Source organism: Halichoerus grypus, chromosome 1, assembly GCF_964656455.1.
Source record: "Halichoerus grypus chromosome 1, mHalGry1.hap1.1, whole genome shotgun sequence".
NCBI lineage: Eukaryota > Metazoa > Chordata > Mammalia > Carnivora > Phocidae > Halichoerus > Halichoerus grypus.
The window spans coordinates 206,113,875-206,183,739 of record NC_135712.1 but is presented as its reverse complement, the minus strand read 5'-3'; the positions used below and the strand labels follow the sequence as shown (position 1 = coordinate 206,183,739).

At 39.7% G+C, this 69,865-nt stretch overlaps 3 protein-coding genes across 4 annotated transcripts; 2 read left to right on the top strand and 1 right to left on the bottom strand.

Moving 5' to 3' along the window:
- Positions 1-9,974: 9,974 nt before the first annotated feature.
- LOC118535420 (adhesion G protein-coupled receptor E2-like) lies at positions 9,975-45,365 on the bottom strand. The gene is made up of 12 exons (XM_078054399.1): positions 45,231-45,365; positions 44,167-44,217; positions 37,321-37,467; positions 37,035-37,081; positions 36,835-36,912; positions 36,234-36,411; positions 28,235-28,342; positions 27,820-28,043; positions 27,438-27,617; positions 18,585-18,789; positions 18,085-18,319; positions 9,975-11,923 (listed from the first exon to the last, which is right to left on the bottom strand). Exons 1-10 carry the CDS (start codon positions 45,259-45,261, stop codon positions 18,601-18,603), a joined length of 1,233 nt encoding a protein of 410 aa, XP_077910525.1. The 5' UTR covers positions 45,262-45,365; the 3' UTR covers positions 9,975-11,923; positions 18,085-18,319; positions 18,585-18,600.
- Positions 45,366-53,430: 8,065 nt separating this feature from the next.
- LOC118535423 (olfactory receptor 7A17-like) lies at positions 53,431-55,341 on the top strand. Its single transcript, XM_078059446.1, has 2 exons — positions 53,431-54,281; positions 55,236-55,341. Exons 1-2 carry the CDS (start codon positions 53,431-53,433, stop codon positions 55,339-55,341), a joined length of 957 nt encoding a protein of 318 aa, XP_077915572.1.
- A 10,226-nt stretch (positions 55,342-65,567) lies between these two features.
- LOC118535421 (olfactory receptor-like protein OLF4) lies at positions 65,568-67,412 on the top strand. 2 transcript variants are annotated; one of them, XM_078061986.1, is made up of 2 exons: positions 65,568-66,475; positions 67,391-67,412. In XM_078061986.1, the coding sequence occupies exons 1-2, from the start codon at positions 65,568-65,570 to the stop codon at positions 67,410-67,412; spliced, it is 930 nt and encodes a 309-aa protein (XP_077918112.1). The 2 variants fall into 2 exon arrangements, with proteins under 2 accessions (XP_077918112.1, XP_035947651.2); XM_036091758.2 differs by lacking the exon at positions 67,391-67,412 and having other exon boundaries at positions 65,568-66,488.
- Positions 67,413-69,865: the final 2,453 nt, after the last annotated feature.

The window sequence follows — 69,865 nt, the reverse complement described above, 5'->3', positions numbered from 1 at the left end:
ACAGCAAGAGAGGGAACACAAGCAGGGGGAGTGGGAGAGGGAGAAGCAGGCTTCCCACGGAGCAGGGAGCCCGATGCGGGGCTCGATCCCAGGACCCTGGGATCATGACCTGAGCCGAAGGCAGACGCTTAACGACTGAGACACCCAGGCGCCCCTAACTTATTTTTTTTGATGTAGTGTTCCATGATTCATTGTTTGCATATAACACCCAGTGCTCCATTCACTACGTGCCCTCTTTAATACCCATCACCAGACTAACCCATCCCCCCATCCCTCTCCCCTCTAGAACCCTCAGTTTGTTTCTCAGAGTCCACAGTCTCTAGAACATTTTTTTATGATGGTTGCCGTAAAATATTTGTCATAATTCTAACATTTGTGTCATCTCAAGTTGAGGTTTTCCTGGTTCTTGGTATGACAATGATTTTTTAAATTGTAACCTTGGTCTTTATGGTATTGTGTTTTGAAACTGGATTTTATTAGGATCTTCTGTTTTGGCAGACTCTTCTGACATCATGCTGGGAGTGGGGGGAGGAGTGGCCATGTTGTTGCTGGCAAGTGAGGGTGGGAATGCAGATTTTCCTCTTGGGCCCACTGACACTCCTGTGTGGGAGGATACCTGACGTGGGATTGAAGGGATGCCTTGTTACTGCTCCTCACAGGGCCTCTACTGACACCATGAAAGTCCCAGCTCCTTCTCAGCCACAACCCCAGCGGGTGGGAGGGAATGCTTCATCACAGCCGGGCAAGGGTAGAGGTCTGGGCTTCCAGACTTGACCTTTGCTGATGAAAATAAGTGTGGGGACAGTTTTTCTCTGTTGTTTGGTTGGAATAGGGCAGTTACTGCTGAAATATTTTCTGTTTTGCCAGGCGCTCCCTTTCCTGGTCCTTTGGATAGGGAGAACTGGCTTTTCTTGGGGACATTTTTTGTTGTCTGCACCTGTTGGCATTTCTGGGCTGCCAGCCTCTTTAATTCCAAGCCTGGGATAGATGAGGCCAAACAAAAGCTCATGGGACTCGCCATTGCATAGTGTTTTGGGTCCCAAGGTCCTGTTGTATCTTCCTTCCCTCTATCTTTTAGAGTGGTGTTTTTGTTTTGTATAAAATGCTTATATATAATTCAGCTGTGGTTGTTTTTAAAATAAAGTTTTTCCTACTATGTACTTTGTTTTCAACTTATTCTTTAATCAAAAATGTTTGGAGAGGTTTTGCATGTCACTGTCTATAGATCCACATCTTTCTTTTTGGCTGTTGTTGTATATATGTAGATTACAAAATATATTTTGTGTTTCTCCTTTTAAATGCACATTTATATGGCCTCCTGTTTCCCATTGCTACAATAATGCTGTAGTGAATGTCTCAAAAATACCATAAGGAGAACATTTTTAAATTTGCTTAGACTAGGTGGTTTATATACTGGGTTACAGAACATATATATTTTATGTTGTAATAAATTCTGCAACTCTTCTATGTAATGAGATTGTATCAAATTACCCAGGTGCCATAGGAGAGGATCAATTTTCCACATGCAATCAACACTACTGCTATCATATCATTTTTTTTATTTTTCATTTTTAACATGAGAAATTTTGTTGATCTGTGGCTTAAGTGACCCTTAGGCTCTGGTAAATCATTTATCTCGTTTAGAAGGAAATTGATAGAAGAAAGACACAGGAACTTAAAATTGTCAGGAAGACATGTTCATTATATATTCATGGACAGCAAAAATATCAAATACTTCAAGAATATAAGCCAGTCTCTCTGAAGGATGCACAGGTTTTTTTTTTCTTGATAGGATGACACAGCCAGTCTAGATGATCTGTAAAGGACATTCCAACTTTATAATTCTAAGTTTCTATTTAACTATTAGGAGGCTTAGGGTTTACAGATGTCTTGGAATCTTAAAATTATACATTATCAAATGTTTTCATTCCCCCCCCAATTTGATGGGTAAATGATTTATCTTAATATATGAATTAGTATCTCATTAACAGTATTGTTGCAATTTTCATATGTCCTGGTATTTTCATGGTGGTCTCTGTGGATTATATACTCCTATCTTTTGCACACTTTATTTTTTTTATTTTTATTTTTTTAAAAGATTTTATTTATTTGACAGAGAGAGACACAGCGAGAGAGGGAACACAAGCAGGGGGAGTGGGAGGAAGGAGAAGCAGGCTTCCCTCTGAGCAGGGAGCCCGATGTGGGGTTCGATCCCAGGACCCTGGGATCATGACCTGAGCCGAAGGCAGCCGCTTAACGACTGAGCCACCCAGGTGCCCCTTGCACACTTTATTTTATTCACCATATTTTTCTTACTGACTTTAAGGCATTAAGAATACATATGTGTGTATGTATGTATCTATATCTAGATATCTTTTGTTAAACAATGCAAAATTTTTTATTGTATCACATGCATTCAGACTCTGAATATGGTGTTTTTGTCAACATAAACATTTTTTCCCCCCAGGAAACTTTGTCACCTGCTTTATTTTTGGAGAAGGGTAAAGGAAGAAGGGAAAATATTCACTTGAATTTGAGGGGCAGCTAAATTGGAAGGGACACTACCAACAATTTTAGGCATCTAAGGTTATTCCGGTCAATAAGGGAATACTGAAACTTCCTAGTTTGAAAAGTCAAGAGATAAATATTATCTTAGAGCAAGAGCATCCATTTTCAAAGGGATAAAAGAATAAAGAACAACAAATCCAACAGCACCAAATGAGGTTTAACAGAGGAAATAAGGCCAAGTTTCTCCATTCAAGTGCAAAATTTTAATTAAAATATGCTCACAAATCATAGTTGTATTCCTCTTTTTTACAAATTTTATTTTATTATGTTGTGTTAATCACCATACATTACATCATTAATTTTTGATGTAGTGCTCCATGATTCATTGTTTGCTTATAACACCCAGTGCTCCATTCAATACATGCCGTCTTTAATACCTATCACCAGGCTAACCCATCCCCCCCACCCACCTCCCCTCTAGAACCCTCAGTTTGTTTCTCAGAGTCCGTAGTCTTTTTTTTTTTAAATAATTTTTTATTTATTCATTTGAGACAGAGAGATAGAGATAGAGAGAGAGCAGGAGCAGTGGGGAGAGGCAGAGGAAGAGGTAGAAGCAGACTCCCTGCTGAGCAGGGAGCCCAACGTGAGGCTTGATCCCAGGACCTGGAGATCATGACCTAAGCTGAAGGCAGATGCTTAACCATCTGAGCCACCCAGGCGCCCCTCAGAGTCCATAGTCTTTCATGGTTCCTCTCCCCCTCCGATTGCCCCCCGCTTCATTTTTCCCTTCCTACTATCTTTTTTTTTAACATATAATGTATTATTTGTTATGTGATTCAACAGTCCTACACAATTCACAGCGCTCACCATAGCCCACACCCTCCCCAGTGTCCATCACCCAGCCACCCCATCCCTCCCACCCCCCACCACTCTAGCAACCCTGTTTGTTTCCTGAGATTAAGAATTCCTCACATCAGTGAGATCATATGATACTTGTCTTTCTCTGATTGACTTATTTCGCTTAGCATAATACCCTCTAGTTTCATCCACGTCGTTGCAAATGGCAAGATTTCATTTTTTTGATGGCTGCATAATATTCCATTGTATATATATACCACATCTTCTCTATCCACTCATCTGTTGATGGACATCTTGGCTCTTTCCACAGTTTGGCTATGGTGGACATTGCTGCTATAAACATTGAGGTGCATCTACCCCTTCGGATAACTGCATTTGTATCTTTGGGGTAAATACCCAGCAGTGCAATTGCTGGGTCATACGGTAGCTCTATTTTCAACTTTTTGAGGAACCTCCATACTGTTTCCAGAGTGGCTGCACCAGCTTGCATTCCCACCAACAGTGTAGGAGGGTTCCCCTTTCTCCGCATCCCCGCCAACATCTGTCATTTTCTGACTTGTTAATTTTAGCCATTCTGACTGGTGTGAGGTGATATCTCATTGAAGTTTTGATTTGGATTTCCCTGATGCCGAGTGATGTTGAGCACTTTTTCATGTGTCTGTTGGCCATTTGGATGCCTTCTTTGGAAAAATGTCTGTTCATGTCTTCTGCCCATTTCTGGATTGGATTATTTGTTCTTTGGGTGTTGAGTTTAAGAAGTTCTTTATAGATTTTGGATACTAGCCCTTTATCTGATATGCCATTTGCAAATATCTTCTCCCATTCTGTCGGTGGTCTTTTGGTTTTGTTGACTGTTTCCTTTGCTTTGCAAAAGCTTTTTATCTTGATGAGGTCCCAATAGTTCATTTTTGCCCTTGCTTCCCTTGCCTTTGGTGATGTTTCTAGGAAGAAGTTGCTGTGGCTGAGGTCGAAGAGGTTGCTGCCTGTGTTCTCCTCTAGGATGTTGATGGACTCCTGTCTCACATTTAGGTCTTTTAACCATTGTGAGTCTATTTTTGTGTGTGGTGTAAGGAAATGGTCCAGTTTCATTCTTCTGTATGTGGCTGTCCAATTTTCCCAATACCATTTGTTGAAGAGACTGTCTTTTCTCCATTGGACATTCTTTCCTGCTTTGTCGAAGATTAGTTGATCATAGCATTGAGGGTCCATTTCTGGGCTCTCTATTCTGTTCCATTGATCTATGTGTCTGTTTTTGTGCCAGTACCATACTGTCTTGATGATGACAGCTTTGTAATAGAGCTTGAAGTCCGGAATTGTGATGCCACCAGCTTTGCTTTTCTTTTTCAACATTCCTCTAGTTATTTGAGGTCTTTTCTGGTTCCATACAAATTTTAGGATTATTTGTTCCATTTCTTTGAAAAAAGTTGATGGTATTTTGATAGGCATTGCATTAAATGTGTAGATTGCTGTAGGTAGCATTGACATCTTCACAATATTTGTTCTTGCATTCCTCTTTAAAAAATGTATTTTTAAAGTAACCTCTATACCCAATGTGGTGCTTGAAGTGACCACCCCAAGATCAAGTGTCACATGCTTGACCGACTGAGTGAGCCAGGTGCCCGTAGTCACTAGTCATAGTCCCTCTTGATTCAACCCTTGTCTCATCCTTAACAGGAACCCCAGGAGCCCGAAGAGCACATGCATTATGAACCAGATACAATCCAGCTGCCCCTTCCAAACTGGAATCTGACCACTAATAGACTGGCCTAGTTCATGACTGCCCCCAGGGATGGGACTCTCTAAACAAATTGGCAGGCAGGACAGACACTGAGGATGCACCAGTCAAATAGTCACCTGCTGTACTGCATCCTGGACGACTTGCACACCCTGTTCATTGTACCGTTTTGGGCCACCATGGGCAGGGGTATCTTGGAAAACCCATGTCACTTGATGATTCTGCATATCCACACTCACACTGATAAAAAACAGGGTAAATATCAATCCTATTACAGTTGTAATAAAGAGGAAATTGAGTGTGGTGTCACCACCATAAACTTACAATTTCATTTTGGTCCAGGTTTTCAATTATTGACTATATGAATTTTTCTTTAATCTTGCCTAGGACATTGCCCTTGATTTTCTAATGTTCTAATAATTTTGGTAGATTTTAATATACCTGGAATTTGTCCAGTAAATAATTTGTCCTAAATGAATAGCCTGTTGTCCTGACACCATTTGTTGAGAAAAATCTGTGACTTCCCTGACTTCACATGTAATGTTTCACACACTGATTTGAAATGTCATTTTTATGGATCGTTACATTGCTATACATGACGTATCCTTTATTTGATTTCATTGACTCATTTTCTATTCATGGAAAACACACATTAAGAAATGTCATGGTTTTGTTTTTATAGATGTTATGAGGCAAATCCCTGTATTTTATGTCAAATAAATTTAAATCTAGGCTTGAATAAAGAGACACATTACTTAGAAGGACTATTGCAGCAGGGAGAAGGTTCTGATCTCAGAAACCCATGAGCATCTCAAAATCATATGGAAAAATATTTTTATTTCATAAGGTAAAGGAGGAAGCAGACAGAAATAAGCAGCATCTTTGGAGGGGAAGCTGGACAAATAAGGGGAAATTATCAGTGTGTTGTGACAAAAAGACGGTCATGCTGTGGTCAGCCAGTTCCCCGGAGAGGCTGATGGGGAAGGCATGTTCCACTTTTTTGGTACTTGCTCAAACTTGAGGGTAAGCAGAGTTCAGGGGCCTGTAGGAAAGAGAGAGGTCTGATTAAAGTTTGGTCAAGAAAAAGAAGAAAGTAGGAAATGGGCCATTGTGAGCACTTGTTCACTTACTCTTCAAGTGAACTGTCTCCTCGGTCACATTTTTTCTTCTATATACACTTGATGGCTAGTTTACTAAATTTCACAAAAATGTCTTGGGACTTAGATTGTCATTGCATTGACTGTGTAGATGAATTTGGAAATAATAGCTTCTTTATAATATTAAGACTTCCTCACCCCCACCAACCTCTTTCTTTCTCTAGGTTATAAGTTCTTCTTATGTTACACTTGACAATTTTCTCCTTGAGAAACTTCATGCATTTCTTGTAGGATTGTTCTCAGGTACTGTAGAAGTTTTAGTTTTAAATTTTATTTTATTTTATTTTTTAAAAATTAAATTTAATTAATTTATTTTTTATTATTATGTTCAAACAGCTCTTTGCATTTTAAAATTTGTTTTTCCTTTGATAGGAAAATCAATGCATCTTGAACGTTGACCTTGCTATTGGGATGTGATTGGACTGTCAGTATTTTCCAGTGAATTCTCTGAAGCTTTCTCGGCAAACAATCATGCCTTCTCTAAATAATGATTGCTTTATGTCTTTCTTTCAAGTACAGGTACCTCTTCTTTTTTGTTTCCATCCCATGGGGTTGAGCTTGGAGGTAGCATAAAGAATTGTGAGCCTATTCAGTTATGGATTTTCAAAGTCTTTTGAAATGAGTATTTAACATGGGTACCATGAGATTGCTCCACAAGTCCTGCTTCCTAAGCAAAGGTAAAGGCCCAATGGCTACTCACTCAGAATCTGCAGCTTAACAAGAGATACCAGATGTTCCACATACACAAGGAATTTCAAGAAGCATTGTGGGCAGAGAACTAATTAAGAATTAGAGTTGGAATATGTCATGCCTTATACTTTGTGCTCTCTCTCTCTCTATATATATATATATATATAAAATTATTATGTTAGTCACCATACAGTACATCATTAGTTTTTGATGTAGAGTTCCATGATTCATTGTTTGCATATAACACCCAGTGCTCCATGCAATACGTGCCCTCCTTAATACCCATCACCAGGCTAACCCACTCCCCCACCCCCCTCCCTTCTAAAACTCTTGGTTTGATTCCCAGAGTCCATAGCCTCTCATGGTTCGTCTCCCCCTCTGATTTTCCCTTCCTTCTCCTAACGTCTTCCATGCTATACCTTATGTTCCACATATAAGTGAAACCATATGAAAATTGTCTTTCTCTGCTTATTTCACTTAGCATAATCTTCTCCAGTTCCATCCATGTTGATGCAAATTTTAGGTATTCATCCTTTCTGATGGCTGAGTAATATTCCATTGTATACTTTGCTTTTTAGCAATGGTATTCTTGCCTTTACCAGGAGAGGGTACCTTATTTAAAACACTTAAAAGTTTATTTTTGATAACAAGTAAAAACATGAATACATTTTGTTGTAAAAATATAACACCACAAACACAAGAGATATCTGATTGATCCTCACCTTGACCTAACCTCCCTTGAATAAGTATTCTCTATTATCAACAAATTATAATTTGTTCTGCCAAACATAGAATCTATAACTTAATTATGAAAAGTTAGATAAGAGTATGTCTGTGTAAACATTACAATGTTAATAAATCTAAGCTTTTAGAATTATATGGTATTGTGCTATGGACACCCAACAACTTGTACATGGAGATTTTTCCACGTCAACATAGGAAGAAGTGTTTCAGTCTTTGTGTCTGTGGACTGGCATTCCTTAAAACCAAAGTAACTTTTCATCTTGCCATTTCTTATTGATGGTTCACTTGAGTGGTTTGTGTTTTTCTGCCTTCCAATGCTACAATGAACACACTGAGGTCATCATGCCCCTTGGGCTCCCTACTTCAGAGGCTTTTAAGGGCAGAGAAGACAGCATGCACTCCCCTGGATGAAGAGGACTTTGCAGCTGATTCCTGGAAGTTGGAATCCTCAGAACCTGGGAATTGGAAGTTTGTGACTAGAGGAGCCTGGGTACCAGAAACCCCTGCCTCCTGTACCTGGAGATCTGAGGCCGTGGATCTGCAGTAAGTGGAATTGAAATTTCAGGATTGGGTGGTCAGAAATCCAGAAACATGATCAGTAATCTAAGGCTTGGGTGGTGGGGATTCTGTGAAGCTGAGTAGGAATTCTGCATGTGGGAGATGTGAGGAATTGGAAGAATGAGCCTAGAAAGGAATTGGAGAGAGTCAGAGAATGGGGGAGACTGTTGTGGACCAGAGGGATGGGCTAGAGTCATTGACGGGTCCTGATCAGAGAATGTGAGTGCCTGATGGTGGGAAGAGGGGTGGGGTCCTGGAGAAGCTAGGTGGGAGGAATCTGGAGCGGTGCTGGAAAGAGTCGGGGAGGATAGTGAGAGAGTTTTGAAATGAGGAAGCTAAGACGAGTCGGGGAAGATAGTGAGAGGGTTTTGAAATGAGGAAGCGAAGAGATCTGATATAAAATAGTTTGTTTACAGTGTAATAAAGAGCAAATAGCTGAGCCAGTATTTGAGCTCAGGCCAGTACAGACTGAATTTCCCAGCTGTAAAACACCCTGAGAATGTGCTAGAAGGTCAATCTGGGATTTCTGCTTGGGACTCTGTTTTGTAGGTTTTGTGTGGGGAGGGCTTTGTTTCCAGGGGGGTTTGCATGTTGGGAAAAGTACTGTATAGTGTCTGCTTCAGGAAGCAGCTAGGCACTTCCACATAGTGAAGTGAGGAGATCATATTGTGGGTGACTGGATGTTGTTCACTCCTCCTCCTTACCCAGATCCAAAGGATAGTCTACGTCTTGTGGAGGATTAATGGTTTTTAAGGAAAGAGATTGCTGGGAGAATAACTGGTATGGAAAATATAAACACACCAACAAAAGTTGTGCATTGCTCCCATAATCTGGAGAAGGTCCTTCTAGATGTGAACACTTTCTTTTTATTATGTTAATCACCATACATTACATCATTAGTTTTTGATGTAGTGTTCCTTGATTCATTGTTTGTGTATAACACCCAGTGCTCCATGCAGAACGTGCCCTCTTTAATACCCATCACCAGGCTAACCCATCCCCCCACCCCCTCCCCTCTAGAACCCTCAGTTTGTTTCTCAGAGTCCATAGTCTCTCATGGTTCGTCTCCCCCTCCGATTCCCCCCCCTTCATTCTTCCCCTCCTGCTATCTTCTTCTTTTTTTTTGCATTTATTTTTTTAATTATTTTTAAAAAATTTTATTATGTTATGTTAGTCACCATACAGTACATCATTGGTTTTTGATGTGGTGATCCACGATTCATTGTTTTCATATAACACCCAGTGCTCCATGCAGTACGTGCCCTCCTTAATACCCATCACTGGGCTAACCAATCCCCCCTCCCCCCTCCCCTCTAAAACCCTGTTTGTTTCTCAGGTCCATAGTCTCTCATGGTTCATCTCTCCCTCCAATTCCCACCCCCCCCGATTTTTCCCTTCCTTCTCCTAATGTCCTCCATGCTATTCCTTATGTTCCACAAATAAGTGAAACCATATGATAATTGACTTTCTCTGCTTGACTTATTTCACTCAGCATAATCTCCTCCAGTCCCATCCATGTTGATGCAAAAGTTGGGTATTCATCCTTTCTGAGGGCTGAGTAATAGTCCATTGTATATATGGACCACATCTTCTTTATCCATTCATCTGTTGAAGGGCATCTCGGCTCTTTCCACAGTTTGGCTATTGCGGACATTGCTGCTCTGAACATTGGGGTGCATATGGCCCTTCTTTTCACTACATCTGTGTCTTTGGGGTCAATACCCAGGAGTGCAATTGCTGGGTCATAGGGTAGCTCTATTTTAAAATTTTTGAGGAACCTCCACACTGTTTTCCAAAGTGGCTGTACTAACTTGCACAGAAATCAGTTGCTTTCTTATACACTAACAATGCAACTGTAGAAAGAGAAATTAGAGAAACGATTCCATTTACAATAGCACCAAAACCCAGAAGATACCTCAGAATAAACCTAACCAAAGAGGTAAAGGATCTATACTCTAGGAACTACAAAACACTCATGAAAGAAATTGAAGAAGACACAAAAAGATGGAAAAATATTCCATGCTCATGGATCGGAAGAATAAACATTGTTAAAATGTCTATGCTACCCAGAGCAATCTATACCTTCAGTGCCATCCCGATCAAAATTCCAATGACATTTTTCAAAGTGCTGGAACAAACAATCCTAAAATTTGTATTCTTTTTTTTTTTAACATATAATATATTATTTGTTTCAGAGGTACAGGTCTGTGATTCAACAGTCTTACACAATTCACAGTGTTCACCATAGCACATACCCTCCCGGAGGGTAGATGTGAACAGTTTAAAGTGAAAAGTAGATAGTTATCCATATCATGTGAATTTATTTCTTTGTGCTTTGTAGCAACTTAGAATTTTCTTTTTATTTTTCAGATCACAAATATGTGAATATTCTCTTTTAAAATAATGTTAACAATGTATATATACAGCAAAATAGGAAAAATCTCCTCTACATCCCATGGCTGCCTCCTCTAAGACACAGGCAAGATGTACACTTTGAAATGTACTTATTAACTTTTCTAAACATTAACCTACATACATCATAAAATCTTGTACCAAACTATGAGAATAGAAGTTCATAGTTGAAATATAAAGGAGATGAAGAAAGCTCAGGTAGAAAGATAGCAAGTTTTCCAAGGACTGTTGAGACATAGAAGCCAGACACACAAGAGGAGTATTTCAAAATGGAGGAGGCAAACACAGCATCCAGTACTGCCAAGAGTACCAAGTGCTGTCAAGAAAGCTAAGAGGACCAAAAGATATTTATAAGTGGAGAACATTGGAGGCCTAAGAGAGAGCTCTTTTGGTAGAATGATGGAGGCAAAATCCAGGTTCGAATATCTGGAGGAAGAAGAGGGAGGAATCAAATATATAACAATACTTCAGTGTCAGAGAGAGATTTAACATGTTGCAAAGCAGGTGGAAAGGATGCTATTGAGGACATGAGACCAAATATATTAGAGAGAAAATGTATGATCAGTAATGTGAAGTTACTGAGAAGTCAGGAGGTGTGCAGGTGGAGGAATTAGTGTAAAAGGTAGGAAGCATATTTTGTCTATCTGTGATGACAAGATGGAATGAGGAGACAATGAACAGATGCCAAATGGTTGGTGTTTTTGAGAGTGCAAAAACATCTCTGTTGATGGAGGAGAGCTTGGTTTTCACAATCCAGAAGGTCATCAGAAAGAAAGCCAAATTAATCTGCAGAAAACCCACAGGTATATTAACTACACTCCACATCTGGCAAACCTTTGTCCTAGCTCATCCAGCTCCTAACCTGGCAGGGAAGAAGCTTTTGTATTTTCTAACAGTCCTAGAAAAGCAAACCAAACACCCAGTAACTCAGGCCCATGTTTGTCCTGTAACTCCGGTGACCACTTCAGTTCAGTTTGCATGGGAATTCCAAATTTTAGCACTGAAAGTGCCACATCTCAGGAAACACTTTAGTCCTGGTTTTACAATGGGAATTCCCACCTCCTGGGAGCCCCTCATCAGTCCTGGGCCAACTGGAATGACTGCTCACCCTGCCTGTCACCCTCCTGATACACCCAATCTTTGAATAACCCTCAGCTGGGCAGGCAGGCTGTTCTGATGTCATCCATTACTCATGGAGAAAATGGTGCAGACGGCGCCAAAGAAGGTCCATATGAATCCTTTGTCTGTGTGGAGTCAGCATCTTAGAGAGAGATGGGAAGAGATTCAAGAAAATATTGGCTTTCATGGACAAAGGACTGATAAATAAACATACCCCTCCCTTCCCAATGTTTCTTCCTTCCTCCTTCATTATTATTATTATTATTTTACTATTGCTGTCATTGTGTAAGAACATTGAACATAAGATCTATCCTCATAACAAATTTTCAGCATACAACACTGTCATCTACTGTTGCAATGGTTTATAGTTGATATCTTGATCCTATTTATCTTATATTACTGAAACTTTGTATATGCTCTTGATAGTGGTCACGGATACATGGGTGTATGCTTATTCCCAAACCCATTAGGTTTTATACATTCAGTATGTTCAGCTTATTCCATGTGAAGCGTTCTGTAATAAAGTTGTTTTTAAGAAACATAAATTCCTTTCAAAGAGCTCTTTTAAGTTTTGGCTTCCAGAAATGCTGGCAGAAATAAATATAAATTTTTTAAAGGAAAAAAAAGAATCAATCAGTAAAATAAATTATATATATATATATTTCTTTTTTTTCTGGACAAATATCAAGTATATCCTCTGTGTCAGGATCTGTGCTTGGCCCTGAAGACCCAGTTGGGATTACGGTAGAGTGGTCTCAGTCCTCAGGGAGACACAGATGAAGTTGGAGGATCAACAATTAGACAATAGACAAAATCAAGATGATGAATTTTATTATCAAGTATGAGGAGCTATGAGGATATGTAGCTGGATCCATAATCTAGTCCAGGGTATAGGAGATCCCAATAGTTGGAAAGGGTTTCCCTGAAAGAACTGAATTGTTTTTTTTTTTAATTTAATTTTATTATGTTATGTTAGTCACCATACAATACATCATTAGTTTTTGACGTGGTGATCCATGATTCATTGTTTTTGTATAACACCCAGTGCTCCATGCAGTATGTGCCCTCCTTAATACCCATCACCAGGCTAACCCATCCTCTCCCCTCAAAACCCTCATTTTGTTTCTCAGAGTCCATAGTCTCTCATGGTTCATCTCTCCCTCCGATTTCCACCCCCCTTTATTTTTCCCTTCCTTCTTCTAATGTCCTCCATGCTATTCCTTATGTTCCGCAAATAAGTGAAACCATATGATAATTGATTTTCTCTGCTTGACTTATTTCACTTAGCATAATATCCTCCAGTCCCATCCATGTTGATGTAAAAGTTGGGTACTCATCCTTTCTGATGGCTGAGTAATATTCCATTGTATATATGGACCACATCTTCTTTTTTTTTAAATTTTATTTTATTATGTCATGTTAGTCACCATACAATACATCATTAGTTTTTGATGTAGTGATCCACGATTCATTGTTTCGTATAACACCCAGGGCTCCATGCAGTATGTGCCATCCTTAATACCCATCACCAGGCTAACCCAACCCCCCCACCCCCCTCCCCTCTAAAACCCTCAGTTTGTTTCTCAGAGTCCATAGTCTCTCATGGTTCATCTCTCCCTCCAAATTCCCCCCTTCATTTTTCCCTTCCTTCTCCTAACGTCCTCCATGCTATTCCTTATGTTCCACAAATAAGTGAAACCATATGATAATTGACTTTCTCTGCTTGACTTATTTCACTTAGCATAATCTCCTCCAGTCCCATCCATGTTGATGTAAAAGTTGGGTATTCGTCCTTTCTGATGGCTGAGTAATATTCCATTGTATATATGGACCACATCTTCTTTATCCATTCATCTGTTGAAGGGCACTTTGGCTCTTTCCACAGTTTGGCTATTGTGGACATTGTTGCTATGAACACTGGGGTGGATATGGCCCTTCTTTTCACTACATCCATTTTCTTTCTTAAATTCCACATATATGTGAAGTCATATGATATTTGTCTTTCTCTTACTGACTTATTTCATGAGCATAATACCTCGTAGTTCCATCCACGTCATTACCAATGGCAAGAATTCATTCTTTTTGGTGGCTGAGTAATATTCCATTGTAAATATAAGTGCCACCTCCTTTTTTATCTGTTCATCTGTTGATGGACATCTGGGCTCTTTCCATAATGTAAGTGTGGAAGCATAAGGAAAGTGCCGTATACTTAAACAACTGTGTAGAATGCATCTCTCAACTAACATCTTCTTTCATGAAGATAGAAGTATTTTCAAATATGTGTGTGGAAGCATAAAGAAAATGCCCTATACTTTGAAACAACACTGTGTAACAGATGACCATAGGGGAAGGGAAGGAAAAATAAAATAAGTTGAAAATTGAGAGGGAGGCAAATCATAAGAACTGAATTGTTTTAAAGCTGAGATGTGAAGGATGAGTATGTGTAGACAAGGTGAAAATTTTGGACCATCCAAGAAGTGAGTACAAAAAAACCCCAAATGAAACAAAACAGCGAGCCTGCCCCAGCAGTAAGGCTCACGTGCATTACATAACTTATTCCTCATGAGGACACAGGTACTCACACACTCACAGGTCAGGCACCTCAAGGCCACACTGAGAGCAATGACAGAGATGGACTTTATCCCCAGGGAGGGGAGCTGTGAGTGAGGTGGGAGGTGTGAGGACTGGGGAGAGGGTCAGATGGACCCAGGGGGAAGCATCAAAGGGAAGCTTCGAAGGTAGGCATTGGCAAAGCAGGCGGCTGCCGCCTGCTCTTATAAGTAGGTTTTATAGGAACACACACTCGTTCCGTCCTGAATTGTCTGTGGTTCTGTTTGTGCTCTGAGGACAGGCCTGAGTAGTTGCCGCAGAGACCATAGGACCCACAAAGCTGGAATTTATTGATTATCTGGCCCTTTATGGAAAAAGGTCATTGACCTTTATGCTCAACTCCCTAGGGAGGCCAGCTGGCCAGGGCTCCCTGATGCAGCTGAGCACTCATGTCATCAGGATAAGCGCATAATGTGAGCACCAGACTTGAAGTGACCCCAGCTCTGCCACCAACCAGCTGTGTGATCTTGGCCATGTTAGTTAATCTCCTTGTGCCTCAGTTACTCATCTGTAATATGGCTTATTACTAGTTTCTACTGCACAGGTTGTTGGGGGGATGATTTGAGCTGACATGTGAAAAATATTTAGAACAGTGATTGTATATCAGAAGTGATTTTTAAATCTTAGCTGTGGTTACAGTTATTTCGTCATCCAAATGACCCTTCGTTTCTTTTAAAATTAAGATAGAGAAGGAGTTTACACAAATCAATGCCTCCCTTTATGTCACTTTTGTTTTCTAGATTTTAAAAGAACCCCCTCAATTAATACAATGAATATTTTAATAGACATTTACTAATATATGAGATGCAATTAATATTATACTAATACATAGTCATTTATATAATATGCACTGACTATTTAAAATAATTGAAGAATAGAGAACCCAGAAATGGACCCTCAACTCCATGGTCACCTAATATTCAACAAAGTGGGAAAGAATATCCAATGGAAAAGAGACAGTCTCTTCAACAAATGGTGTTGGGAAAATTGGACAGCCACATGTGGAAGAATGAACCTGGACCAGTTTCTTACACCATACACAAAAATAAACTCAAAATGGATGATAGACCTAAACATGAAACAAGAATCCATCAAAATATAGAGGAGAACACAAGCAGCAACTTTTTTGATCTCAGCCATAGCAATTTCTTGTTAAACACGTCTCCAAAGTCAAGGGAAACAAAAGCAAAAATGAACTATTGGGACTTCATCAAGATAAAAAGCTATTGCACAGCAAAGGAAACAATCAACAAGAATGAAAGGCAACCTATGGAATGGGAGACAATATTTTCAAATGTCTTATCATATAAAGGGCTAGTATCCAAAATCTATAAAGAATTTATCAAACCCAACACCCCAAAAACAAATATTCCAGTCAAGAAATGGGTAGAAGAAATGAACAGGCATTTCTCCAAAGAAGACATTCAAATGGCCAACAGACACATAACGAAAATGCTCCATATCACTTGGCATCAGGGAAATACAAATCAAAACCACAATGAGATACTACCTCACACTGGTCAGAATGGCTAAAATTAACAATTCAGGAAACAACAGATGTTGGTGAGGATGCGGAGAAAGGGGAACCATTTTACACTGTGGTGGGAATGGAAACTGGTGCAGCCACCCTGGAAAACAATATGGAAGTTACTCAAAAAGTTAAAAAGAGAGCTATCCTATGACTCAGCAGTTGTACTTCTAAGTTTTTATCCAAAGTATACAAACATAATGATTCAAAGGGGCACGTGTACCCCAATGTTTATAGCAGCAATGTCCACAATAGCCAAACAATGGAAAGAGCCCAAATATCCATCAAAGGATGAATGGATAAAGAAGAGGTGGTATATATATACAGTAGAATATTACTCAGCCATCAAAAAGAATGAAATCTTGTCATATGCAACAACATGGATGTAACTAGAGGGTATTATGCTAAGTGAAATAAGTCAGTCAGAGAAAGACAAATACCATATGATTTCACTCATATGTGGAATTTAAGAAACAAAACAGATGAACATAGGGGAAGGGAAAGAGAAATAAAGTGAAATCAGAGAGGAAGACAAACCATAAGAGACTCTTAACTATAGGAAACAAACTGAAGGTTGCAGGAGGAAAGGAGGATGGGGGTAATTGTGTGATGTGCATTAAGGAGGGCACTTGGTGTAATGACCACTGGGTGTTGTATGCAACTGAAGAATCACTAAATTCTGCCCCTGAAACTAATAAAAAGAATATAAGCTTCTCTACCCCACAAAAAATGAAATAATTAAATCTAAAAGATAAAACATAGTCACCTCATCTACGTTCACTATATATTAATTTATAATTATTATTTTATATATCATTATTAATATAAAACATAATTATACTATATAATTATTAACATACTTCATAATTAATATTAAATTATCAAATCTTATCAGAGAAAGACAAATAGCATATTATTTCACTCATGTGTGGAATTTAAGAAACAAAGCAAATGTCCACAATAGCCAAACTATGGAAAGAGCCAAGATGTCCATCAACAGATGAATGGATAAAGAAGATGTGGTATATATATTCAATGGAATATTATGCAGCCATCAAAAGGAATGAAATCTTGCCATTTGCAATGACATGGATGGAACTGGAGGGTATTATGCTGAGCGAAATAAGTCAATCAGAGAAAGATATGTATCATATGATCTCACCGATATGTGGAATTCTTAATCTCAGGAAACAAACTGAGGGTTGCTGGAGTGGTGGGGGGTGGGAGGGATGGGGTGGCTGGGTGATAGACATTGGGGAGGGTATGTGCTATGGTGAACGCTGTGAATTGTGTAAGACTGTTGAATCACAGACCTGTACCTCTGAAACAAATAATACATTATATGTTAAAAAAAAAAAAAAAGAAGATAGTAGGAAGGGAGAAATGAAGGGGCGGAAATTGGTGGGGGAGACGAACCATGGGAGACTATGGATTCTGAGAAACAAACTGAGGTTTCTGAGGGGAAGGTGGTGGGGGGATGGGTTAGCTTGGTGATGGGTATTAAAGAGGGCACGTACTGAATGGAGCACTGGGTGTTATATGCAAACAATGAATCATGGAACACTACATCAAAAACTAATGATGTAATGTATGGTGATTAACATAACATAATAAAAAAAAAGAAACAAAACAAATGAACAAAGGGGGATAAAGAAAAAAGAGGGGCAAACCAGAAAGCGGACTCTTAAATATAGAGAACAAACTGAGGGTTGATGAGGGAGGTAGGTAGGGGGACAGTTTAAATGGGTGATGGGGATTAAGGAGTGCACTTGTTGTGATGAGCACCGGGTATTATATGTAAGTGATGAATCACTAAATTCTACATCTGAAACGAATAGTAATGTTGTATGTTAACTAACTGGAATTTAAATAAAAAATTGAAAAAGAAAAAAAATGGGATGAGACTAATGATGTAGTATAAGTTGGCTAATTGAATTTAAATAAAAGTAAAAAATGAGATGAAAATTAATAAATTAAAAATAATTAAATCTTAAGAACTTAAAACAGTCACTTCAATGAAAGCAATCTTCCACCAGGTAGATGCCCTTGGAGTGGTCACTGACTTTTCTCTGCCTATCATGTTCTAGTGGAATTAAATTGCTCTTAGTTCTATGATGGCCATGGTTGTACTGGAGAAGATAAGGACAGTGAGAATTTGCATTTACTGGGTGGGTGTTCCATAAAGGAGAGGACTGGAGCAGCAGAAATGGCCACAATTATAGCCGGGACTCCATAGCCCACAGGAAACATGAGCTTCTTCATGACCCTGCTCACACTGGAGTAGTTGACCACCATCAGGTTGCGTGCAGAGAGGAAGAGGTGCAGACCCTCCAGCAGCATCCAGGTGAAGGATGCCAGGTAGAGATAGTGTAGGGCACCCGCAGTGATGGTGCACAGCACCTGGGGGAGGAGAAAGGTGTCACCAGGAGGGATTGTCAGGGAGGAGGGTGGCCCCGGGACCTTTCCCATACTTTGCCATTGAAGAGAACTCTCATGTATATGGTCGCGTTGTCAGGAGAAGGTTTGTCTTCTAGTTCATTAGTCAATGTGAAATAGGCTACTTACCCCTCTAACCTCCTCAGGACCCAAGGCTATTTTATCAATGCTCCACAAAATGATCATCACGTAGGACAGGGCAGGGGGTCCTCTGTGGCAGTGTCAGTACCTTGATCTCAGTCCGGTCAATGGCCATGAGGAAGAGCAGGTGGGCCAGGAAGAGGCAGATTGAAAGCTGCAGGTGGATCGAGGTGCTGGTGTTCTGGATGGTTTTGCACAGCAGGAAGGTGAGGGCTGCCAGGAGGAGGCATAGCAGAGAGAGGTCCAGCCCCAGGTAGGTGATCACAGCCAGCACGGGATCCTCCTTCTGGTACCTGTCAACGAGGAGATCACAGTCACATTTTTTTAAAAAAGATTTTATTTATTTATTTAAGAGAGAGAATGAGAGAGAGAGAGCAAGCATAAGAGGGGGGAGGGTCAGAGGGAGAAGCAGCCTCCCTGCTGAGCAGGGAGCCCGATGCAGGACTTGATCCTGGGACTCCAGGATCATGACCTGAGCTGAAGGCAGTCACTTAACCAACTGAGCCACTCAGGTGCCCCACAGTCACGTTTTTAAAAGCACAGACTAGAATAGCAAAACTTAAAAACCCTGATAGTACCAAATGCCAGCAAAATGGAGCAGCTGGAACTCTCATACACTGCTATTTGAGAATATAAAAGGTAACAACTGTTTTGAAATGGAGTTTGGGAGTTTTTTTTATAAAGTTAAACATACACTAATGCTAAAATACACCTATCATAGGATTCAGCAATTCCATTTCTGGGTATTTACCCAAGAGAAATGAAAACAAATGTCCACAAAAACAATCTTTAAGATGGGTTAGCCTGGTGATGGATATTAAAGAGGGCACGTACTGAATGGAGCACTGGGTGTTATGCACAAACAATGAATCATGGAACACTACATCAAAAACTAATGATGGAATGTATGGTGATTAACATAACATAAAAAAAAAAAGAATCTTCTATATCAGCTTTATTCATAATAGCCCAAACTGCAAGTGATGCAAATGCCCATTAACTGGAGGACAGATAAACAATTTGTGGAATAATCATATATTAGGATGCTATATAGCAGTAAAAAGGAATGAACTACGTTACACACAGTAACATGGTAGAATCTCATAGAATGTTGAGTAAAAGAAGCCAGACACAAAGGAGAATAATTCTACTCTATTGAATGACTCTGGGGTAGTCAAAAGTAAACTATAGTGATAAAATTAGATCTGTGGTTTCCTGTGGGTAGGGATGGGAACACTGAGAGTGTACTGAGTGGCTTTCTGAGGTGATGGAAGGGTTCTATAGCTCAGTGAGAGTTGTAGTACAGGGTGTTTAGAATTGGGAATACTTATGATGTGTACACTTATAATCTGATTTTTATTGCAATAATATTGTACCCCAATAAAATCAATTTTTTAAAAAATGAATTACTTGAGTGTCTGATGTCTAGAAGTAGAGCTCATATAAACTCAGCAGTATCTGTGTGACAGGATAATTCTCCTTCAGGATATCAAGCCTTTGACTATTAGGGTTGTATTTTGATGCTGAAACTAAGTTTTTTAGTTTTACATGTTGCTCTTCTGGAAGTGATACTTCAGTCCTACCCATTGCAATGACCTGAGATCACCTTCATGAGTATTTGTACCAGCTCAGCTAAAAAATAATAATATTCTTGGGCTGGGAAAAATAACATGGACCACAAACCACATGCACTTATCTGTTTCCCCTACTCCCCTCCCATATCTCCCCACTGCTAATGATTCATTCCAAATTCTAGTACTTATCAAGCTTTAAAGAAATCCTTGTTTGCAAGAAAAAGTTAATTATTTTGGTATTGAAAAAGGTGGCCCAAAGGTTGCACGTACACACACACACACACACCTGTTCTTGGAAATGCTTCAAATGTCACAAGTGTAATGAAAACCAGAAACATCATTTCCACTTTCTGTGAAAATAGAGAATAATTGGAAGAGATGTTAATATCAGAGAAGACTGACTGGAAGTGCACATCAGAGGAAACCTGAATAATCTGTTTCACGATTACAACAGTGAGAATGATGTGGGCAGGAGTCTCCTTGTACTAGTTTATTTAAAGATTCAGAGGAGCTGAAGCTAAGTGTTTAATTATACAAAAGAACCATATTTGCAGGAAGAAGTTTGGCTCTAGTTGTGGAGGAAAACTGGTTTTGTATGTGAAAGCCCCACTGCTGACTTCTAATTTTGCTTAGATAAATTTTTAAAACTAACATAAAAACCATGAAAACCTGTAATATAGCCCTGAACATGTTTTTACATACATACCTTGGAAATCACTCCTCCAGGAAACACCATCTGCCTTAAAGATAAGTGATCAAAAGGAACAAACACAGATCTATACAAAATATTATACAAAATATCACCAGAAATAAAGGAGGAAGAAAGAAAAAAAAATGTTAGTAAGGATTACTCATGAAATAATTGTTAACTTGGAGCAGAAGAAAGTTGTGACATTATTTACCCTGAACAAAGGAAGCGCTTGCCTTTATAAGTAAGAAATGGAAAGCAGAGATATAAGGCATTAGAGAAGAGAAATCTTAAGAAGTTGTGTGTTACAAAAGCCCAGTAGATAAATAGAAGGAAAAAACCCTCTAGAAATGAAGGCAAGATTTAAAGAGGTCATATTAAAAATGGACCTATTGAAGCATAGTTTAAGAGATATAGAGAACAAGGAGGAGGAGCAAGATGGCCGAGGAGTAGGACACCTAAATTTCATTTGGTCCCAGGAATTCAGCTAGATAGGTATCAAACCATTCTGAACACCTACAAATGAAGCAGGAGAATGGGTCAACCAGGAAATTAAAGAATTTAAAAAATTCATGGAAACAAATGAAAATGAAAACACAACTGTTCAAAATCTTTGGGATGCAGCAAAGGCGGTCTTAAGAGGAAAGTATATAGCAATACACGCCTTTCTCAAGAAACAAGAAAGGTCTCAAATACACAACCTAACCCTACACCTAAAGGAGCTGGAGAAAGAACAACAAATAAAGCCTAAACCCAGCAGGAGAAGAGAAATAATAAAGATCAGAGCAGAAATCAATGAAATAGAAACCAAAAGACAGTAGAACAGATCAATGAAACTAGGAGCTGGTTCTTTGAAAGAATTAATAAGATTGATAAACCCCTGGCCAGAATTATCAAAAAAAAAAAAGAGAAATGACCCAAATAAATAATATCATGAATGAAAGAGGAGAGATCACAACCAATACCAAAGAAATACAAACAATTATAAGAACATGTTGTGAGCAACATATGCCAGCAAATTAGACAATATGGAAGAAATGGATGCATTCCTAGAGACGTATAAACCACCAAAACTGAACCAGGAAGAAATAGAAAACCTGAACAGACCCATAACCAGTAAGGAAATTGAAGCAGTAATAAAAAATCTCCCAATAAACAAGAGCCCAAGGCCAGATGGCTTCCCAGGGGAATTCTACCAAACATTTAAAGAGGAATTAATACCTATTCTTCTGAAACTGATCCAAAAAATAGAAATGGAAGGAAAACTTCCAAACTCATTTTATGAGGCCACCATTACCTTGATCCCAAAATCAGACAAAGACCCCATCAAAAAGGAGAACTACAGATTAATATCCCTGATGAACATGGATGCAAAATTCTCACCAAAATACTAGCCAATAGGATCCAACAGTACATTAAAAGGATTATTCACCATGACCAAGTGGGATTTATTCCTGGGCTGCAAGGTTGGTTCAACATCCGCAAATCAATCAATGTGATACACTACATTAATAAAGAAAGAACAAGAGCCATATGATACTCTCAATAGATGCAAAAAAAGCATTTGACAAAGTAAAGCATGCTTTCTTGATTAAAACTCTTCAGAATGTAGGCATAGAGGGTAATAACTTAATATCATAAAAGCCATCTATGAAAAACCCACAGCGAATATCATTCTTAATGGGGAAAAACTGAGAGCTTTTCCCCTAAGCTCAGGAACATGGCAGGGATGTCCATTATCATCACTGCTATTCAACATAGTACTAGAAGTCCTAGCTTCAGCAATCAGACAACAAAAAGAAATAAAAGGCATCTGAATCAGCAAAGAAGTCAAACTCTCACTCTTTGCAGATGATATGACACTTTATGTGGAAAACCCAAAAGACTCCACCCCAAAACTGCTAGAACTCATACAGGAATTCAGTAAAGTGTCAGAATATAAAATCAATGCACAGAAATCAGTGGCATTTCTATACACCAACAACAAGACAGAAGAAAGAGAAATTAAGGAGTCGATCCCATTTACAATTGCACCCAAAACCATAAGATACCTAGGAATAAATCTAACCAAAGAGGCAAAGAATCTGTACTCAAAAAACTATAAAATACTCATGAAAGAAATTGAGGAAGTATGGGGATTAACATAACAATAAAAAAATTAAAAAAAAAAAAAGAAATTGAGGAAGACACAAAGAAATGGAAAAACGTTCCATGCTCTTGGATTGGAAGAACAAATATTGTGAAAATATCAATGCTACCTAGAGCAATCTACACATTTAATACAATCTCTGCCAAAATACCAACCACTTTTTTCAAAGAAATGGAACAACTAATCCTAAAATTTGTATGGAACCAGAAAAGAACCCAAATAGCCAGAGGAAGGTTGAAAAAGAAAAGCAAAGCTGGCGGCATCACAATTCCGGACTTCCAGCTCTATTACAAAGCTGTAATCATCAAGACAGTATGGTACTGGCACAAAAACAGACACATAGATCAATGGAACAGAATAGAGAGCCCAGAAATGGACCCTCAACTCTATGGTCAACTCATCTTTGACAAAGCAGGAAAGAATGTCCAATGGAAAAAAGACAGTCTCTTCAACAAATTGTGTTGAGAAAATTGGGACAGCCACATGCAGAATAATGAAACTGGACCATTTCCTTACACCACACACAAAAATAGACTCCAAATGGGTGAAAGATATTGTCAGACAGGAGTCCTGAGAAACAAACTGAGGATTCTAGAGGGGAGGGGAGTGGGGGGATGGCTTAACCTGGTGATGGGTATTAAAGAGGGCACGTACTGAATGGAGCACTGGGTGTTATACACAAACAATGAATCATGGAACACTACATCAAAAACTAATGATGTAATATATGGTGATTAACATAACATAACAAAAAAATAAAATAATAAAAACAAAATGCTTCTCTCTAAAAAAAAAAAACCTAATGGAGAACACAGGCAGCCACCTCTTCACCTCAGCCACAGCAACTTCTTCCTAGAAACATCATCAAAGGCAAAGGAAACAAAGGCAAAAATGAACTATTGGGACTTCATCAAGATAAAAAGCTTTTGCACAGCAAAAGAAACAGTCAACAAAACCAAAAGACAACCGACAGAATGGGAGAAGATATTTTCAAATGACTTGTCAGATAAAGGGCTAGTATCCAAAATCTATAAAGAACTTATCAAACTCAACACCCAAAGAACAAATGATCCAATCAAGAAATGGGCAGAAGACATGAACAAACATTTCTGCAAAGAAGACATCCAAATGGTCAACAGACACATGAAAAAGTGCTCAACATCACCTGGCATCAGGGAAATCCAAATCAAAACCTCAAGGAGATACCACCTCACACCAGTCAGAATGGCTAAAATTAACAAGTTGGGAAAGGACAGATGTTGGCGGGAATGCGGAGAAAGGGGAACCCTCCTACACTGTTCATGGGAATGGAATCTGGTGTAGCCACTCTGGAAAACGGTATGGAGGTTCCTCGAAAAGTTTAAAATAGGGCTACCCTATGACCCAGCATTTGCACTACTAGGTATTTACCTCCAAGATACAAATGTAGTGATCTGAAGGGGTACGTGCACCCTAACGTTTATAGCAGCAATGTCCACAATAGCCAAACTATGGAAAGAGCCAAGATGTCCATCAACAGATGAATGGATAAAGAAGATGTGATACACACACACACACACACAATGGAATATTATGCAGTATCAAAAAACCCGAAATCTTGCCATTTGCAACGACGTGGATGGAACTAGAGAGTATAATGCTAAGCGAAAAAAGTCAATCAGAGAAAGACAAGTATCATATGATCTCACTGATATGAGGAATTTGAGAAACAAGACCCAGGACCATAGGGGAAGGGAGGAAAAAATGACACAAGATGAAACCAGAGAGAGAGACAAATCATAAGTGACTCTTAATCTTAGGAAACAAACTGAGGGTTGCTGGAGTAGTGGGGGGTGGGAGGGATGGGGTGGCTGGGTGATGGACATTGGGGAGGGTATGTGCTATGGTGAGTGCTGTGAATTGTGTAAGATGATGAATCACAGACCTGTACCCCTGAAACAAATAATAAATTTTATGTTAAAAGAAAAAGTAGTAGAAAGGGAAAAATGAAGGGGGGGGGGAATAGGAGGGGGAAATGAATCATGAGAGACTATGGACTCTGAGAAACAAACTGAGGGTTTTAGAGGGGAGGGAGATGCAGGGATGGGTTAGCCCGGTGATGTGTATTAAGGAGGGCATGTATTGTGTGGAGCACTGGGTGTTATACGCAAATAATGAATCATGGAACACTACACCAAAAACTAATGATGTAATGTATGGTGACTAACATAACATAATAAAATAAAATTAAACAATCAAACAAACAAAAAACAAAACCAAAAAAAAGAGATGTAGAGAACAGGAATGAAAAAATGGGCAAAATTATGTTAATATATACAATGGACTATTACTCAGCCATCAAAAAGAATGAAATCTTGCCATTTGCAATGACATGGATGGAGCTAGAGGGTATTATGCTAAGTGAAATAAGTCAGTCAGAGAAAGACTACCATATAATTTCACTCATATGTGGAATTTAAGAAAGAAAACAGAAGAACTCAGGGGAAAGGAAGGAAAAATAAATTAAGATGAGAACAGAGAGGGAGGCAAACCATAAGAGACTCTTAACTCTAGGAAACAAACTGAGGGTTGCTGGAGGGGTGGTGGGTGGGGGGATGGGGTAACTGGGTGATGGGCTTTAAGGACAGCACGTGATGTAATGAGCACTGGGTGTTATATGCAACTGATGAGTCACTACACTCTACCCCTTAAACTAATAATGCACTATATGTTAACTGACTTGAATTTAAATTAAAAAAAGAAAACACTTCTATCTTCATGAAAGAAGATGTTAGTTGAAAGATGCTTGTCAAAAAAATCCGGGAAACAAACTGAGGGTTACAGAAGGGAAGAGGATGGGGGTATGGAGTAACAAGCTGATGGGTATTAAGAAGGGCATGCGTTGTGATGAGCCCTGGGTGTTATATGCAACTAATGAATCATTGAACACTGCATCAAAAACTAATAATATACTATATGTTGGCTAACTGAACATAATAATAAAAGAATATTAATATAAGGAGAGAAGTAAAAGGACTTCAGAGGAGAAGGAAATATGGGAACCAGGCAAATGAGAGCCACTATATGCATTCAATGAAGAAAACCCAACCAATGAAGAGAACAAATGTTGAAAAAGAGATTTCAAGACATTTTCAAAAATGAAAGAAAAGTCAAATCTATACACTTAAACACCTTGCATGGATGGTGGGGAAATAGCCAAGAATGACAATATAGTTACCTTACTTTAAAATTTAAAAGAATCCATTGGCTGGCTATAGAAATGTGTTGAAATGTGGAGATAAAGATACAGATACACATATACGTATAGATATAATATATATATTAGAACTACAAATGAACTAGTAATGTTACTGCAACATTGTAGAAACCAAATATTACAAAGAAAATGTTTATCATTTGAGATTGGTTAAAGTATGGAACATCCACAGAATGGAAAGTTATGCAGATGTAAAAATGAATGATAAAGTTCTCTATGTATCAATATTGAATCTCACAAGTATTTTAAGTGGAAAAAATACATAAGAGTGAATATGGTAGGCAATGGCTTGAGTGGAAATAAAACTGTGCATTATATGTATTAGTTTGTTTTTACATAAAATATCTCTAAAAGGACTCAAACATGGTTGGGACTGGAGGAGAATATGTTATGTGAAATAAATCAAGCAGAAAAAGTCAATTATCATATGGTTTCACTTATTTGTGGAACATAAGGAATAGCATGGAGGACATTAGGAGAAGGAAGGGAAAAATGAAGGGGGGGACAGTGGAGGGAGAGATGAACCATGAGAGACTATGGACTCTGAGAAACAAACTGAGGGTTTTAGAAGGAAGGGGAGTGGGGGGATGGGTTAGCCTGGTGATGGGTATTAAGGAGGGCACGTGCTGCATGGAGCACTGGGTGTTATATGAAAACAATGAATCATGGATCACTACAGCAAAAACTAATGATGTATTATATGGTGACTAACATAACATAATAACATAAAATAAAATAAATAAAAGCAACCTAACTTTTAAACATTTAAAAAATAAATAAAAGGGCCAAAAAGAAACTGAGATTTCTTCCAAGGACTCTGATCACTGGGGGCCATGGGTGGGAAAGAGACTTTTCAATGTTACTCCTTTTGTTGCTTTTGAGTTTTAAACCATAGTTTTCATCTCTTCAAAAATTTAACTGGGAAAACTTGTACAACGTATTTTATTCTTTAGCGAAGTGGCAGGAGGAAGCACACTGTTTTGGGGGTGCTGTTTGAATTTGTCTGGATTCCTATGAGGCCTGGCCATTTAACTAAAAGAGTTCTCATTCTTATCTCCATGTGGATCCTTACTTGCTGTCACCTGGGTGAATCTCAGTTCTTGGTTCCCCCTGAAGAAGTAATCCTGTCACCTGGCCAGGAGAGGATGATGGTTTGGCCCTTGATGCTGCCATTCTCCCCGGCTCCCTTCTGACCTCTCTCATCACATCTGTTCCTTTCTGGTGCCTGCAGTCCCTAGCATCCTTGTCTCCATGGCCCCTCTTAGGGCTCTCACCTGCACATCGTAGTGGGCCATGAGGATGGCAAAGCTGCTGAGGTGGGTGCACTGGCAGGTGGTGTTGGTGCCTCTGGTGGCCACCATCCTGCAGCTTGTGGTGGACCAGTGACCATATCCATTCTGACCATGTTTCCAGAAGACGCAGAACACCTCCTCCCTTGGCCCAGGGGTCACTGACTGTAGGAACAGGGCATAGGAGTGAGCTGGTTGGTGGTTCTGGTGCTCAGAGAGGCTGACTCAGAGCTGACTCAGGAAGGGCTGACTATACTGGGGAGGCAATCACTGGCAGGGGAGCTCCCCAGAGCCCCAAGGCTGAGCTGAGCAGTGAGGCTGCCCAGGATCCAGGCTCCTTCCACATCCCCATCTCACCAGCACTCACATGGTGGGAGAAGATGAAGGTGATGGGGGAGCTGAGGTTCTGGGTGTCCCTGTTGCTCATAAAGGCAGAGTTGACATCTGAGAGCAGGACAGAGGAGACTCCTTGCACCGTGCCCTTGTGTGCATCATGCAGAACTGCCTGCTTCTCAGGCTCCAGGACCAGGGGGACCTCAGCCAGCAACCTGCCCATCCCTGGAGTGGAGACAAGGCCCACCACAGAAGGGCCTGTAGGAAGAGACCAATGTTGATACTTTGGGGTGCCCAAAAGGGCCCCTTCCTCCTCAGACGGACTCTCCCCTGTAGCCCCACCCACCCTACACTTTCCTTTAATCTTTAATTCTGTGCATGGCCCATCCTGGCTGTCTTGTCCCATCGCAAGGTCTCAGTGGCCTTCCGTTCTCCATTTTAGTCATTACCAAAGTCACTGGATCCCTGTGCCACATCCCAGTTCAGATGCATCTTTGCATGGCTCTGGCCCAAGGTGACATCCCCGATTCCTTGCTCTTGCACCTTCAGGGACAGTTCTATGGTGGTGGCAATGACAGGAGAGACAGGAGAAGTCAGGTTATTGCTTGCAGTATTGGGATTAGAATTTTTGATATGCTGATAAACCACAGGAATTTTAAGTACTGATGTGAGAGTAATGTGGTTGGCTTAATACTGTTATTTGAGTATTTTTGAAAGCTGAAAACCAAAGGGTCTCCAAAGATTGTACTTATTTAGAAAATTTTCTACTAAATTTGCATAATCTCAAGAAAAGGGAGAAAATGCTAATGGACAAGTCAAGGCTTCTGTTGCTATGACAATTCTAATTCTAGTTCAAAGATTTTCTAAATTTGAATATATACAACACTACTCTTAAAGCTGATGTAGGTATTTGCAGCTCAAAGTCTCACAAGGTCTGGTATCTGGACTATATAAAGAATTCTTACAACCCAATAATAGGACAAATAACCCAATTAAAAACCCAAAGAATACAAAATACTAATTTAAAGGGCTACATGCACCCCAATGTTTATAGCAGCATTATCAACAATAGTCAAATTATGGAAAGAGACAAAATGTCCATCAACTGATGAATGGATAAAGAAGGTGTGATTTATATATACAATGGAATATTACTCAGCCATCAAAAAGGATGAAATCTTACATTTGCAATGACATGGATGGAGCTAGAAAGTATTATGCTAAGTGAAATAAATCAGTCAGAGAAAGACAAATACAATAGGATTTCACTCATATGTGGAATTTAAGAAATAAAACCAATGATCTTGGGGGAAAAAAAGAGAGGAAAACCAAGAAATAGACTCAACTATAGAGAACAAACTGATGATTACCAGGGAGGATGGGTGAAAAAGGTGATGGGAATTAAGGAGGGCACTTGTTGTAATGAGCACCGGGTGATGTATGGAAGTGTTGAATCACTGTATTGTATACCTGAAACTCATATTACACTGTATGGTAACTAAGTGGAGTTTAAATAAAAAACATTCATATATATATATAACTATACATATATCTATATCTATCTATCTATCTATCTCCCACATCTGCTTTATCCATTCATCTGTCAATGGACATCTGGGCTCTTTCCACAGTTTGGCTATTGTGGACATTGCTGCTATAAACATTGGGGATCATTGCATTTGTATCTTTGGGGTAAATACCTAGTAGTGCAATTGCTGGGTCATAGGGTAGCTCTGTTTTTTAACTTCTTGAGGAACCTCCATACTGTTTTCCAGAGTGATTGTACCAGCTTGCATTCCTACCAACAGTGTAAGAGGGTTCCCCTTTCTCCACATCCTTGCCAACATTTGTTGTTTCCTGACTTGTCCATTTTAGCCATTGTGACTGGTGTGAGGTGGTATCTCATTGTGGTTTTGATTTGTATTTCCCTGATGCCAAATGATGTGGAGTATTTAGATTACTCAGTCATCAGAAAGGATGAATACTTACCATTGACATTGATGTGGATGGAATTGGAGGGTATTTTGCTAAGCAAAATAAGTCAATCAGAAAAAGACAATTATCGTATGGTTTCACTCATATGTGGAATATAAGAAACAGTGCAGAGGATCATAGGGGAAGGGAGGGAAAACTGAATGGGAAGTCATCAGAAAGGGAGAAAAACCATGAGAGACTCTTAACTATAGGAAACAAACTGAAGGTTGCTGGAGGGGAGTTGGGTGGGGGAATAGGGTAATTGGGTGATGGGCATTAAGGAGGGCACATGATGTGATGAGCTCTGGGTGTTATATGCAACTGATGAATTATTGAACACTACATCTGAAACTAATGATGTACTATATGTTGGCTAGTTGAATTTAAATAAAAAAACTTTTAAAAATGGGCAAAAGATTTGAATAAACATTTCTCCAGAGAAGATATACAAAATGCTGATAAGCACATGAAAATATCATTAACATCATTAGTTATTAGGTAAACGAAAATTAAAATCAGAATGAGATACCACTGTATACTTACGAGATGGCTATAATATCAAAAATCCCCCAAATAACAAGTGTTTGCAATGATGTGGAGAAATTGGAATGCTTATCCATTGCTGGTGGTAATGTAAATGGTCCAACCACTTTGGAAAACAGTCTGGCAATTTCTCAAAATGTTAAACGTAGAGTTACTATATGACCCAGCAATTCCACTCTTAGGTATCTACCCAAAAGAAACGAAAACATATATCTGCACAATTTGTACATGAATGTTAATTGCTGTATTATTCATAATAGCCTCAAAGCAGAAACAACCTAAATGTCCATGAAACGATGAATGGATAAATCAAATGTGTATAACCTCATGAAGGCATACTATTTGTCAATCAAAAGGAATGAAGTTCTGATATAAGCTCTGCACTGAGCGCAGAGCTTGGGATTCTCTCTCCCTCTCCCTTTGCCCCTCCCCTCCCTGCTCTCTCTCTATCTCAAATAAATAAATAAATCATTAAAAAATTAGTTTGGAGAAGAATGAGTATTCTGTTGTTTTAGGGTGGAATGTTCTGTAAATATCTATGAGGTCCATCTGGTCCAGTGTGTCATTCAAAGCTCTTGTTTCCTTGTTGATTTTCTGCTTAGATGATCCATTGCTGAGAGTGGAGTATTGAGGTCTCCTACAATTAACGTATTATTATCAATATGACTCTTTATTTTGGTTAACAGTTGCCTTATGTAGATGGCTGCTCCCATGTTGGGGGCATAGATATTTACAATTGTTAGATCTTCTTGTTGGATAGACCCTTTAAGAATGATATAGTGTCATTCTGTGTCTCTAATTACAGACTTTAGTTTAAAATCTGATTTGTCTGATATAAGAATTGCTACCCCATTTACCCCAAAGATACAAAAGTAGGGACCCGAAAGGGTACGTGCACCCCGATGTTTATAGCAGCAATGTCCACAATAGCCAAACTGTGGAAAGAGCCAAGATGTCCATCAACAGATGAATGGATAAAGAAGATGTGGTATATATATATACAATGGAATATTATGCAGCCATCAAAAGGAATGAGATCTTGCCATTTGCAACGACGTGGATGGAACTGGAGGGTATTATGCTGAGCGAAATAAGTCAAACAGAGAAAGACATGTATCATATGACCTCAGTGATATGAGGAATTCTTAATCTCAGGAAACAAACTGAGGGTTGCTGGAGTGGGGAGTGGGGTGGGAAGGATGGGGTGACTGGGTGATGGACACTGGGGAGGGTATGTGTTCTGGTAAGCGCTGTGAATTGTGCAAGACTGTTGAATCTCAGATCTGTACCTCTGAAACAAATAATGCAATATATGTTAAGAAAGAAAAAAAGAAGAAGAAGAATGTAGCAGGAGGGGAAGAATGAAGGGGGGGAAATCGGAGGGGGAGAAGAACCATGAGAGACAATGGACTCTGAAAAACAAACTGAGGGTTCTAGAGGGGAGGGGGGTGGGAGGATGGGTTAGCCTGGTGATGGGTATTGAGGAGGGCACGTTCTGCATGGAGCACTGGGTGTTATGCACAAACAATGAATCATGGAACACTACATCTAAAACTAATGATGTAATGTATGGGGATTAACATAACAATAAAAAAAAAAAAAAAGAATTGCTACCCCAGCTTTCTTTTGAGGTCTGCTGGCATGGAAGATGGATCTCCATCCCTTCACTTTCGGTCTGGATGTATCTTTAAGTTCAAAATGAGTCTCTTGTAGGCAGCATATGGATGGGTCCTGTCTTTTTATCCAATCTGCAACCCTGTGCCATTTTATGGGAGAATTTAGGCCATTCACATTGAGAGTGATTATTGAAAGATATGAATGAATTGTCATCATGTTGCCTGTAAAGACGTTGTTTTTATAGATTGTCCCTGTAAATGTCATTCTTCTCGAGCGCACATGGAACTTTCTCCAGAATAGACCATATACTGGGTCACAAATCAGGTCTCAACCGATACCAAAAGATTGAGATTATTCCCTGCATATTCTCAGACCACAATGCTTTAAAACTGGAACTCAATCACAACAAAAAGTTTGGCAGAAATTCAAACACTTAGAGGCTAAAGACCACTCTGCTCAAGAATGTTTGGGTCAACCAGGAAATCAAAGAAGAACTTAAACAATTCATGGAAATTAATGAGAACGAAAACACATCAGTCCAAAACCTATGGGATACTGCAGAGGCGGTCCTAAGGGGGGAAATACATAGCCATCCAAGCCTCACTCAAAAACGTAGAAAAATCCCGAATTCACCAACTAACTCTACACCTTAAAGAACTAGAGAAAAAGCAACAAATGATGTCTAAGCCATGCATTAGAAGAGAAATAATTAAAATTAGAGCAGAGATCAATGAATTAGAAACCAGAAACACAGTAGATCAGATCAACGAAACTAGAAGTTGGTGCTTTGAAAGAATTAATAAGATCGATAAACCACTGGCCAGACTTATCCAAAAGAAAAGAGAAAGGACCCAAATTAATAAAATTATGAATGAAAGGGGAGAGATCACGACTAACACCAAGGAAATAGAAACAATTATTAGAAATTATTATCAACAACTATATGCCAATAAACTGAGCAATCTGGATGAAATGGAGACCTTCCTGGAAACCTATAAGCTGCCAAGACTGAAACAGGAAGAAACTGACAACCTGAATAGGCCAATAACCAGTAACAAGTTTGAAGCAGTGATCAAAAACCTCCCCAAAAACAAGAGTCCAGGGCCTGATGGATTCCCTGGGGAATTCTACCAAACATTCACAGAAGAAATAATACCTATTCTCCTGAAGCTGTTTCAAAAAATAGAAATAGAAGGAAAACTTCCAAACTCATTCTATGAGGCCAGCATTACCTTAATCCCCAAACCAGGCAAAGACCCCATCAAAAAGGAGAATTTCACCCCGATATCCCTGATGAATATGGATTCCAAAATCCTCAAATACATTAAAAGGATCCTCCACCATGACCAAGTGGGATTTATCCCCGGGATGCAAGGGTGGTTCAACATTCGCAAATCAATCAATGTGATAGAACACATTAATACGAGGAGGGAGAAGAACCATATGGTCCTCTCAATTAATGCAGAAAAAGCATTTGACAAAATACAACATCCTTTCCTGAATAAAACTCTTCAGAGTATAGGGATAGAGGGAACATTCCTCAAGTTCATAAAATCCATCTATGAAAAACCCACAGCGGATATCATCCTCAATGGGGAAAAGCTGAAAGCCTTTCCCTTAAGATCAGGAACACGTCAAGGATGCCCACTCTTGCCACTGTTGTTCAACATAGTACTAGAAGTCCTAGCAACAGCAATCAGACAACAAAAAGAAATAAAAGGTATTCAAATTAGCAAAGAAGAAGTCAAACTCTCTCTCTTCACAGATAACATGACACTTTATGTGGAAAACCCTAAAGACTCCACCCCCAAATTACTAGAACTCATCCAGCAATTCAGTAATGTGGCAGGATACAAAAATCAATGCACAGAAATCAGTTGCTTTCTTATACACTAACAATGCAACTGTAGAAAGAGAAATTAGAGAAATGATTCCATTTACAATAGCACCAAAAACCATAAGATACCTCGGAATATACCTAACCAAAGAGGTAAAGGATCTGTATTCTAGGAACTACAGAACACTCATGAAAGAAATTGAAGAAGACACAAAAAGATGGAAAAATATTCCATGCTCATGGATCAGAAGAATAAACATTGTGAAAATGTCTATGCTACCCAGAGCAATGTATACCTTCAATGCCATCCCGATCAAAATTCCAATGACATTTTTCAAAGTGCTGGAACAAACAATCCTAAAATTTGTATGGAATCCGAAAAAACCCCGAATCGCCAAGGAAATGTTGAAAAAGAAAAACAAAGCTGGGGGCATCACGTTGCCTGATTTCAAGCTATATTACAAAGCGATGATCACCAAGACAGCATGGTACTGGCACAAAAACAGACATATAGACCAATGGAACAGAATAGAGAACCCCGATATGGACCCTCAACTCTATGGTCAAATAATCTTTGACAAAGCAGGAAAAAACATGCAATGAAAAAAAGACAGTCTCTTCAATAAATGGTGCTGGGAAAATTGGACAGCCACATGCAGAAGAATGAAACTCGACCATTCTCTAACACCATTCACAAAGATAAACTCAAAGTGGATGAAAGACCTCAATGTGAGACAGGAATCCATCAAAATCCTAGAGGAGAACATAGGCAGTAACCTCTTGGACATCGCCCACAGCAACTTCTTTCAAGATACATCTCCAAAAGCTAGTGAAACAAAAGCAAAAATGAACTTTTGGGACTTCACCAAGATAAAAAGCTTCTGCACAGCAAAGGAAACAGTCAACAAAACAAAGAGGCAACCCACAGAATGGGAGAAGATATTTGCAAATGACACTACAGACAAAGCGCTGATTTCCAAGATCTATAAAGAACTTCTCAAACTCAACACCCAAAAAACAAATAATCAATTCAAGAAATGGGCAGAAGACATGAACAGACACTTCTCCAAAGAAGACATACAAATGGCTAACAGACACATGAAAAAATGTTCATCATCATTAGTATCAGGGAAATTCAGATCAAAACCACATTGAGATACCACCTTACACCAGTTAGAATGGCAAAAACTGAGAAGGCAATAAACAACAAATGTTGGAGAGGTTGTAGAGAAAGGAGAACCCTGTTATACTGCTGGTGGGAATGCAAGTTGGTACAGCCACTTTGGAAAACAGTGTGGAGATGCCTCAAAAAATTAAAAATGGACCTACCTTATTACCCAGCAATTGCACTCCTGGATATTTACCCCAAAGACACAGATGTAGTGAAAAGAAGGGCCATATGCATCCCAATGTTCATAGCAGCAATGTCCACAATAGCCAAACTATGGAACAAGCCGAGACGCCCTTCAACAAATGAGTGGATAAAGAAGATGTGTTCCATGTATGGTGGAATATTACTCAGTCATCAGAAAGGATGAATACCCAACTTTTACATCAACATGGATGGGACTGGGGAGATTATGCTAAGTCAAGTAAGTCAAGCAGAGAAAGTCAATTATCATATGGTTTCACTTATTTGTGGAACATAAGGAATAGCATGGAGGACATTAGGAGAAGGAAGGGAAAAATGAAGGGGGGGATATCGGAGAGGGAGACGAACCATGAGAGACGATGGACTCTGAGAAACAAACTGAGGGTTCTAGAGGGGGGGGTGGGGTGATGGGTTAGCCTGATGATGGGTATAAAGGAGGGCACCAGCTTCATGGAGCACTGAGTGTTATATGCAAACAATGAATCATGGAACACTACATCAAAAACTAATGATGTAATGTATGGTGGCTAACATAACATAATAAAATTAAATTAAAAAAACACTGATACAATGTTATTTAAGATTGTACTTAAAATGGATTAAATCACATTATGTAATTTTCAACTTTTCAAGATTCATTGTATTTTCTTCATTTCCAAGTAGTATTGAATTTATTTTTGAATACCTTATTTTTATGAATACAATTGTTGCAATTTTATTTTATATAAATGACATAATGATAGACTTATTGATATTTGTATATGTTTATTTTTGCTTATCATTTAAAAATCTTAATCTTTTGTGCTTAAAACAAATAAAAGACAGTTTCACGGTTTATTTTATGAAATGAGTTCTTTTAAATAAAGTCCTGGTGATGGGTATTAAGGAGGGCACGTATTGCATGGAGGACTGGGTGTTATACAGAAACAATGAATCATGGATCACTACATCAAAAACTAATGATGTACTGTGTGGTGACTAACAAAACATAAAAAAAAAAAAAATCCTGGGATGTGAGTGTGGTCACTTGGTTCCAGTGGGGCAGTCTCTAGGAAGGAAGAGCGAGAAGGTGAACAGGAGGAGCAGGAGTCTGATGCAGACTTACCTGTGCCTGCAGGAGCATGAACAGTCAATGGCCCGTTGGGCAGGAACTTGCTTAGCACTCTCAGGACATCCTCCAGGCCAACAAGCAGGTGAGTGGCCACACAGTGCTGCTCTGAGGGAGGCAGGGTCTTCAGGTCCCCTGGGGTCTCCAGCAGCTCACTTACTTCCCTCATGAGGTCCTGGGGGGATGCGGACACAGAGCCAGTGGTCAGTGGATCAAAAGGGTTGCGCAAAGACCTGACCATTCAGCCCTAGAGAACAGACCCTAGAGACTGGGTATTTGGAGGGTAACAATGGCACTGAATTAAATTCCCAGGATGGTCCCTGCTGCTTAGATCTCAGCTATGGAGACGTCAACGCAGGTCAGAAAGGCCAAGGCTGACATAAGCCCGAAGCCCAGAATAAGCAATAGGGAAATAGGGAAATAAATTAGTGCATGTGGGTGTCTTTAAAAGTGCTCAGATAGCTGAGTGCCCTAGTCTTCTCACCACCATGGGTGAGGGACCAGTTGCAGTGCCCACTACATGGGGCCTTGTTTTCACGCCTACCAAAGGTCTCTATGGGATTCCCATATCTAGCCTCTTTCTTGGTTCCAACTTTACCTGGATGGTGTTCTTGGCCAAGGCTGGTGTGAAGTCTTGGGATAATTGCTGGACTTTGTCAAAGAAGTGGGAGAGACTCTGGGGAAAGGAGACATGGGGGTGAGTAAGAGAGCCTGAAGAGGGAGTTTGGGGAGAGGGTGGACACAAGATGGTTGGTGAAGGTCTTTCTGCTTCTGGTCTTCTGCTGAAGTTTCACTCACCTGGCTGCTGACCCCAGAAGGTGATGTCCATGAGGAGAAGGGGACTTCTGCAGGGAAAAGAGGCAGGAGCACCACTGGTGTATGTGTGTGTGTGTGTGTGTGTGTGTGTGTGTGTGTATGTGTGTGTTTGTGCACATGCTGAATGCATGTGTATGCTTGCTTTTTGTTTTGTGAATGCATGTATGCACACACATGTTCATGTGCAAGAGTGTATGTGCACATACATATACAGGCATGTTATACTTATATGTGCATGCATGCATGTATGTGTGTCCGGACTATATACCTTCACAGATGGTGAGCTTCAGACCATGCAGAGGCTTGGACCTGGCTACCCAGTCATGATGACAGTACCATCTATAGCTGCCCTTCACATTGATGCAACAGGTAGAGTTGTGGCATTGGTGTTTTCCAGAGCTACACTCATCCACATCTGAAGACATAAAAGAGAGGATCAGTCCCCTTTCTCAGCTCAGGCCTTTCCCCTACTCACTAACTCCAGCCCTCCACCTTCCTCAAGGTCAGGCATCAAGGAGTCCATCATAGTTGAAATGGATGGATACCATTTGGTGATAGCACTCCCAACTCGTCAACCACCTCAGAGCAGGGATTGGCAAACTATGGCCCACAGCCAAACCCAGATGTTGCCTATTTCTATAAAGAATAGGTTTTATATTTTTAATTGGCTAAAGAAACATAGAAGAAAGAGCCATCTTTTGTGACACATGAAAATTATATGAAATTCAAATTTTAGTATCCATAGATAAAATTGTATTGGAACACAGTCACTCCTATTCATTTATGTGTTGTCTGTCTGCTTTCACACTATAACGGCGAGTTTAGCAGTTGTGACAGGGACCTTCTGGCCCATAAAACCTAAGATATTTCTTATGTGGCCCTTGCATGAGGAGTAGGCTGGCCTCTACATTCAAGCAAGGTTGGCAAGATGAGAACTCTGTATATATGTGTGAGTGTGTGATATTTCAGGTCAGAGCTGCTTGGTGAATGGTGAGTATGGTAGACAGAATAATGGCCCCTTCAAAGATGTTCAAGTCCTTATGCCTGGAGCCTGTGATTACATTAGCTTTCATCCAAAAGAAATTTTGAACTTGGTGATTAAGAACCTTGTTGGGGGATTATTCTGATGATCTGAGTGTACCTAATGTAATCACAAGGGTTCTTATAAAAGGGAGGGAGATCAGAGAAGAGAGGAGATGGATGATACGTATGATGTTGGCTTTGAAGATGGGGAAGGGAGCCCTGTACCAAGGAAGGAAGGCAGCTTCTAGAAACCAGAAAAGGCAAGGAAACAGATTCTTCCTTAGAGCCTCTAGAAGGAAATATTTAAAATTTCTGACCTTCAACACTGTAAGAGAATATATTTATACTGTTTTGAACTATTAAGTTTGTTATATCAGCAATAGGAAACTAATACAATGGTCCATTGAGGAGCCTGGGAATTGCTTCCAGCCAACTGGTGTTGGTATCAGCCCCTCATGTTGCTGCAGGAGTCTGATGGATAATCTGGAGGTATGCTTAGCCAGCTCACAAAGCCTCTAACCCCACTGCCTAATACCACCCCTCAGTTTTCTATGGCTCCATCCACAGCTCTACCCTTTAGGGTTCTGGGCTCACACAGCCCTCTGTAGTGCCTATAGCCTGTGGGGTGGATGGTAGGTCTGTTCTAAGTGCCACACAGAGAGGGAACTTGTTTTGGCCCCAGAATGTCTCTGGTATCCCTGCTATCTCCCCACCCAAATGAAGTTCCTCCTCTGAGCAGTTTATGAGTGAAAAATGAGGAAGGCATGTGATTGTGGTCACAGCATTGAATAAATGTGGGTGTCTTCACATCCACTTGGCTCCCAACTTATCTTTCCCTCTTTTCTAATTAGAAGAGAAATTTGATCCTCTTTTGTTGACTTAGAAACCAGGAGAGTGGAGTTTGGACAATCCTTGCTATAGTTTTTTTTGTTTGTTTGTTTGTTTGTAACCTAGACAGTGGGGTAGGAGATGCCTCTCTTAAGATCAGAAATTTTTCTCCTTTAGGGATTGTGAGTAGCTTATAAACAGCAGCATGCTCCCAGTAAGACTGATGTTTAAAAGTGAACCCATTTTGGCACCTGGATGGCTCAGTTGGTTAAGCATCTGTCTTCGGCTCAGGTCATGATCTCAGGGTCTGGGATTGAGCCCCACGTCGGGCTCCCTGCTCAGTGCAGAGTCTGCTTCTTCCTCTCCCTCTGCCCCCCATGTCACTCATACACTAGCTTTCTCTCTCTCTCTCAAATAATTAAATAAAATCTTTAAAACAGTGAGCCCATTTCAAAGCAAATACATTGCTGTCACATTTTTTAATGTTGAAAGATTTAATATTTTACTTTTCTCTTTGTGGATACTAAATACCCCTTGTCTCTTAGCCATTTTGAATACTTTCAAACATCAGTCAAACAACTGTGTAAATAAAAAATGGTTAGTGTGGAAATGAATAATGGATTGAAAAGTCCTCAATTAAGGTAAGTCTGTGAAGTTTTTCTTAAAAGTGTATTGTGCTTAGCTTTATAAGATAAACAATTTAGTATTCAGGTTTAAACAAAAACTTAATCTCTTCAAAAGTAGGTATTATTGCTCCTGAATTAGAGATGAGGAAACCAAGACCAGAGATTGTAAAAACTCGGCCAAAATCAAGGCCAACTGTCAGGGCCAAGATGTGACCACAGCTCTGATCATGGTGACGACGGAGCTCTTTCCAGTTACTCACTTCTGCATATTTCCAGGGTGCCTTGTACACGCTAGGCACTTGGGTACAGTGGTGAGAAAGACATTGTTTACCCATGAACTGGATGCTTTGTGAAGAGTGACTATTTTTATATTGCATTTGTCTACAGGTCTGTCTGCCCACTGGAGTAAAATCTCCAGGAGACAGAGCCAATGCATTATTTAGTGTTGGAGTCATAGTGCCTGGCATAGAGCTCAGAGCAGTGGTAGACAATCAAATCATGCCTATGATGGAATTATTGTCTAAAAACTATGAAAAAGTAGTATTTATTTTTTGGACTACTACTTGACAAGTTTTAAGATTAAAATATACTTATGGAAACATGCTTGAGATTAATAAAAAAGGAAGACAAGGGAGAAGAAAAAGCCATTGGCATACTATGGGTACAACCACGCAGCATGCTTTTCTGTTTAAAACAGCTTGGAAAGCATTCCAATTTAATTCATCAAGAGATATCTCATTTAGCTCCATTCTTAATCACTCCAAACTGGAAACAACCCAAATGTCCTTCAATGGATGAATGGATAAACCAACTGTGGTACAGCTGTACAATGGAATATTACTTAGCAATAAAAAGAAATGAACTAGTCTTCAAAATTACCATTGGAACTTTAAAGAAATATACATATCTGGGCTCCATGTCTGGGCATGGTTTAGTAAATCTCAGGTAGGGAGGGCCCAGGCATCTATATTTAAAAAAAATATATAGGGTGATTCTACCAGAGAGCCAGAAACGAAGGTTACTATACCCATCTCTCTAAAATAGTGATCTGTGGACTAATGTGACGTGTGTATCCAGCAACAGATTAGAATTTTGCAGCCCACATAGGGGAGGTAACTTTATGCTATTTTACTATTAGCCAAACCCAAGATCCAGATAAATAGGAGAAGAAAGCAGTCATTGTAAATCCAAGCTAAGTGTAGCCAATTTTCTTTCTGGAAAATAAAAATGTCAAAAATGGGGGGAAAAAAGGAATGAACTATTGATACACAAAACAATATGGGTGAACCTCAAAAATGTTACCCTGAGTGGAAGGAATCTGACTCAAAAGGCTACATATTATAGTATTCCATCCATATGACATTTTCAAAAGAATGCCACAGGTGAAAGAAAACATCTGTAGATTAGGGGTTGCCAGGGCAGAGGGGTGGGGTGACTATAAAGGAACAGAAGGAAGGAGTGTTTTGGGGTAATGGAACTAATTGGCCTGGATCCTGAATGTAGTGGTGGTAACCCAAATCTGTACGTGTGTGAAAATTCTTAGAACTATTAGGGGCACCTGGCTGGCTCAGTCAGAAGAACACATGACTCTTGATCTTGAGGTTGTAAGTTTGAGTCCCACATTGGGTGTAGAGATTACTTAAAAATAAAATCTTTAAAAAAATTGGGGTGCCTGGGTGGCTCAATCGTTAAGCGTCTGCCTTTGGCTCAGGTCATGATCCCAGGATCCTGGGATCAAGCCCCATGTCGGGAAGCCTGCTTCTCCTTCTCCCACTCCCCCTGCTTGTGTTCCCTCTCTTGCTGCGTCTCTCTCTGTCAAATAAATAAATAAAATCTTTAAAAAAAATCATAGAACTGTCCATCAAAGAGAAAAACAAGTTGATAAAAAGGCTCTGAAGCTTATCATTGTATGGCGGTACCATAATATGTTAAACTATTCTTTAATGGAAGTCATCTGTTTCCAGTCTTTAACTATTGCATATGATGTTACAGTAAAGAATCAACTAGATATACCTTAACATGGCATTTTAAGTCTGAACAAGAACGAGAAATGGAAGGAATGAGCCCCTGCTAGACGAAGGATGCTCTCTCTTGGACTCTCAGACATAAGAGGTAATGATTCCAAGATGGTCCTCAAAATTGACAGGATGAGGTTTGTCGTGGGAGTTGGAGAAATGTGTGGCATGGGAAGCTACTTACCTTGACAAGTGTTCTCCTTCTCACTTTGGAATTTGGTGCCCCCCGAAAGGAGCTAATGCCCAGAGGCACATTCACAGTAGTGACTCCCCTCAACATTGTGACAATGTGCAAAGCTTCCACAAGATACGTATAGAGGTAGGCCACACTCGTTGATATCTAGAACATAAGTGGGAACTGCTAGGAACACCCAAAATTCTGGTAGGATAGGTAGCAACGAGATTCAAATGATTTTACCCCTTGCATTTTCTTTCCAAACAAAATAATGTGTTTACAGGAGAAAACTGGGAAATTGGAAAATGCAAAGAACCATAAATATCCAACCACTGAGATTACAACAATTTTTTAGTAATGGAGAACAGTATAATAACTCCACCTGTACCTGTCACCCAGCATTACCAATTATGAAGATAACACTATTACTTTTTCATCGATTTCCCATAGCATAAGACCATAGCTTTAAAAAATTTTTTTTTCACACCTTTTAGTATATACAAATTCTCCCAGGATTTTAGAATATTTTATGACTACTTTTCCACATCAAAATAAAAAAAATAATTTTAATGCCTATAGATATTCCATAGTAGGGATATTTCATATTTTATCCAACTCATGACCACCTGGACAGACATCAGAATGCTACAGTTTGAACCATGGGTCCAGATTCTTCCACTTCCTAGCTATGTGACTTTGGACAAATGGCTTCCCCTCTCCAGGCTCAGTTTCCTTATTTACAATATGGCACCAACGTTGACTTTCTCAAGGGGCTGATCTGGATTTCTTCAGGGACAGTGTTTGAGAGATTTGTGGACTTCAAATTATCCCTATCTGAATTCCAGCTGTATGACCAGCTGTGTGAGTGTGAGCAAACCACCTCTCAAAGTCTTGGTTCCCTTACCTATAAATCAGGGATAATAACAGTGTGCACTCATCTGGTTGTTAGGTAGTTTAAATTAATTTTAACTTTGGAAATAGTGTTTTACAAATGGCAAATGGCCATCCTGGCATAAGGTTGCATGTGGGTATTTTTGGGTGGAGGAACTGAGATTATAGGGAGTTCCGGCAAGTTAGTGCTAGGGTTGGTAGAACATTCCGAATTTCGGCTGGCTGCATGGCCCTCCCTGACTGCCTCCTTCAACATGCTCCCTCTGTCTTTGACCAATTAACAGCCAACAACAACAACAACAACAACAACAAAATGTATTGGCTTCTTATCAAGTGCAATGCACTGTTCTAAGTGTTTTACATGTATTAATTTATCATTTATGTATTTTCTTATTGAGGTAACATTCACATAACAAAAGAACACTACATCTGAAACCAGTGATGTACCATGGGTTGGCTAATTGAATTTAAATTAAAAAAAAGGATTTAGAAAAAATATCAACTCTTTCAAAGTGAACAACTCACTGGCATTTATTACATTACAATGTGGTGCAACCACCACCTCTCTCTAGTTCCAGAACATTTTTATCACTCCAAAAGAAAACCCCCTTAGGTGAAGGGGATTAAGAGTACAGTTCTTATGAGCACTGAGTAACTGTGAATCACTGAGAATTGTTGAATCACTATATTGTACACTGGAAACTAATATAACACTGTATATTAACTATACTGGAATTAAAATTAAAAACTCAATTAAAAAAACCCCTTATGCAATTAAGTAGTCAATCCCCATTCCTCTCTCCCCCAGCACCTGGCAATCATCAATTTGCTTTCTGTTTCTGTGAATTCCATTTATATGTATTTGTTGATTTAAAGCACACAATAACTAAATGGGTTGATATCATTATCCCCAATTTACAGATAAGGAAATTGAGGCACTGGGAGATGAAACAATTTGCTTGGACTTGCACACTGGAATTCAGATAGTCCAGCTCCAAATCCTAAGCTTTTAACACTACTCCTTGACCATGAGACATGATTGCCCATCTCTTGGTTTTCCTCTCCTGCCCTTGGCAAAGAACTTCAGTGTTGCTCCAAGGGCTGAGGAGTCTGGATACCCCCAGGTAACCCCTCTTTGATGACCCCCTCTACGGTCTCTCAGCCTCTTTACCTGTACAGACCTCCGAGGGGTTGCTAAAGATGACCTATCCAGACAGAGAAGTGAATCCAGGATCACAGTGGCAGGAAGTGGCATTGGTACAGTGGGCATTCCATGGACATTGAGCACAGGGAGCTGTGGGGAATGGATATATAGGTTTGAAGGCCCTCAGAAGATTCCAACTCCCAGATGGGAACAAGGAGATGGAAGGAAGAGAAGGAAGTGATGCTTGTCTTCATACAAGGAATTGTCCTTGGTAATGGACTAGAAGTTTGGGGGAGAATCAGGGTCAAATTCTCAAATCCTAAGAAGACTATTCCCAAGAAATGGCCCTTGCTAGTGTGAAGTCCCTTTCCTCAGCTTCAGGTGATGGATGGGGTTTGTTACACATACTCACCTCTGTTCTTGTGGGCAATAATTTCCAGTGATGTTAGCAGGACACAAAGCCCTAGAACAGAAAGAGAAGGTAAATATGGCTGAAGAATGAACTCCAAACCACCCATAGAAATAGCTACTACAAGCTGGTTAAGGAGACTCTCCCCTATGGCATTATGGCTTCTAGAACATCTCAGTGTTTTCTTCTGGACAGGCTCCTAGACTTTCCCACAGGACCTAGGGGGGCACATGTTCTCTCTCCCTATTTTCTTCCAGAAGTCTCCTGAGGAATTGATAGCAGCAGGCTTTTACTATACGGATCACAATCTACACAGATGGAAAGTAATAGGCATATGTATTAGAACATCTTTTCCCACCCATTTTATGACATACCCCTTCTGAAGAAAATTTCAGATCTGCCTGTCTTTATTCAGATAATAATACTAGTTTTTTACAGTCAGGATCTTTCTTCTTTTGAAGTGACTTAAATCCATTTTCACTTCCTAGGCTGGCCTGAGATTACACCACTGGTCTTGGAGTTGAAAGCAATTACATTAGAATTTTAGCTCTGCCACTCACTGGCTCTGTGACTTTGTGCAACTTGATCTTTATTTTAAAAATTTTTTCCATTTAATAAAAAATTCCAAACATAAGTCAAATGTAGAAAAACAGTCAACTCAACCTGTGTGTATTAATTACCCTGCTACAATAATCATAAACTTATGGTCACTTTTATTTCATCTACACCTTTACTCAGTCCTTGCCCCCACTGGATAATTTGGAGGCAAATTCCAGGCACCATATTATTTCACATGATTTATTCTAAGAACAAAATTATTTATAGGCATTAATAACAAAAAATATATAAATTATAAATTGAGAAATCCCAAAATAAGCCCCACATTTTCCTTTGGTTGCAAATTCAAACCACTTCCTTCTTGGAAAAAAATGTCTTTTTTTGTTCTTATCCTTCTGGAGAATAGTGCAAGAACAAGCAGTGAATCAAGCAGAGGAAAAAGATGTTTCTCAAAAGGCACAGAGAACACTAAAATGGTTTCATCTGAAGATTCTCACAATTCTACCTACCTGAATAAAATGCAAAATACCTGCCCCTCATGGTACAGAAACATGAAGCCTCAGCAGTGGGGGAATTCGATCTTGAGCTGTGGGCTAATAATATTTCCTGTTGAAGCAAATATGTACCCTAGAAGACCTGACTTGGCAAACAGCTAGCCTGAATGCTTTCTTCCCCTTTCCCCACCAATTTGAACTTACCAGAATCCCTGTTCCGTTTTTTATTCTTTGCCTGTCATTACTACTCTTTGCACTGCCAGCCTCCTTGCTGATGTTTGTTAATTTCTAAAGATGAAAGAGTGAGTGATGGTAAATCGATTTAGATGGTCTTTTTTTTTTTTTCTCCAATTTCTGGAATTTTTTTTATTATGTTATGTTAATCACCATACATCATTAGTTTTTGATGTAGTGTTCCATGATTCATTGTTTGCATATAACACCCAGTGCTCAAGGCAGAATGTGCCCTCTTTAATACCCATCACCAGGCTAACCCATCCTCCCACCGCCTTCCCCTCTAGAACCCTCAGTTTGTTTTTCAGAGTCCATAGTCTCTCATGGTTCGTCTCCCCCTCCGATTTTCCCCCCTTCATTCTTCCCCTACTGCTATCTTCTTCTTCTTCTTCTTTTTTTTAAACATATAATGTATTATTTGTTTCAGAGGTACAGATCTGTGATTCAACAGTCTTGCACACTTCACAGCACTCACCATAGCACATACCCTCCCCAATGTCCATCACACAGCCACCCCATCCCTCCCACCCCCCACCACTCCAACAACCCTCAGTTTGTTTCCTGAGATTAAGAATTCCTCATATCAGTGAGGTCATATGATACATATCTTTCTCTGATTGACTTATTTCGCTCAGCATAATACCCTCCAGTTCCATCCATGTCATTGCAAATGGCAAGATTTTATTCCTTTTGATGGCTGCATAATATTCCATTGTATATATATATACACCACATCTTCTTTATCCATTCATCTGTCGATGGACATCTTGGCTCTTTCCACAGTTTGGCTATTGTGGACATTGCTGCTATAAACATTGGGGTGCACGTACCCCTTTGGATCCCTACATTTGTATCTTTTGGGTAAATACCCAGTAGTGCAATTGCTGGATCATATGGTAGCTCTATTTTCAACTTTTTGAGGAATCTCCATACTGTTTTCCAGAGTGGCTGCACCAGCTTGCATTCCCACCAACAATGTAGGAGGGTTCCCCTTTCTCCGCATCCCCCCAACATCTGTCATTTCCTGACTTGTTAGTTTTATTTTATTTATTTTATTTTTTGGGGGGGGGTTATTTTTTTTTTTAATTTTATTATGTTAGTCACCATACAATACGTCATTAGTTTTTGATGTAGTGATCCACGATCCATTGTTTTCGTATAACACCCGGTGTTTCATGCAGTATGTGCCCTCCTTAATACCCATCACCGGGCTAACCAATCCCCCCCCCCCAAAACCCTGTTTGTTTCTCAGGTCCATAGTCTCTCATGGTTCATCTCTCCCTCCAATCCACCCCCCCATTTTTCCCTTCCTTCTCCTAATGTCCTCCATGTTATTCCTTATGTTCCACAAATAAGTGAAACCATATGATAATTAACTTTCTCTGTTTGACTTATTTCACTTAGCATAATCTCCTCCAGTCCCATCCATGTTGATGTAAAAGTTGGGTATTCATCTTTTCTGATGGCTGAGTAATATTCCATTGTATATATGGACCCCATCTTCTTTATCCATTCATCTGTTGAAGGGCATCTTGGCTCTTTCCACAGTTTGGCTATTGTGGACATTGCTGCTATGAACATTGGGGTGCATATGGCCCTTCTTTTCACTACATCTGTGTCTTTGGGGTAAATACCCAGTAGTGCAATTGCTGGGTCATAGGGTAGCTCTATTTTTAAATTTTTGAGGAACCTCCACACTGTTTTCCAAAGTGGCCGTACCAACTTGCATTCCCACCAAGAGTGTAAGAGGGTTCCCCTTTCTCCACAACCTATCCAACATTTGTTGTTTCTTTCCCTGTCCATTTTTGCCATTCTAACTGGTGTAAGGTGGTATCTCAGTGTGGTTTCAATTTGGATTTCCCTGATGGCTAATGACGATGAACATTTTTTCATGTGTCTGTTAGCCATTTGTATGTCTTCTTCAGAGAAGTGTCTGTTCATCTCTTCTGCCCACTTTTTGACTTGATTATTTGTTTTTTGGGTGTTGAGTTGTTAATTTTAGCCATTCTGACTGGTGTGAGGTGACATCTCATTGAGGTTTTGATTTGGATTTCCCTGATGCTGAGCAATGTTGAGCACTTTTTCATGTGTCTGTTGGCCATTTGGATGTCTTCTTTGGAAAAATGTCTGTTCATGTCTTCTGCCCATTTCTGGATTGGATCATTTGTTCTTTGGGTGTTGAGTTTCAGAAGTTCTTTATAGATTTTGGATACTAGCCCTTTATCTGATATGCCATTTGCAAATATCTTCTCCCATTCTGTCGGTTGTCTTTTGGTTTTTTTGACTGTTTCTTTTGCTGTGCAAAAGCTTTTTATGTTGATGAGGTCCCAATAGTTCATTTTTGCCCTTGCTTCCCTTGCCTTTGGTGATGTTTCTAGGAAGAAGTTGCTGCGGCTGAGGTCGAAGGGGTTGCTGCCTGTGTTCTCCTTTAGGATTTTGATGGACTTCTGTCTCACACTGAGGTCTTTCAACCATTTGGAGTCTATTTTTGTGTGTGGTGTAAGGAAATGGTCCAGTTTCATTCTTCTGCATGTGGCTGTCTAATTTTCCCAACACCATTTGTTGAAGAGACTGTCTTTTTTCCATTGGACATTCTTTCCTGCTTTGTCGAAGATTAGTTGCCCATAGAGTTGAGGGTCCATTTCTGGGCTCTCTATTCTGTTCCATTGATCTATGTGTCTGTTTTTGTGCCAGTATCATACCATCTTGATGACAGCTTTGTAATAGAGCTGGAAGTCCGGAATTGTGATGCCACAGGCTTTGCTTTTCTTTTTCAACCTTCCTCTGGCTAGTCGGGGTCTTTTCTGGTGCCATACAAATTTTAGGATTATGTGTTCCATTTCTTTGAAAAAAGTGGATGGTATTTTGATGGGGATTGCATTGAATGTGTAGATTGCTCTAGGGAGTATTGACATCTTCACAATATTTGTTCTTCCAATCCATGAGCATGGAACGTTTTTCCATTTCTTTGTGTCTTCCTCAATTTCTTTCATGAGTATTTTTTTTCTGAGTACAGATTCTTTGCCTCTTTGGTTAGATTTATTCCTAGGTATCTTATGGTTTTGGGTGCAATTGTAAATGGGATCGACTCCTCATTTTCTCTTTCTTCTGTCTTGTTGTTGGTGTATAGGAATGCCACTGATTTCTGTGCATTGATTTTATATCCTGCCACTTTACTGAATTCCTGTATGAGTTCTAGCAGCTTTAGGGTGGAGTCTTTTGGGTTTTCCACATAAAGTATCATATCATCTGCAAACAGTGAGAGTTTGACTTCTTTGCCAATTCAAATGCCTTTTATTTCTTTTTGTTGTCTGATTGCTGTGGCTAGGACTTCTAGTACTGTGTTGAATAGCAGTGGTGATAGTGGACCTCGCTGCTGCATTCCTGACCTTAGGGGGAAAGCTCTCAGTTTTTCCCCATTGAGAATGATATCGCTGTGGGTTTTTCATAGATGGCTTTTATGATATTGAGGTATGTACCCTCTATGCCTATACTCTGAAGAGTTTTGATCACGAAAGGATGCTGCACTTTGTCAAATGCTTTTTCTGCATCTATTGAGAGGATCATATAATTCTTGTTCTTTCTTTTATTAATGTATTGTATCACATTGATTGATTTGTGGATGTAGAACCAACCTTGCAGCCAAGAGAGAAATCCCACTTGGTTGTTGTGAATAATCCTTTTAATGTACTGTTGGATCCTATTAGCTAGTATTTTGGTGAGAATTTTTGCATCCATGCTCATCAAGGATATTGGTCTTTAATTATCCTTTTTGATGGGGTCTTTGTCTGGCTTGGGGATCAAGGTAATGGTAGCCTCATAAAACGAGTTTGGGAGGTTTATGATCACTGCTTCAATCTCGTTACTGGTTATTGGCCTATTCAGGTTGTCAATTTCTTCCTGTTTCAGTCTTGGCAGCTTATAGGTTTCCAGGAAGGCCTCCATTTCATCCAGATTGCTCAGTTTATTGGCATATAGTTGTTGATAATAATTTCTAATAATTGTTTCTATTTCCTTGGTGTTAGTCGTGATCTCTCCCCTTTCATTCATAATTTTATTAATTTGGGTCCTTTCTCTTTTCTTTTGGATAAGTCTGGCCAGTGGTTTATCAATCTTATTAATTCTTTCAAAGAACCAACTTCTAGTTTCGTTGATCTGATCTACTGTGTTTCTGGTTTCTAATTCATTGATCTCTGCCCTAATTATAATTATTTCTCTTCTAATGCATGGCTTAGGCATCGTTTGTTGCTTTTTCTCTAGTTCTTTAAGGTGTAGAGTTAGTTGGTGAATTTGGGATTTTTCTATTTTTTTGAGTGAGGCTTGGATGGCTATGTATTTTCCCCTTAGGACCGCCTCTGCAGTATCCCATAGGTTTTGGACTGATGTGTTTTCATTCTCATTGATTTCCATGAATTGTTTAAGTTCTTCTTCTTCTTTATTTTTTTTAAAGATTTTATTTATTTATTTGAGATAGAAAGAATGACAGATAGAGAGCACATGAGAGGGGGGGAGGGTCAGAGGGAGAAGCAGACTCCCTGCTGAGCAGGGAGCCCGATGTGGGACTCAATCCTGGGACTCCAGGATCATGACCTGAGCTGAAGGCAGTCGCTTAACCAACTGAGCCACCCAGGCGCCCCTTAATTTCTTTTTGATTTCCTGGTTGACCCAAACATTCTTGAGCAGAGTGGTCTTTAGCTTCCAAGTGTTTGAATTTCTGCCAAATTTTTTCTTGTGATTGAGTTCCAGTTTTAAAGCATTGTGGTCTGAGAATATGTAAGGAATAATCTCAATCTTTTGGTATCGGTTGAGACCTGATTTGTGACCCAGTATGTGGTCTATTCTGGAGAAAGTTCCATGTGCACTTGAGAAGAATGAGTATTCTGTTGTTTTAGGGTGGAATGTTCTGTAAATATCTATGAGGTCCATCTGGTCCAGTGTGTCATTCAAAGCTCTTGTTTCCTTTTTGATTTTCTGCTTAGATGATCTATCCGTTGCTGAGAGTGGAGTATTGAGGTCTCCTACAATTAACGTATTATTATCAATATGACTCTTTATTTTGGTTAACAGTTGGCTTATGTAGATGGCTGCTCCCATGTTGGGGGCATAGATATTTACAATTGTTAGATCTTCTTGTTGGATAGACCCTTTAAGAATGATATAGTGTCCTTCTGTGTCTCTAATTACAGACTTTAGTTTAAAATCTAATTTGTCTGATATAGGAATTGCTACCCCAGCTTTTTTTTGAGGTCTGCTGGCATGGAAGATGGATCTCCATCCCTTCACTTTCAGTCTGGATGTATCTTTAAGTTCAAAATGAGTCTCTTGTAGGCAGCATATGGATGGGTCCTGTCTTTTTATCCAATCTGCAACCCTGTGCCGTTTTATGGCAGCATTTAGGCCATTCACGTTGAGAGTGATTATTGAAAGATATGAATTAATTGTCATCATGTTGCCTGTGAAGACGTTGTTTTTATAGATTGTCCTTGCAAATTTCTGTTGTAGATCACTCTTGGGGTCTTTCTCCTTTTATAGACCCGCCTTAATATTTCTTGCAGGGCTGGCTTAGTGGTCACATATTCTTTCAGTTTCTGCCGGTCGTAGAAGCTCTGCATCTCTCCATCCATTCTAAATGACAGCCTTGCTGGATAAAGTATTCTTGGCTGCATGTTCTTCTCATTTAGTACCCTGAATATGTCTTGCCAGGCTTTTCTGGTTTGCCAGGTCTCTGTGGATAGGTCTGACGTTATTCTGATGTTCCTTCCTCTGTATGTAAGGAATCTCTTCCCCTTAACTGCCCTTAAGATGGTTTCCTTGGTTCTAAGATTCGCAAGTTTTACTATTACATGCCAGGGTGTTGGCCTGTTTTCCTTGATCTTGGGAGCAGTCCTCTCTGCCTCTAGGACTCGAATGTTTGTTTCATTCCCCAGATTAGGGAAGTTCTCAGCCAAGATTTGCTCAAATACATCTTCTAGTCCTCTCTCTCTCTCCACTCCCTCCGGGATTCCAATTATTCTGATATTGGAACGCTTCATGGTGTCACTTATTTCTCTGATTCTATTTTCATGGATTCTGAGTTGTTTTTCCCTGGCCTCCTCTTTTCCCTTTTTATCTATTATATTGTCTTCCAGGTCGCTTATTCTCTCTTCTGTCTCAGTTACCCTAGCTGTTAGATTATCTAGATTGGATTGGATCTCATTGATAGCATTTTTAAGTTCTGCCAATTCAGCTTTCATTTCTGCCCTTAGAGACTCTATGTTGCCATTAATTGATTTCTCCATTCTAGCCATTGTCTTCACAATTGCTAGCCTGAATTCCATCTCCGACATCTTGGTTATATCTGCATCCATTTGTAAATCTGCAGCATAAATCATAATCTCTGAGTCTTTTCTATTTTGGGGGTTCCTCCTCCTAGTCATTCTGTTGATGGGTGGTTGAGGGAATGTATAGAGTCTAAATTATTGACCAGAACCCAAGCAAGATGCACCTATTTTCTAGGGACCTTAGGGTTGCTGGCCTCTTGTTTTCCCAGCCTGTCTTCTTGGGGAGGGGCCTGCCATGCTGTTACTCAGGCAACCCTGTCTGAGCGGAGTTGCCCTGCCCCTGTGGTGGGGGATGGGCTCAGTGGGAATCAATTTGGGGGGCTTTTGTTCTCTGGGGGCTTTCCCTGGCGCTTTCCGTGTCTCTTCTGCGAGTCACAGCAGAAGAGACCATTTCCCACCCTCTGCCTCAGAGCAGAGAGACCGCAGTCTGCTCTTCAGTGAGCTCTCCAGCCACACCATCTCCGTTTCTGTCTGTGCTGCTATAAACTGCAGTGTCCTGGGTTGTGCGCCCCTCCACAGTGCCCCCAGTCCTGCCTCCAGGTTGGGGCACATCTCTGCCCTTTGTGCTTCTAAAACTGCCAGCCGCTCCCAGTTCACCCGTGCCACCCCGCTGCTCAGGGTTTCTGCCCCGGGGGCTGCCCTAAAGTCCTTTCCCTGCTGCTACGGGTCTGCGAGTCTGCGCCCTGCCCCAGTGCGCGAGGCTGTTGCTCACTGGCGGTGTCGGATCCCCATGGACAGGCTCCCTTCTGCTGTTGTTTATCCTCCAATATCTGCCCACAGAATCATGGCTCCCCACTTTGTACCTCAAAACCAACCACCTGCGATATTCTGTTTGTAGAGATCCAGATCTTCTTACATCTCAGGCTGATTTCGTGGGTGATCAGAGTGGTCTGGTAGATATCCAGCTCAATTTCAGGGACCAGTTGAAATAGGGTCCCCTACTCCTCCGCCATCTTTTCCTCCCCCCCAGTACATTTTTTTAAGTAGGGTCTATGCCCAGAGTGGATCTCAGCGTGGGGCTTGAACTCACGACTATGAGATCAAGACCTGAGCTGAGGTCAAGAGTCAGATGCTCAACCAGTTTAGCCACCCAGGTGCCTCAATACATTTTTTCAGAGTTTCCTGATGGTTATTGCTGAGGGTGTCTTGCAACTATAAAAAGAACCACAAGGACCGGTCCAGTCACAACACTGGTAAATGATATGCTGAGACTGGCTCGCACACACACACAAAACATGCATCCATATTTATGGTATCATACAGAGTATTTTCACTGCCCTAAAAATCCTTTGTGCTCCACCTATTCACTCCTCTCACTGCCACTCTACCTCCTGACCACCACTTATCTTTTATTCTGTGTCCATAGTTCTGCCTTTTCTAGAATTTCATGTAGTTGAATTACATGTAGCTTTCTTCACATAAACTTCTTTCACTTCTTTTACTTAATAACATGTATTTAAGGTTACTCTATGTCTTTTCATGGCTTGATAGCTCATTTCTTTTAAGCAAAAAATAACATTCCATCATCTGGATACATTGCAATTTATTTATCCATTCACCTACTGAAGGCCACCTTGGTTCTTTCTTGTTACTTTCTTGATTGCTGGTTGTGGCTAAATTTGAATTCCTCTTGTTCCCAGTTCTACAGTGTCTTCAGCTTCATGGAACAAGGAAACCAAACCCAAATGTCTGAATTTATCCTCCTGGGACTTTCAGAAGAGGCAGAGCTGCAGCCTCTCCTCTTTTGGCTGTTCCTGTCCATGTACCTTGTCACCTTCAGTGGGAACCTGCTCATCATCCTGGCCATTGTCATGGACTCCCACCTCCACATGCCCATGTACTTCTTCCTCTCCAACCTGTCCTTTGTAGACATCCATTTCACCTCCACCACCATCCCCAAGATGCTGTGGAACATTCAGACACAGAGCAAAGTGATCACCTATGCAGGCTGCCTCAGCCAGATGTATTTTTTCATGCTTTTGGCAGGATTAGACAACTTTCTCTTGACAGTGATGGCCTATGACTGGTTTGTGGCCATCTGTCACCCACTGCACTACATGGTCATCATGAACCCCAAGTTCTGCGGCATCCTGCTTCTGGTATGCTGGGTTTTGAGTGTTCTGGACTCTCTATTACATGACTTAATGGTTTTGCAATTGTCTTTTTGTACACAGTTGGAAATCCCTCACTTTTTCTGTGAACTTAATCAGGTGATCCAGCTTGCTTGTTCTGATACCTTCTTCAATAACCTGGCGATTTATCTTGCAAGTGGACTTCTGGGTTTTATTCCACTCATTGGTATCCTTTCTTCTTATTCTAGAATTGTAACCTCCATTCTGAAAATTTCATCTTCTGGGGGCAAGTATAAAGCATTTTCCACGTGTGGGTCTCACCTCTTGGTTGTCTCCTTGTTCTATGGTACAGGCTTTGGGGTGCCCTCCTTAATGCCCATATCTCATCTAGCCCATCCCTACCCACCTCCCCTCCAGCACCCTTGGTTTGTTCTTCATTGGTAAGAGTGTCTTCTATGATCTTTTCCTTTAAAAAATTTTGATAGCTCATTAAATTCCTCTGCATGAACTTTTAGCAGCAAATAAATAATACAGATAATTGAGTACTTACAATGTGATAAGAAGAGCCAGAGGAATAAATGTGGAATGCTTCCTCCCTCAGGTGAAAGCAGTTTTCCATTAGAGGATCTGCTTTGGGAGAAAAGTCACTTAACATAGCAGAGGCTGTATCTAGGGGTTCTTGTCAATCCCCCCCAGAAAGAGAGCACATCTGCAAGGGCAGAGGCACCTGGAACCCTGTGCAATGAAGTTTACACAATCCACCTTCACCACGAAATACCTAATTTTCAGTTGCTCAGTTCAAACCATAAATTAAGTGTGTAGGTAATAGAAATTACAACTCCTGATTTTTCAGGCCAATGGTGTCCTTCTCAGTGCTTACCCCAGGGATGCATTATTACTTTTCTTTTAGTATTTAGGTAGGCAGCAACACTGCCTAGTAATTTCCCTCAGCACCTCCTGCCATAATAGTCCTTTTACAGATCACAAAGGAATATGGACTTTCTGCCTATTGCCAGCTAACTCTTTGTAGTGATGCATTCCAGAAATTAGGCCGTAATAAAAGGATAAACATATGGACCTTACCTGTGTTTTGTGAGACAAAGTAAGATGAATGTCTCCTTATGACCTGACCCCAGAAATCTCCAGCTGGATTTGTCAGCTATAATGGTAACTTCCTATTACCTGGTTCACAGTTTTCTGTGTAAAAGTCTACAGGTCCCTCGAACACTAGTATTCAGATAAATGATTAAGGATCTCTCTCTCAAAAGAAAACACACACACAAAAGAAAGGAAAACAAGAAGAAAGGAGGAAAATAAGAAAAATGGGATAAAGAAGAGAGCTTACCTGTAGCATTTGTCAGTTACCACAGTATAATTACTCTCATGTTGCCCAGGTTCAAGCCACCAATTTTAGTTCAGACCACAGTCCTCATGGGCCATTATAAGCTGACCAACACCATCACCTCAGAGCCTTTGGGTTGGGTCTGGAGGAAAATGTAATGCATTTGTTGTTGTTTTATAGTCTTCACTCATGCATGATCCATCAATTGAGAATCTGGGTCAGTGAACTGTTTTAGGTTTGACAGTCAAGTAGAGATTGTGACCCATCGTGGTGACTCGGGTCAAGCTTTTCTTCACGAGAATTAGAATTTTTGTTGTTATTGGTTTATTTTTTTAGTTGTTCAGATTGGATGGGCCCTTAGTGAGCTTCCCATCATTTTTGCTTCATGAAGACACCATGAGGAATTTGCCATTTCAAGAAATCCCTACGGTTCACCCAATTTAGATGTGAATGGTTAATTCTTACATGAACTATGAATACCATACCTCAGATGGTTTTGGACTGCTGACATTGCCTCTGCCAGTTCAGGATGGGCTGAGCTCAGGAGAAATCCATTTCTTTCTTTTTTTTTTTTTTAAAGATTTTATGTATTTATTTGTCAGAGAGAGAGAGAGAGTGAGCACAAGCAGGGTGAGTGGCAGGCAGAGGGAGAAACAGGCTCCCTGCTGAGCAAAGAGCCCGATGCGGGACTTGATCCCAGGACCCTGGAACCATGACCTCAGCCAAAGGCAGATGCTTAACCGACTGAGCCACTGAGACATCTGAGAACAAATCCTTTTCAACTTGCACATGTCCATGGTAACTGTCCTATAAGGGAGAAGTTCTCTAGAACTTGTCAAGGAGGCCATTATAGCCTCACTAGGTTATTTCTCAATAACCTTATTAATTTTATGTCCTTTAAACCCTATTTTGGGTATCCTTTAAGGTTGAGGTACTGAATGACACAAGATAAACCCATCACAATGTCCCTGTCTCCTTGTACTTTGGATTCCTTTCTCTACATCATATGAAGCTATGGATGGCATTGACATTCTTTTAGAGTATGCCAATCTCTTTTCATCCTTTTTTTTTGTCATGGTAATATATATATAAAATTTTTTTTATTTTAAACATCTTGATGTATGCAGTTATGTGGCATTAAGGACTTTCTCCCTATTGCACAACCAACACCCCTATCCATCTACAGAACTTTCTCATCATCTCAAACTGAACCTCTGTTCCCATGAAACACTAACTCTCCCCATTGCCCCTCTGCCCAGCCCCTGGCTCCCACCATTTTACCTTCTCTCTCTAAAACTGAGTCCTGTAGGTGCCTCATATAGATGTAATTGTATAACATTTGTCCTTTTGTGTCTGGCTGCTTTCACTTAGCATAATGTTGGCGAGGTTCATCCATGTTGTAGTCTGTGCCAGAATCCTATTCTTTTTACAGAATAGAATGAATGATGAATGATGTTCCACTGTATGTGTTCACCACACTTTGTTCATCTGTGATTTTTGGATGGGCATTGGGTTTGTCTTCACATTTTGGCAACTGTAAATAAAGCTTTATGACAATTGGTGTACAAATATCTGTTCTAGTCATGGCTTTAAATTTCTTTGGGGCATATAGGTAGGCATATAACCAGAAGTGAAACTACTGGATCATATGATAATTCTGTTTCAGTTGTTTTTGAGGAACTGGCAGACAGTTTCCTAAAGCAGCTGTGCCACTTTTTATTCTTATCAGCAAAGCACCACAGGGTTCCAATTTTCCCATGTCCTTGACAACTCTTATTTTCTGTTTTAGTTTGTGAAATAGCCATCCTAGTGTGTGTGAAGTGGTGTCACATTATGGTTTTGGTTTGCATTTCCCCAATAATTAATGATATTGCACATAATTCATGTGCTAAGTAACAATTCTGATATCTTCTTTGGAGAAATGTCTATTTGAGTCCATTGCCTGTTTTTTTTACCATTAATTTTATTTTTAAAATTATTTTAAGTTTTGATTCTGGTGTAGTTAACATACAGTGTAATATTAGTTTCAGGTGTACAATATAGTGATTCAACACTTCCTTAGATCACCCAGTGTTGGTCAGGATAAGTGCACTCCTTAATCCCCATCACCTACTTCATCCATGCCTCCCATCTCCCCTCAGGTAACCATCAGCTTGTTCTCTAGAGTAGAGAGTCTGTTTCTAGTTCATTCCTCTCCTTTTTTTCCCTTTGCTCATTTGTTTTGTTGCTTAAATTCCTCATATGAGTGAAATCGTATGGTATTTGTCTTTCTCTGACTGACTTATTTAACTTAGCATTACATTCTGTAGTTCCATCCATGTCATTGCAAATGGGAAGATTTCATTCTTCTTTATGGCTGAGTAGTGTTCCATTGTATGTATAATTATACCACACCTTCTTCAACCACTCATCTATTAATGGATTCTTGGGTTGCTTCTATAGTTTAGCTACTGTAAATAATGTTGCTATAAACATGGTGGAGCATGTAATCCTTTGAATTAGTGTTTTTGTATTTTGGGGGTAATTATCCAGTAGGGTGATTACTGGATCATAGGGTAGTACTATTTTTAACTTTTAGGAACCTCCACACTGTTTTCCACAGTGACTGCACCAGTTTGCATTCCCACCAACAGTGCAAGAGAGTTTCTTTTTCAACAAATCATTGCCAACAGTTGTTGTTTCTTTTTTTTTAAATATCTTTTTAAAAAACTTTTTACTATGGAAGTGCTGAATCACTCTATTGTACACCTGAAACTAATATTACCTGTATGTTAACTAACTGGAATTTAAACAAAAACATTGTGTTTTTGAAATTGAGTTGTTTGGGTTTTTTGCTATTGAATTTTTGTACATCTTTTGGATATTAATCTGTTATCAAGTATGTGGTTTGCCAATTTTTTCTTTGTGGGTTACTTTTTCACTTGAGAAATAGTGCCCTTCAATGCACAAATAGTTTGATTTTGCTGAAGTAATTTTTTCTCTGGTTGCCTGCGTCCTTGGTATTATATCCAGGAAATCTTGGTCAAATCCAGTGTCCTAAAGATGTACCTCCGTGTTTTCCTCCACGTGCTTACAGTATTATTTCTTGTGGTTAGATCTTTGATCCATTTGGAGTCATGTTTGTAGATGGTGGACAGAAAGGTCACCCTCATGTTTTTTCAGATGGTTATCTTGGTTTCCCATCACTATTTCATGGAAAGACTGTCCAGTTACCATTGAACTGTCCTGGCACTCCTGTCAAAAATCATTCAATCGTATATATGACAGTTTATTTCTGGGCTTCCTCCTATTCCAATGATTTATATTTCTGTTTGTGTCGTTGATAATGGATTGTTTTAAAATTATAACGTGGTAACTCTGAAAATCATATTCCCCCCCCCAGGATTTTTTTTAATGAAAGTATAATAACATACATTGTTATATTAACTTCAGGCATACAGTGTAATGATCCAACAATTGTATACATTGTTCAGAGCTCATGGAGATAAGTGTACTCTTAATCCCCTTTATCTATTTTACCCATCCCCTCACCCATCTCTCCTTTGGCAAATACCAATTTGTTCTCTGTATTTGAGTCTTTTTTTTTTTTTTTTTTTGGTTTTCTTTCTTTGTTCATTTGTTTGTTTCTTAAATTCCATATATAATTGAAATCAAATGGTATTTGCCTTTTTCAGACTGACATATTTCACTCAGCACTACACCCTCTAGCTCCATCCATATTGCAAACTTAAAATATTTTATTATTATTTTTTTTGCCCTTTAAAGATGTCCATTCATTCTCTATTTTTCCATCTACACTTTTTCGGTTTTCTTTGACTATTATAGTAGCAAGAATCTATGTCTAACATTGTCCCAGGATGACTGTTCCACAGGGACAGCTTGATCCTGGACATCCCATCATGAAATCTGCACTGACACTCCACAATTTTCATAAACACATGTCAGCCTGTATCCAAAATATAAGCATCTCTGCTATCTGAATGCTGTCTTAATGCTCAGGGTCATGTTTCAATTGTAATACTTAGCCCCCGATTATTGGTCAGCAAGTATGAAGCATAGGAAATACCTTGACTGTATCTTACAGTCTAACCACCACATTGACAGCCCTGATACCCCTCTTGGAGTGCTCTTACCGCATTCCCTGACATCAAGACTCAGGACAATTATAAGCTTGTTTGTGAAGCCTTCACTCATCTCCCCTGGAAGACTTGATTACGTTGGTGTTCTCTTCATCAGGTGTCAGTGCCACTTCAGGTTAGTGCATTCATTTATTGTTCTGTCTCTTGCCCTGTCTCTTATAACTGTAAGCCATGTCTTACACTTTTCTTTATGCCCAGGATGTAGCTTAGTGCCTACTGTATCATCCCTGCTGCTTAAGTGTTTGCAAGATGCCCAAAGAAGCAAATGATTGAGTGATGTTAAACAGACACAGTGTACAATGAAGGAGAAAGAGGTGCAGAACAGGAGAAGCACTGTGGGGGATGAAGGATTCGTGATCATGAGCCAACAGAAGAGGGTCCAGATGGGAGAAAGAAGAGATGTAGGGCACTCAGAATCTCTCTTCCAAATCAAGAATTGTATACTTATTATGGGGTTCTCTGGCTTATTAGTGAGACCCTCTACAGAGAGAGAACCTCCTTGTGGGATCAAAGAGTTTAATGGGATGAGACAATCATGGAATACCCAGGCTGTGTCCTAATACCAACACCAGGACTTGTTTGCATTCTATGTTTCTTTCCTAGCACCAAGTCTCCCAAGGGGAAGTGAGACAGAAGAATATTTCATTAATGAGACTCATGGGAATTCAGCCTCTATAGCCACAGAAATTGAAAATGTCTCTGCTGCACCCACTGACTTCATCTCTTCTAATCTCAGGTGATACAAACACATAACTGTGTCTTCCAGAGTCTTCATGAATGGGACCATGTCTCTTCCTTTCCTGGGGGCATAACTTCCAACCTCATCAATCATCCATGGGAGAAAATGGGTCGGTGATCTCATGCTGTTCTGTGATAACATCTGGGTGAGTCACTAGTGCTGGGGACATGTATTATGGTGGGAGGGACGCTTTTCTTGGTGATTATTGTTGGGTGATGGACAGGGACAGTAAGTTAAGGAGAGTTTAATAAAGCCAAGTCCTGCCCACTAAGGCTCTGATTCTGGAGGGAAAGTCTGGATACATTAAACCATCTCTCCCTGATCTGTCTCCTTCAGAGTAGTGCTTAATGACAGGGATATCATTCCTCAATAATCTTTCCTCTGTTTCACTGCTTGTTCTTTCATTCTCGAGAGAGACTGTTTATCATTATTCAGCCATTTGTTATTGTAGTCATTCAACAAACATTTTTTCAGTATTTAATATATGGTAGATACTACCATTTATTCTGGGAATAAATAAATAAGACATTATTTTTTCTCTCAAGGTACTCACTGTGTAAACGAAGTGAGAGATGTAAAAATAAATAAATATGGCATCGCGAGGTTGCATTGAAATCTGTGGAAGTATCCAAAAAAGTTGACTCTTTTTTAAAAATTTTTTCAAGAAGTTAACTCTTTCATGGGAATTAGTGAAGGCTTCACAGAAAAGTTTATAATCGAATTGAGCCTTGAAGGAGGTGTTGGAGTCCTTCCAGGGGGCAATGGGTGTGAGCAGTCCAGGAAGAAACAGCAAAGGAGAAAATTTAGAGATTAATTAAACTGGAAGTTGTGCTGCTGAGATTAGAAACACTTCTTACTGATCAGACCAACCATCAGTAGCAGGGTATGCAAAATGGACAGATAGGAGACTGGCCTGGTAAGAAATAGTATGTTAAGAAAGAATCAAGCATTTTGGCTACAGGGTTGAACTTTAATTCTGAAATTAGTGAAGAGTAAGTGCGGGTTTTAAAGGTCAGGGGATAACTATGCACAGGTCTGCTCTATGGAAAAGTGACCCAGGTTAATGTGAGGAACAAGTCATTGCTGTGTTCAGGGTGTGAGAGGGACATTGAGGGATAGAAATAGCATCATGAGAGTGAGATGGGAGGCAAGTGATGGGTGTCTGAGAGGGTGGACATCATGGATACAAAAATTCAGATGATTTTTTTTCATTCATTATTACGTTTTTCCTAGAAACTACCAGACATCTTCTCTTCATCATTTGTAGGAGTTAATTAATACTACGAACAATGCCAGACATATTGTAGTAATCATTTTATTGAAATCTTTCAAAAACTATGAATTTGGTATCACTCTTTAATTTTATGGATGGAAAGTGTTGCTGACAGCAGTGATACTGTTTACACAAAGCATATAATGGAGCCTAAGACATGCTCAGATTTCAGCGTTTCCAAATATTTTGTACTCATTAATTTAAGTTTTAATCAAGTTTAGTTTTTGAACAGTTGTACATTTATCACGAAAAAATTACTGTGATAGTTCAGAGAGTTCTCATAAGCTCCCTTCCCAGTTTCTGCTCTTATGATTACATTGTATCTGTTATACATGTTACGTGTAATCCTCATATCTGCTGAGCTTCCACACACAGTGGCTTTTCTCAGGCTTCCTTTGTTCTCAAAGTAATTGACAGTTTTGAGGAGTACTGGTTGGGTGTTTTGTAAAATTATCTTCTTTTGGACTTACCTTATTGTTCTTTTCTTCCTGAGTATACTAGGACTATGGGTGTTGGGCAAGAAGACCAGAGAGATGAACTGCCATGTTCATCTCATGACATCAAGGGTACACACTGTCAACATGACTGACCCTCATCGGTGTTTTTGTTGATGTGCTGGCTGCATGGGGTTTTTCAGATTTCTCCACTGTGGTTACTCTTTCCCCCTTATTTCCATACTGTACTCTTGTAGGGACTTTTCTAAGTGTAGCCCCATTCTTAAGTAGTGGGAGTTATCCTCCACCTCCTTGAGAGTAGAATATCTATGTACATTGTTGGTATTCTTCTGCTCTCTAATGTGTGTCTTCTCTATTTTTTTTCCACTTATTTACATAGGTGTATACTCTGTGATATTGATTATTTAGTCTGTGTTATAACCCAATACTACTTCATTTTGTTGCTCAAATTGTTCCAGCTTTGGCAATAGAGAACTCCTTCAGTCAGCTGATACGTCTCTTCGGCATGTCTCCATTCTTGGCTTTTTCAGGTAGCATTTCATTACTGTCTTACAGTAAAAGAGGCTTCAGCTTCAGCTTCTTGTATTTCCCTCCTGAGCTCTAGAATCAGTGATTCCTGCAAAGAGCCCTGTTTCATTTTATTGGGTCATGGGATTAGCACCAAGATCTGGGTGCCAGGTGTGCTTACTGCTGCCAGGGTCTCTGTATCCTCTCAACTGACCTGGCAAGGAAACACAAGAGTGTATACTCTGTATATGCAAACACTTATACATATATCTATATGTAACTCTCTGTATCTATGTGAAGCTAAAGCAAGTTCATACTGATGGCTCCAACTCTCATTTATTGCCACATGGATCATTCTAGCCTCTCCACCTTGCTTACCTGTAAACTCCCACACCAAATGGCTCACCACTTACTCTCCATTTCCTTAAATGTTCAGTTTCATTCACACGTGTACAAGTATCAGCACTGTTAATAGTACTCTCTGGGATACATCTGTATTAACTACAGTAGAGTCCTGTGCACTTTCATTTCCAGTTTTACAGACTCCACTAGGTTCCCAGATCACATATTTCTGTCTTTTCCCCCACTTGCTTCATTGAGATTTTTTTCATGCGACTGTAATATAGTTTGTTTTTTTTTTTTTTTCACATGGAGGCATTCCATTCTGGGATTCCCTCAGTCCTCTGTGTTTTGTGTGTGTTGATTTGTATTTGTAACGTCGCTTAATCCATTTATTAGTGTAACAGTTTTTCTTGTTTTTAATGGTGTGTCATGTTTAAAATAAGATCACCTTCTTTGTGAACAAAAATCATATTATTTCTTCCTTTGTACAATTTTGATGGCTTTGCTTTTCTTCTTCTTCTTCTTCCTCTTCTTCTTCCTCTTCTTCTTCTTCCTCTTCTTCTTCTTCCTCTTCTTCTTCTTCCTCTTCTTCTTCTTCCTTTTCTTCTTCTTCTTCTTCTTCTTCTTCTTCTTCTTCTTCTTCTTCTTCTTCTTCTTCTTCTTCTTTCTTCTTCTTCTTCTTCTTCTTCTTCCTCTTCTTCTTCCTCTTCTTCTTCTTCCTCTTCTTCTTCTTCCTCTTCTTCTTCTTCCTCTTCTTCTTCTTCTTCTTCTTCTTCTTCTTCTTCTTCTTCTTCTTCTTCTTCTTCTTCTTTCTTCTGCTTCTGCTTCTTCTTCTGCTTCTTCTTCACTGGTTAATTGCTCTGTCTGGAGCTTGGAATGCTGTGTGTAAGGAAGTTAAAAAAGCAGGCATTCTTGTCTTGTTCTTATCTTAGGATTGCTTTCAGCCTTTCCCTATTAAGAATAACATTAGAGGTGGGTTTTCATATATGACCTATATCATGTTAAGGAAGTTTCCTTCTGTTCTTAGCTTTTTCAATGTTGCTATTATGAAAGAATGCAGAATTTTGTCAAATTTTTTTCTGCATCAGTTGAGATAATTCTGCCTTTTATCCTTGATTCTGTTAATGTGGTGTATTACAGGGATGGGTTTTCATAAGTTAAACCATCCTTGCCTTCCAGGAATGAATCCCACTTAGTCATGATGCATAATCCTCTTATACAGCATTAAAAAAAAAGGCTGCTAAATTCAGTTGTAATATTTAGTCAAAGATTCCCATGGAATGTTGATCTGTACCCTTTTTTCTTGTAATGTCTTTATTTGGCTTCATTGTAACTGCAATGCTGCACTCTTGGAATAAAGTAGGAAGTGTTTGCCCTTTGATATTTTTTGGAAGAGTTTGAAAAAGATTGGTGTTCATCCTAATTCTGTATGGATCTTGTGATCTTTAGTCATGACTACTCCATTGGAATCCCTACATTACAAAATGCAATTCTTCTAGGAGAAAGAAGCTCTGTGACTCACGGTATAGCTTGTCCTCTGCTTTCTAATACAGTTGTGCTTCAGCTACAAACATTCACAGTACTATGATAATGGACAACTCTCTCTGTCTTTCTCCCTCTCTGCACTCAGTGTGTGTGTGTGTGTGTGTGTGTGTGTGTGTGTGTGTGTAGGGAATAGACAATTTATCATTACAGTACACACAGGTCAAGCTGAAGCTGTTTTAAGCAATAAAAAATGCAGAATGTAGACCAACTATAGACTGAGAGTAAAGAAAGAGAGAAAGAGAAAGAGTTACAGAGGAATGAATTTTGTTCCATTTGTATATATTACATAAAATTTGTGCTATTGTAGGCATCATATATAATATATACATATAAAAATGACAATGAATGACAGTGTCCATTGCCTTAGAATGTTTCCAAAGAAGCAGGAGGCTTTGACCTCCTCTCTCTCTTCTCCTACATCCAACACCTGTTCCTGTTGTGTTACCCACTCTGCTCACAGCTTTCTCTTTGATGTTGCCCTATGGTTTTGGGTGAGCTCTTGTCTAAGGCTGTTTGCACAGGCTATTTCTCTGCCTTAGTTGTTTTTCTCAAAATTATCTGCATGGTTCATGAATCCACGGCCCTCAGCTTTCCTGCTCAAAATCCCCTTATCAGAGAAGACACAATGGAAAATTTTCTCTTCACTTCAGGACTACCTTGTCTTGCATTATTTTACTTAGTAGTGATAACCACCACTTGAAACATCATTTGCTCATTTGTCAATATTTTATTGCTCCCTCTGGCACACACATATCTTAGATACAATCTTGTTAAGGTGAAACACACATCACTAATTTACAATGCTTTCAACAATGCTTGTCACAAGATAATTGGTTAAAATATTTGTTAAGTGAACAAAAAATGTCCCAGGAAACTTATAGAGGACAACATTGCTTTGGGTAAATGTTTTGATTCAGGACTGCAATTATTTTCAGCACCATGGAAAACATGGAGCTTTTGAGATCCTTGCAGGTTTTAGCTAATTATTCTAGATTGATAGGTAATGTATGAGAATTAATGAATGAAGCAATTTGAAAACACAAATTTCACCACACAAATGGCAGCATTTCTTTCTCTCCCTCTCTATCATCTACCTATTTGAGAGAGAGAGAGAGAGAGAGAGCGAGAGAGCGAGTGCACAGGCGGGGGGAGGAACAAAGGGGGAGGAAGAGAATCTGAAGTAGACTCTGCCCCCAGGAAAGAGTCCAATGTGGGGCTTGAACTCACCACCAGGAGATCATGATCTGAGCTGAAACCAAGAGTTGGTTGCTCAACTGACTGAGCCACCCAGGCACCCCAATCACAGCATTTCTTTTAATTCTGTGCTCACTGCTTGTGACTTTACTATGCTCTTGTCTCTGTTCCAGCTGTTTTCAGCAGTTACATGGAACAAAGAAATCAAACTCCTATTTCAGAATTTATCCTCCTGGGACTTTCAGAGGAGGGAGAACTGCAGCCACTGCTCATTTGGCTGTTCCTGTCCATGTATCTGGTCACCTTCAGTGGGAACCTGCTCATCATCTTGGCCATTGTCATGGACTCCCACCTCCACATGCCCATGTACTTCTTCCTCTCCAACCTGTCCTTTGTAGACATCTGTTTCACCTCCACCACCATCCCCAAGATGCTGTGGAACATCCAGACACAGAGCAAAGTGATCACCTATGCAGGCTGCCTCAGCCAGATGTATTTTTTCATGCTTTTGGCAGGATTAGACAACTTTCTCTTGACAGTGATGGCCTATGACTGGTTTGTGGCCATCTGTCACCCACTGCACTACATGGTCATCATGAACCCCAAGTTCTGCAGCATCCTGCTTCTGGTATGCTGGGTTTTGAGTGTTCTGGACTCTCTATTACAAGACTTAATGGTTTTGCAATTGTCTTTTTGTACACAGTTGGAAATCCCTCACTTTTTCTGTGAACTTAATCAGGTGATCCAGCTTGCTTGTTCTGATACCTTCTTCAATAACCTGGCGATTTATCTTGCAAGTGGACTTCTGGGTTTTATTCCACTCATTGGTATCCTTTTCTCTTATTCTAGAATTGTAACCTCCATTCTGAAAATTTCATCTTCTGGGGGCAAGTATAAAGCATTTTCCACGTGTGGGTCTCACCTCTTGGTTGTCTCCTTGTTCTATGGTACAGGCTTTGGGGTGTATCTTAGTTCTGCTGCTTCACAAAACTCCAGGACAACTGCCATAGCTTCAGTGATGTACACGGTGGTCACACCCATGCTGAACCCCTTCATCTATGGTCTGAGGAACAGAGACATAAAACTGGCCCTAAGAAAGCTCTTTAGCTGAGAGACACTCTCTGCATATAAGGATCCTTTGTATCAAGATGAAGACATGTGTAATAGGGCTCAAATCCCAGAAGACCTAGATCATGATTTTTGTATCAGTTCATAGAAATACAATATGCAGTTTATCTTCCTACAGTATTCGGTCTCTTTAATTTTTTCATACATAATGATCAACTGTTTCTTTTTTTCAAAATTTTTTTGAATAGTAAGTTTTTATTTAAATTCCAGTTAGTTAACAGATAGTGTAATAGTAGGTTCAGGAATAGAATTCAGTGATTCATCACTTGCCTACAACACCCAGGGCTCATCACAACAAGTGCCTTCCTCAATCCCCATCATCCATTTAGCTCATCCATCCACCTACCTCTCCTCCAGCAACCCTGTTTTTTTCTCCTTTTTTAAGAACCTGTTTTATGGTCTATTTCTTTAAAAATTTTTAAAAGATTTTATTTATTTTTTTTTCATTTCAGAGAGAGATAGAGATAGCATGAGTGGGTGGGGCAGAGGGAGAGGGAGACTCAAGCAGACTCTGGGATGAGCATGGAGCCCAATGCAGGGATCAATCTCATGACCCTGAGATCACAACCTGAGCTGAAATCAAGAATTGGACACTTAACTGACTGTGCCACTCAGACGCCCCTACTTCTTTAAAATTTTTTTTGATATTGCATGGATTTCCAGCTGTGGATAAGTAATACAGGAAATTGGATACTTATAATGTTCTGGAAGAGCCAGAAGAATATATGGGATGCTTTCTCCCTCAGATGAAAGTAGCTATCCCTTAGAGTATCTGTTTTGGGAGAAAATCCATTTAATATAGCAGAGGTTATATAGCAGTTTCCTGGGGGTTTCTGTCAATCTACCCCAGAAAGAGATCACATGTGCAACAGCAGAGGCACTTGGAACCCTATGTGATGAAGTTTAAAATAATCCACATTCACTATGAATTATCTAATTTTCAATTGCACAGTTCAAAATATAAATTAAGTGTAGGTAATAGAAATTACAACTGATTTTTCAGGCACTGATGGTGTCCTCTTCAGTGCTTATTCCAGGGATGCATTATTACTTTTCTTTTAGTATTTAGGTAGGCAGCAACACTGCCTGGTGATTTCCCTCAGCACCTCCTGCCATAATAGTCCTTTCATAGATCACAAAAGCAGTATAGATATTCCACTTATTTCCAGCTAAGTCTTTGTAATGATGCATCCCAGAGACTAGGCAGTAATAGCAGGCTGTGCCTATGGACCTCACCTGTGCTTTGTGAGACAGAGTAAGACGAATGTCTCCTCATCACTTGACCCCAGAAGCCTCCACTTGGATTTGTAGGCCATAATGGTAACTTCCTATTGCCTGGTTCACAGTTTTCTGGGTAAAAGTCCACAGATCACTTTGAACACTAGTATCCAGATAAATGTTTAAGGATCTTTCTTTAAAAAGAAAACACAAAGAAAAGAAAGGAAAGCATGAAGATAGGAAGAATATAAGATAAAGGGAATAAAGCAGAGCACTTGTAGCATTTGCCAGCTTCCATAGTATAATTACTCTCATCTTGCCCAATTTCTTTTTTTAAAGTTTTATTTATTTAAGAGAGGGAGAGAGAGAGACAGAGAGAGAGAGAAAGAGAGAGAGAGAGAGAGAAATTGGTGGGGGAGAGGGGCAGAGGTAGAGGGAGAGAGAATCTTAAGCAGGCTCCATGCTGATCTCACAACACTGAGATCATGACCTGAGCCAAAATCAAGAGTTCGTTGCTTAACTGACTGCCACACCCAGGCACCCCTCATCTTGCCCAATTTCAAGCTACCAATTTTAGTTCAGGCTGCATGTACTCAGTCCTCATGCATCATTATAAGCTGCCTAGCACCATCACCTCAGAGTCTTTGGGTTGGGTTTGGAGGAAAATGTAATGCATTTGTTGCCATTTTAGAGTCTTCACTCAGGAGTAACTGGTTCCATCAATCTAGGATTTGGACCTGTGAGATTATGCCCCTTCATTGTGTGACTCAGGTCAAACTTTTCTTCATGAGAATTAGAGGGTTTTTAATTTTTTTTATTGTTTTGGTTACTCAGATGGAATGAGTCCTTATTAAGCTGCCCATCATTTTTGTTTCATGGAGACACCATGAGGAATTTGCAATTTTGAGAAATCCCTGTGGCTCACCCAGTTTAGATGAGGATGATGAACTCTTACATGAACTATGAACACCATATCTCAGATGGTTTTGGACTGCTGACATGGCCTCTGCCAGTTCAGGATGGGTTGACCTCAGGACAAATCCATTTCAATTTGAGCATGTCCATGTTAACCATGTCCTACAGGGTTGTATGACTCTGTAGAGCTTGTCAAGGAAGATACTACAGCCTCACCAGGTTATTTCTCAATGACCTTATGTTGAATTTTATGTCCTCTGAACCCTTATTTTGGGTATACTTTGGGGTTAAGATATTGAATCACACAAGATAAACCCATTACAATGCCCTTATCTCCTGAACTGTGGATTCCTTCTTCTATATCATATGAGGCTATTTATGGCACTGACAGTCTTTTATGGAGTATGGCAATCTTTTTTCATCCTTTTTTTTGTCATGGTAAGATATATATTAAATACATTATTTAAAAAATTTTAAGTATTCAGTTATGTAGCATTAAGGACTTTCTCCCTATTGCAGAACCACTGCCTATATCCATCTACAGAACTTTCGCAACACCTCAAACTGAACCTTTGTCCCCATGAAACACAAACTCCCCGTTGCCCCTCTACCCAGCACCTGGCTCCCACCATCCTACTTTCTCTCTCTAAAACAGAGTATTCTAGGGGCGCCTGGGTGGCTCAGTTGGTTAAGCGACTGCCTTCAGCTCAGGTCATGATCCTGGAGTCCCGGGATTGAGTCCCGCATCAGGCTCCCTGCTCAGCAGGGAGTCCACTTCTCCCTCTGACCCTCCCCCCCTCATGCTCTCTCTATCTCATTCTCTCAAATAAATAAATAAAATCTTAAAAAAAAATAAAACAGAGTATTCAAGGTACCCCATATAGATGTAATAGTATAATATTTGTCCTTCTGAGTCTGGCTTCTTTGACTTAGTTTAATGTTGGTGAGGTTCACTACACTTTGTTCATCTGTGACTTTGTTGATGGATGTTGGTGTTGTCTCCACATTCTGGCTACTGTAAATAAAGCTTTATGAAAATCAGTGTACAAATATCTGTTCTAGTCACACTATAAATTCTTTGGGCCATATAAGTAGGCATATACCCACAAGTGAAACTACTGGATCATATGATAATTTTATGTTTCAGTTTTTGAAGAACTGGCACACTATTTCCTGCAGCTGCTGTGTCACTTCTTATTCTCAACAGCAAAGTACCACAAGGTTCCA

Excerpts from the sequence above, each read along its gene's own strand:
- LOC118535420 (XM_078054399.1), bottom strand. The coding sequence starts at position 45,261 with ATGAGGGGCAGGTATTTTGCATTTTATTCAG. Across the intron at positions 36,913-37,034 it reads CTTCTGGGGTCAGCAGCCAG|AGTCTCTCCCACTTCTTTGA; the intron begins GTGAGTGAAACT and ends TCCTTTCCCCAG. Across the intron at positions 27,618-27,819 it reads CCTTCATCTTCTCCCACCAT|TCAGTGACCCCTGGGCCAAG; the intron begins GTGAGTGCTGGT and ends CTGTTCCTACAG.
- LOC118535423 (XM_078059446.1), top strand. The coding sequence starts at position 53,431 with ATGGAACAAGGAAACCAAACCCAAATGTCTGAATTTATCCTCCTGGGA. Across the intron at positions 54,282-55,235 it reads CCTTGGTTTGTTCTTCATTG|GTTCAAGCCACCAATTTTAG; the intron begins GTAAGAGTGTCT and ends CATGTTGCCCAG.
- LOC118535421 (XM_078061986.1), top strand. The coding sequence starts at position 65,568 with ATGGAACAAAGAAATCAAACTCCTATTTCAGAATTTATCCTCCTGGGA. Across the intron at positions 66,476-67,390 it reads ATAAAACTGGCCCTAAGAAA|AACCCTATGTGATGAAGTTT; the intron begins GCTCTTTAGCTG and ends AGAGGCACTTGG.